The sequence below is a fragment of the Aspergillus tanneri genome, assembly GCF_003426965.1.
Source record: "Aspergillus tanneri strain NIH1004 chromosome Unknown AapTan_9_pilon_pilon_pilon, whole genome shotgun sequence".
Taxonomy (NCBI): Eukaryota; Fungi; Ascomycota; class Eurotiomycetes; order Eurotiales; family Aspergillaceae; genus Aspergillus; species Aspergillus tanneri.
In genome coordinates this window covers 6,478-69,011 of record NW_022984636.1, presented here as the reverse complement: position 1 = coordinate 69,011, position 62,534 = coordinate 6,478, and the positions used below count along the sequence as shown (strand labels likewise).

The window sequence follows — 62,534 nt, the reverse complement described above, 5'->3', positions numbered from 1 at the left end:
TATTAAGAGCCTCCCAAAACGCTCCTAGCGAGTGAGAAGCTCGGATGAAGAGTGTGAAGAACAACAAGTTCCATTCATGAACAAAAACTAAATGTTATCTAGCTTCTCTCCGTTGATATTGTTGCTTTCGTCGCAATTTGCACCCACCAACTTCACCACTTCATATCTCATTCAATATGACTCCTCTTGAATCAGCGTTAGCAGCAATCGAATCAGCGGGCCCAGATGCATCAGTTAACTATGCAAAAACTGCAAAAGAGTTCGGTGTTGACCCAGGAACATTATCACGGCATCACCGCGGCATTCAAGGCTCTAGGACACAACAATATAAGAACCAGCGAGTACTCAACAACCGCCAGGCTAAAGAGCTTATAAAGTATATAAATAAGTTAACAGAGAGAGGCCTGTATCCTGCACATGAAATGCTTCGAAATTTTGCCAAAGAGATTACTGGGAAAAAAGCCAGGAATTCAGTGGCCTGGCCGCTTTATACAGAGTCATCCTGATAGCCTTCTTTCTCGCTATACAACTGCCATTGATGCTGCACGCAAACGAGCTGATTCCTTATCAAAGTATGCCTTATACTTTGACTATCTACGTCTTAAGCTGGAGAAATGGGACGTACAGCCGGAGAATATATACAATATGGATAAGAAGGGATTTCTTATCGGAATACTCTCTAAAGGCAAAAGAATCTTTTCAAAGCAAGTATATGAGAAAGAAGGCTTCAGGTACAGCTTGCAAGATGGTAATTAAGAGTGGATAACTACAATTGCCTGTATCTGCGCCGACGGAACTGCTCTACCACCAGGTTTAATATATCAAGCAGTATCTGGCAAAGTACAAGATACCTGGCTGCAAGACTTTAATCCAGCGATGCATGACGCTTATATTACCTCTTCTCCTTCTGGCTGGACCAACGATGAGCTAGGATTTGCATGGCTTCGGGATATTTTTGATAAAAGGACAAAGGCTAAAGCCGGGCGGGGATACAGGCTTTTAGTCCTTGATGGCCATGGATCTCATGTCACTATGAAGTTTCTTAACTACTGTGATGCTAATAGGATTCTACTGGCTACTTATCCTCCTTATTCTACGCATTCTCTACAGCCGCTTGATGTTGGGATCTTTGGCCGCTTTCCATGGCCTACAGCAGTCGTTTGGAGGAATTTTTGCATCAATCTCAAGGCCTAAGCGCTATTAGCAAGCGGGACTTCTTTGCCATGTTCTATCCAGCTTGGGAAAAGGCTTTATCTGCGAAAAACATCACAGGCGCTTGGAAAGCAGTTGGTTTATATCCTTTTAATCCTGACATCGTTCTGGCGCGTTTTATAAAGAAAGAGGAGAAAAGACCTACCTCAAGCGGTTCAGCCCACTCTGTTCTACGCGCAGAACATGGAGAAGGATTAGAGCGCTGTAAACGATGTTGTGATATATTTTGATAAAAGGTCAAAGTTGAATGAAACATTACGCACTCTTACAGAGAATATCTTAAAAAATCAAGTGCGAAGGCCTAGAATTCGCCCTCCAGAATAAGAAGAGAAGGTGACAACGTGGGAAAGCTCTTGCAATTAATTTCCGCGAGCCAGAACATGGTGGTGCAATATTCTTTTCTCCTGCGCGGGTACAGCAAGCTCGGGACATTCAGCAACAAAAGGATGAAGAACTACGGCTTGCTAAGACCTTAAAGCTAGAGGAAAAGCTTCGTCGGTAGCAAGAGAAGGAGGAAAAGCAACGGCAGCTTGAAGAGAGACGAAAACTAAAAGAATATACTAATAAAGAAATACGCCGTCAGGAAGCGGAGGCAAAGAAGCGCCAAAAGGAGGAAGAGCAGCTAGCAAAGGCCGCCTCTCTGCAGCTTCAAAATGATTTCAAATCGGACAAGAAAGGCAAGAAGAAGACCTCTACGCCTTGTACAGCCCAAAATAATAAAGTTGCGGCTGTACAGACCTCTAATATAGTTGATGAGGTCCCTCCTACCACAAGTCGTCGAGGCAGGCAAATCCGCCTCCCACAACGCTTCCGGGATGCTTAAATTTGTATATAGCATGTTTAGCAGCTCTAGATTACTCCGCCAAAAATTCTTTATCTAATTCGAATTGTATGTAGTCGAAAAGCTTCATTTTCGATTTTATCGTGGGGGGCGGAAATCCGGCGGCAGGCGGTATCCGGCGGCAGTTGGTAATCTACGTTATGCAATAGCTGCTATATAGAGTACATACTACTACATACACTTTGACAATGAACCATGGCTTCAATCACGGCTCTTCTCCCCCGCTGCCCCTGTGCCCTTCATCTTATTCTCTAGTCCTAGAGTTTCCAGGTCCTTCTTTTTGTAATAATGCGGCGCCACTTCTACCATGTCAGGATTCGGGTTCTGCCTCCCTTCACCGCCTGTAGATAGTTTAGTTCTGACCTCGCGTCGCTCTGTTTACAAGTTCTTCAAGCGATGTCTTCGTTAAAATAGAATCCAGTTGTTCCGCCATGCTCACGCCGTGACATACCAGCCATTCCGCCTGTAACGGCATGTTGCTCCTCATGTACTCCTGACTCGTGTCACGGCAAGGTCAAGGTCAAGTTGTGGGCCCCGGGCCCACGACCTCGAAGAGATCCCAGATCACCTGATTTCCAGCCCTAGCCCTATTCAATCACGTGATCACACATCCTACACCTCCCTCCCAGCAACACCTCTACAGATAGCTCCTCAAGTTAGTTGTTTCGAATATGAGTCGCCCTATGTTCTGAATAGATCTTGTTTCATTCAATTTAGGTTTAGGACCGTGACAACTCGTCAGACGCCCTTTTAATGATGATGCCAATACTTTCAATAATTTATTGTATGGAAACAGCCGGATGCAGGTCTACCTGGAGGTAGCAATCGCATTTGCAACGGTATCTCCAAACAGCCAATGTTACCATATAAATTACTAGGTGCAAGCCATTGCACTGTATCAGGACTAACACCAAGAAGAACTAGTACTAGCGCGAAAAATATTTTCAACACTCCTCTGTAGGTACAATCCTTATACAGAAAACTGTATGAGAAGCCAGCCACATTTAAAGCCTTTCCCTTTGCTGTTGACATTCATTATCCATGGTTTATCCATTTCCAGGGCCTCTGTGGACTGATAAATAAAATAATCACCAAGCTTACCCCCTTTTTTCAGTGTCACTTTATTTTGGTCGATTGATATCGATATTTCGGTATGTTCTTCCGGTTCAGGAGCTATATACAGAGTTATAGCTGCTGATTTGATCGGAGAGGTCTCTCTGCGGGCCCAAAACGGCAATCGTTGGTCGAGATGCTGTAATTGTATAGAACCGGTAGAAGCGATTCGCTGCCATTCAGACGGGTAGTCGTTCTGAAGATCTACTGCAACAACCTTGTCCAGTTTTCCATATGCCGTACTCGTCGTCTGTTTGGCCCACTTTCTAACAGCCGAGGAAGCACTCTCCTCTAGTAATCCACCACTGCTGAATGCAGAGTACCGCAGGTGGAGTACAACATCCGTGATAGATCTGTAGTCAAACTGCTTTAGTGTTTCCGGGAGCGCAATACGCCAGGTCGAGATGGCGCCCGCTCCTTCGAACGGTCCGTACCGTCCATTGTCCCGGAACTGCAGATCGGAGACCCCCGTATCTTGGATCCCGCTGCTTACGGCGATGGAGCTGATCGGAATACGATCAGTGCGGAAACTGGCCTCTTTCTGTTTGCTGTAGCTCGCTGCAGTGGATGAGATGCGATACTTGTGCTGTTGTAAACTCAGTGTACAGCTGAGATTAGTGTAGGGCCCAACGATACAGGGCATCGAAACTGCCACCGACGAAATGCGTCTGCAGTAGTGGCCCGGAAAATCCATGTCAAACAGGACCTCAGGGATGTCAAAATCGGCCTTACACGATTCTTGGAGTTGTAGAAGCGCCAGTGGATTGACCTGGCGCAGGGACACGATTTTCAAAATTTCGAAGTCGTGAGTGCGGCTCTCCATGTAGATTGACTCCATTCGCTTCAGGTCAAGAAGCAATGCTTCGCCTGACAGCTGCCCATCGCGAGAGTTCTCCCAGTACCCTCCTGAGCTAGCGACCGAGTCTTGTAAAGTACTGTTCTGCGGCCTGATTGCAAGTTCGAAGTCAAGAGCTCGCGCAGCGGTTTTAACCATCGCCGTTGCCATCAGGTAAGTTTGATGGAATAAGGTACCCATAGAGTGATCAAGCAGGGCGTACAGCTCCTGGCTGGTATATTTGGTGCGCAACCACTCCTCCTCTGCGGCGGCATTGTCGATTTCTTGTTTTTGAACTCGGATCTCTGCCTCGCAGGTATCGACGCGTGACCGCAGGCCGTTGAGTTCTTTGTCGATCCTCACAAGCTCTCGGCCGCAAATGTTGGCTTCCAACCGACGTTCCTGCAGTTGGCGAGTCGCCACGGCCTTTCGAGCAGCCTTTGCGCCGTCGTCCTGTACTCGCTGTGCAGCTACTTTTAAAGCACTTCCATATGTGAGCAGGCCTTGGCCGATATTCTGGCCCCCGACACTGGTGTCTACGCCAGTCCCCATGGGCTGGGCCTTCATGCCGAACATGGGAATGGCAAATGCCGCAGCCGCAGCCGTTTCGAACGCTCCTGCGCCCAGATTGAGGTTGGAGGCTTCGTCAGCCTTCTTCATTTCCTCCTGCTCAAATGGTGACATGCGAAAGTCGTCCATTTGCGGTTTCTCAATGCTTTGCGGGATATCACGCCAGGTCCCTCCCGGCGGCGGTATTTCTTTCGTGTCTCCGGTCAGGGCTAAAAAGTATTCCAAGCGCATCTCCTGCTGCTTCCGCGCCTCCTCTAACGCTTCAATTGACCGATTGGCTTCGACCTTTTGACATTCCTTCACGCGAGTCACTAATGCCAGGATTGCACTCTGATGTTTCGATCTCAGCATCGACAGGCCTTCCGAGTCCCGTTTCTCCTTGATGGACAGCAGCTGTTGGCCGGAAGCCTTGAGCTCGTTTACCAGCTCCAACGCGTTTTGGATCAGGCGTTGGAAGCGATACCGCGGCATCGGGCTCTCCAAGTCACTGAGAAGTCCCGCGATGCCCTTGCCGCCTGGGCCTTTCGCTCGCTGCAGTGCCCCGGGGTCAATGGGTGGCTCGAATAAAGGAAGGGTCCGCTTCCTCCCGTTGATGTCCATGCCATTGCGGATTTTGTACAAACGATCGTCGATGGCAGCACGGAGCGAAACGAGATACGGATTTCCGGGGACGCAGAAATAGCCGGTTCTGAGGAAGCTCCGTGGCATAGAACCCTGTGCCACAGTAGTTCCCCGTTGCCCCGGCTTAATATCGAAGGGAAAGCTGAGTTCCATGTCGACGGTGGCGTTGGAAAGTTCGTTTAGGTCGTTCTTAATTTCGTTATACGTCTTGGCCTTCCGCTTCCCCAATTGGGGGAACTCCACCGGCTGTGGGCCGAACACGTGGGATGCTTCTGTATACATCTGGATCGCCAACGGAATGCTCTCCAGAGTGTCACGACGGAAATATTCGTCACCCATGGCGATCAGTAATTCGATGTACTTCATTGCGATTCGCTTCATATAGGCGACAGGATGTCCTCGAGCAGCCGCATGCACGTTGCCCCCGCTTTCGTGCCACTCCTGCAGGGAATCCAACTTCGTTTTAATGACATCCTTTTCCCGGAAGGGGGGGAAGGACCAGCACCGATAAACGTCAGTACCGTCTATTCTGGGGTCAAATACAAGTCTGGCCACCTTTAGTGCCAGCTCGTACTGTTGTGTAGCCATCAACCGCTCCATTATCAGAGATGGGACATGGACGCCCAGCTCCCAGTTGTAGATGGCAAATGGTGCAGCACATTCATGGTAGTGTACCTTTTTTTCTCGAGTGTTCTCAGTCCACCTGCCAAAGGCATCGCTGTGCAGAAAATCCGGTGCAGTGTGCACAATACTCTTCAAGGTGTCAAAGGTGAGCTCGATCCTGTCTTGCTGTCTTGCTGTTTTCACCAGAAGAGAAGAGGTCCGATTAAACAGCCTCTCGACACGGAAACCATGTAACATAGAAAGGTTAATATATTGGCTGATGCTGTTTGAGTTCGACACCTCCAGGACAAGCCCTCTTGCTTCATATTTACCGGAAGTGTCCGGCCCAGGATGATTGAACTCCATAATCCAATCACAAGTAGATTTCTTGAGCAGATCCCTAATCTCGGTGCCTCCCAGCCGAAGTGTGGCTTTCTTACCTTTGTCAAAGATAATGTCCTTTTCCGGGATCGACGGATTCTCCTGATATTCACTCTGGAACCTTAAAAACTTGGTTGTAATAGTTTCTCCATCAGCTGAAAGCGGTATATTCTTGGTATTGTCCGAGTATACCCTAGGTACGGGCAAGCCATCTTCTTCGATTAGGACCAGTTGCTGGTCTCTGATCTGAAACTTCCCTAGGGAGCTTGGTTGTTTATCTGATGTAATACCTTCGACGACTATTGTCAAAGATAAATTCTGTCGTTCTGGCATGATCCAGAACTTGAAGTTGGAAATGTCTGGCATATTTTTCTCTTGGTCAGGGTTGACATGTATGGCTGACGGAGACACCGTCCTTGGAGACCACTTCCCATTATTCAGTCGAATGTATCCCATGCGAATTTCCCAGACGCCAGCAGGTCGAATATCCGAGGGTTTCCCTTGCCGAATCAGGTTCTCGTACGTCTGATCCGTCCGTTCCGGATCCTTCCGCCCAAGGGTGACGTCCGGAAGAAAAATATACAACTGGTCGTTGAAGACCACCGGAAGGATGTATGATCCCGGCCTGGGGAGCTTTTTTATACCCGCATCGGTATCCTGGACGGGGATTTCAACCCTGATCTTGCTCCACGGGGTCCAGATTGGGCCCATCGTCTTCAACATGGGCATCGAAACCTTGCGGTAGTAAAACTGTGGAGGGGAGGTCCGACTGCGACCGATGATATGAATATCATCGTGATCGAGAGGGTTCGCGCCACCGTAACGAATCCTATTAAGGAGGTACGAATCAACCCGTAGGTAGGCGATCTCATCAACGCTGTGCACATAATCCTTCACAATGTCCGCGACGCTCTCGCTGTCCATCTTGGTCTGCATGACTTTCGACTCCAGCACCTGGAACTGCTCGGTCTTATTGTCGCGCAACGTGGGGTCGGCCCAGTTTTCGGGATACAGGTATGCCTTGCGATCTGCTTCCCAGAGCCGATATCGCAGCATATACTCCAGCTCAGTCCGGTTGAACAGCTCGGATCGTATGCCCGGTTCCGCACCAAGTGCGCAACGCTGGATAAATACCTGGACGGACGAGATAGCCTGTTTGATCCGGGAGGTTTGGAGCCCCGTGCCCATCTGCACATCGATGAGAAAGTGACCAAATAGTAGATCGGCATCGTTCAGGTCTTTGTCTCGCGCATACTGAGTGGAGAGTAGGTAGTAGACCAGTGCATTTCTCTGACTACTCCGAATGCTGTCGCTGGCCTCTGAAAGGGCAGTCCCACCCGTAGTCGATAGGCCGGGGAAGCGTCTTGACTGAATGGCTAGACGTAAGGCGGCGGCATTCGCAAAGTCCGCTTGGACTAGGTCCTTTAATGCCGGTTGCGCTATGGCAAATAGGGATCGAGTGGAAAGGCTGGGAAGGTTTAGGTCCTGAACAAACCGGATGGCCTCTCGCATTTGATACAGCGTGGGAATTGCCTGAAACAACTCCACCAACTTCTTTGCATCGTGCTTAGGGTACTTTGACTGCAGAAATTCGGTACAGAGAGGCGTCGGCCACCCAGTGACCTTGGAGAGTTTATCTGTAAGCTCACTATATGTCTTATCTTCGCCGCTTTTATCAAATGTTTCAGGAGATAAGACCCATTTGTAGAACGTGAGTAGTGGCAGTTTTGCACCCTTTTTTGTAAACTCTTCCCGGAGTTCCAGATACTGCTCAAGGTTGTACACGCTCTGGAGACTGAACTTCTTGAAATCCAAACTCTCGGGGCCCGCTTTGGATAGCAGGTACTGTATAACGGGGGTGAATTCAACTTCTGCCCCGTAAAGGCGGAATCTGTCTACCAGAATTGAGACCCGCATCAAGTCGACAATGACCTGGGCAGTGTCGTTGACAAGGCGCGCATCCAATAGTTCACTGCGGTTAAAAGACGCGGGCTGGGCGCCTTCAGCCTGTTTAGCTACCCATGTCAAATCGCGCATGTCACCGTCGAAGTCTAACTTGTACCAACGGCTTCCAATAAGCTGGCTGGTGTTTGCCGTCCAAAAAGGATCTTGCTTCTGGAAATTGAGCAGCGTTTCATCCAGAACAGCCCGTTTGGGTTGGCTTTTAGACCTGAATACGTAGACCCCTGTTGTTGGTGGACGGAAGTAGCCTGAAAATTTGCTAGCTGTCGTTTCTGGTGTCTCTGCGAGGCGCAGGAATATATCCATTCCCGGTATCTGGCCAGTCACATCCCGAATCAGATTTGAGAGACAAAATGTGAGCAGTGGCAGGCTGAGATCGGGAAAAATTAGGGTTAACGATTTAAGGACTGCCTGACGCTGCTTTTCTTGATATCGACTTGGCAGAAAGGCATTTAAGAAGGTGTCTCGACGGTCCTGGCCTGCCGCTGCACAGATGATCTTGGCACAGAGCTGTGTAGCACTGCTCTTACCGACTATATTGGATAGCTCGGATATGAAGTGTTTGGCCACGCAGCTATCGATGGAAATGTCACCGGGGCTCTGGATGAACTGCATGACATCCTTTCTACCACTTGCGTTGCTTATGAGTTCGTCAACGAGGATTAGAAGAGCACTCTCGTCTTCCATTTTCCTCTTTACGTCTTGTAGCTCTTTGCTATGCAAACAAGAACGGATCGACTCCGTGATTTGAAGATGCCGTTCCATTGTAGGTTTGCATCTCTCATCCGTGGCGCTTGGAATTCTCCGAATAACAAAGAGGAGACGGTCCAGCGTCCAACGCGTTGTTGTTGGCTGCAGCGGCGGATAGTCCCGCACGAGGCCCAGAGTGGTTCGTGGGTCCATGAACGGCTTCCAGTCGGCTGGATATAGCTCCAAGAACTGTGAGTACGCCTGCGGAGAGATCTTCAGAATTTTGCAAAGCACCGAAACACGGTAGACAGCGGAAATGTTGGCTAGCGTCAGAGGGACGGGGGATTGCAATCCCAAAGCGATCCGGATTGATTCATATTCCGCCAGCGTCAAATCCAACGCCATCAACATCAGAAGAAGACTGTCGTCGCTGATCGGCGTGGGCTGGCCCGGAGAGATACGTCCACTGCCATCGGGCGTGAGCACCTTGCGGGTTTCCTCCGGAAGAACGGCACTAAGAAAGAGCTGTGCATACAGCGAATTCGGACCGTGGGTGTTCATATCGCCCCAGAATGGTTGCAGCTTTGTCGGAGAAAGATTTGTGAGATCCGCCAGTTGCCTAACCGCTGCCAGATTGTCCAACATCGTAGGTGTTATCGTCATCCCGTCCTGGCTCATCCCCTGTTCAGCAAACGTAGCAACAACGGCGTCCAATTCCTCAATTGGCCATTGAGATTTGTTTCTCAACCGTAGAAATGCCTGAAGGCGGTCGCATGTTACCACGCGCAGCAGCGGCGGCTTGGTTGGGTCGGATACCCACTCGCGGAGTCGCATAGACTCAAGTAGTTCTGTGGGATCGGGATCTTGTTCTTTGGTTTTATTCTTGATTTCAATGAACAGCTTCCCGTTACAATATTTGGTTTTTAGGACGTTTATTAGGTCTTCTAATGTCAGGCCGCTGCGGGGGAGCAACTCGTCCTTTATCTTGGCCAGGCCCTTGTCCCACGTCAGGTTCTGCGGTGCCATGTCGTCGTCGTTCTGGAAGCCCCAGTACTGGCAGCGGGGCCTCAGTCCGATTATTTTCCCGTACTCCGTCTGATTCATGTTGCCGTCGACTAACGTTTTCAGAAGTTCCAGACTATAGAAGCCCTGCTTGGTAATTGCCACATAGTCCTCACGTTGTAGGTTCAATATTTCCGCGGCAAGCGCATGATCCAAAGCTTCGCCAACAGCATTAATGTTCTTATCATCGGAGGCAATAGCATACGGTGATCTGAAGGTAGACAGTAGTCTACATCCAGAGGCCCCCAGGGCTGTGAGATACGCACGGCCGCTGTGGATAGCCTGATTGTATGGGAAGCTATGCAACGGCGATACGAGTGGCTGAAGGATCTTGCTATATACCTGGAAATTCGTATTACGCGGCTGCATGAGGGAACTCTCACTGGTGTCGTTCTCGTCCGCATCGACGGGTTTAATGCGAGGTTCTTTTTGGTCCTGTAGGTTCCACACTACCGACTCCAGCACCTCGTTCACGAGATCGACGTACGGAACAAGTACCTTTGTATTTGCGCAAGAGAGCTGCAGGTCGCCCAGATCAGCTCGGCGCTCAAACAGCTTGTCTAGCAGCGTGACGCCCTGGGCATTACGGCCTGCTGTGGTGGGTGTATGACCCAGTTTATTCAGCAGGTCGACGAAGAATGCCGCTGGGCCTGTGATTGACGCGCATTCCTCGCAGCCCATACTGTCTACGCCGAACATCGTGCTCAGGTTAATCTCCTCCCGTTCATCTTGCGGGCCTGAGGAAGGAGTAGCAGCGACAGCGGCGAGGGAGACATCCATGCTGCTGCCGCCGGTGCCGCGGACGGCGAGGGCTTGCGTCCACAAATGCTCACTACGAGACGCGATGCGGAGTGCGTGGCTCCTGATCCGCTCTGCTCTCTCGCATGGCACACCCTCGCGCATGATCGACTGCACCGCTGGTTCTCCCACGTTGGCAATCTCTTCTGCTGATGCGTAACCACATCTGACCAGAGCGCCCACGTCTGAGGGCTCGTTCACCAATGCTTGCAGTCTCTGCAAGTTGAATAGGTACGTAGCCACAGCTTGCCGCTTCTCCGGCGGCACGCCGGCGGCCGTAAAGATTGTCGCCGTGCTGCCAACATCATCACCACCACCTTTGTCAACAGCCAGTAGATCCCGAACGGATTCCTTGGCAATGTCAAAGTCCCCATACTGGATGGCCTGATGTAGGACCGAAGTGATGAGGTCTTTACATTCGTCCGGTGCCGGGATTACTCCCGCGCAGATCAGGCCGCGGAGGACGGAGGTCGCTTCCTCGGTGAAGAGCTGCTCGCGCAGCCGCATCCAAGCCCCTTCGCCATTGCTAGGGAGCTTTTGGCTATCGCTTGGGATAGTGACAATGCGCTCGGCAAGCTCTCGCCGGGCCACCGCCGGTTGGAAGGAAGCCCCAGCAAGCGGTGGCTGGGAGAAACAGAAGGCGACAATGGGGACGGAGCAGTTGCTGAGTGTGTACAGCCATCTGATGGAGTCCAGATTAGTGCGATCTGAACTGGAGCCCTGGTGATCGGAGTGAACAGCGTTCACAGTGACTTCGAGGGAGCGGGTCGTTGCCAGCTGGTCCTCAAGATGGCGGACAAGGCTCGTGTTCTCGCCGAAGACACGAGGGAAAACTTCTGAGGAAAGCAGTTGCAAATCCTCATCCGTAAGATTCGTAGTAGTCTGAGAGATCGTTATCCCTGACTCCGACACATAAAGCAATAGCACCTCAAGTCACTATATCTTCACTACGGACAGTTCAGAGCATGATTGGAGGACAGACCATGATATGTTTGCCTTGCCGTTCAATGTGTAACACCGGTACTTGGCAATACCTAGGATGTTGTGTGAAATGTTGCTTCCGCTCGGGGTGTTTTCAGTATGGTAGCCATGGACAAGAGCGACTCGGGATATATCTCAACCAAAATCTCATAAGCCGTTGAACAGACAACATTCATACAGATACGGTCTTACGTGGCGCAACCTCAACCAGCCACAATGACTCTTTTTAAATTTAACTGAGCTGCAAAAATGTAAAGATCATGCATGATGTAAATTAATTCCGTTACTACGTAATTAAACCTAAACACCCACCCTTTCCAGAGTCCAATGTTGCTGCAGAAAGGCTGTTGCCGCTTACGGTTTTGCAACTGGGCTCCGTACCGGCCATGCGTAGGAAGTCAGGCAAGGACAAGTACGTCCGTGCATGCCGAGTTTCCCGTCACACATACATGGCCAAGGCGATCGATGTCAAGATGCATCATCGACGCCGTGTAACCGTGGTGAAAGCTGATGGATGGGAATTCGATCTGGAGAACCCACCTGCACGTCTGGTTACGAACTTTTTGGAGATATGGGTCAATTACCTAACTGTCCGTTCGGAAAGTCTGTCAAGTTAAAAATCTTTAACTAATATCTGCAGGCCGTGTGAATCACATCCCACCATTAAAAGGTGTAAGGATTGCGGCCGTTGTTACAGCTCAGTCCCCAAGTTAATCGCATTGTTGAACATGTATTAGTAATGAGAGCATTTATTCTCTTAAATCGAGTATTAACTAGGATGCCAGCCTGGGATAGTAAAGGTTAGATATATATAATATATATGCTTGCAGAAATAATACCTGTTTAGCAATTCAATCTGCCGTAGCCATTAAGGCTATAAATTTACCGGTTATTTTTTTTTAGAGTAACAATAATACCACTCCCTGCCATCGCTGACTGAAAGGTTCATAATTTGATGTTTTAAGATATTAGTAGATTCGTCAACGATATATTAATATAGCTGGATTAGGCAAGAATATTAAGAAATTAATCTAATATTATTTTGTAGCAGTTAACAAGAATTAATTCACTCACAGTTCTGCGCGAGGGGATAGAATATTAAGAGTTAAGAGAATGAATAAATTGCTTTATAGGCTCGCCTTCAACCATTGAGAATAGTCTTGCACCGGTGAAGATTATTATTCCAAGCAGAAAATCTAGCTGTTGCTTATGCGCCTTTGAGAAATCGAGCTTTTTGTTAGCTATAAGGGCTTGGCTTGACGTCTATAGTTCTATACATATTGTCGACAGTTCTCAACATGTTGCTATAAGAATTAACAAATCGGTGGCACTGCCTGAGATGATCTCACTGACAAGTAATATTAGCATAAAAGAGTTTATTCTTGCAAAATATGCAGCGTACAAGGGGCTTTATGTAGATAATAACACCAAAAATTAGTACAGTAACACTAGTAATTGTATAAGGCAACCTGCCCTGTTATTTCGATTAAGAACCTTGTAGTGTCAAGGGTTGAGCCCGATGTATTGCCCAGGCATGGCCTTCGCTCCTATATAGGGCGATATATGCGACTGATAGAAGATCAGTCGTTAGCGCAGAGACAACCAAACCATCATATGTAGGCTGCGTTAATTTCTCGGCGAGGAATCTTATCGACTTGGAGCTTCATTATATAAATCAAAATCCTCCTATTGCAATGCAAGACTGTGCAAACAGAATTAACATCCTTAATCTGATGTAAAGGGCTGGAGCCCGTTTGACCTCTCGGGCCAATGTCCCTATTGTCCCTACTGTCCTTACTGCCATTTGGCTCCATTGGCCCTCGATGTTGGAAGAAGTAGAGTGGAATAGGATATTTAAACAAATTATATTTTCTGACACAAAATTCCCTATCACAGCATTAACGCATCACTCTAGACAATTGTCGTTTTTCATTCTGCCCTAAGTTACCAGTATCCGCCTTATCGTCACACTGCCATGGCGCATATACAGATACTAATGGCTTGCCGTATTGTAGTCTCGGCGCTCAGGTGGATCACCTAATTTATGACTTGGCGCCGATCGCCGTATTGTTTTAATTAATACGGGTTAATCATTCCGAAATATACTCAAAAGTCATCAAGGTCTCAAAAGCCCACAGTTGCCCGTCTGAAGAACGTTCTCCACGCTGTATCCTTATTTCTGGATTTCTTCTCCTTTCTCTTTTTAATATCAAACTCATCGCTCCTGATTGCGCCAATGTTACTAGTAGCTAAGCCACCAATATTCATTTTGGACACTGATGGATCCTTATACCCTTTCCCAATCTGAATGGCCAAGTCAAGGAAACTGCGTACTGTAAGATCGTCCATCCTATAAATGTCATCTTCACTGGTGTCGTATTCAACTTCAAAAATAAGATCGTCATCATTATAATCATGGCTTGTTTTACTAGCTTCGTTCACTTCAGCATCTGTGAAATTGCCAGAATTATCCTTCAGTCCGTGGGTCTTGGACATTCGATTATTGATCTTTGTGATGTTTGCGAAATATTGAATGCAGCCCAGCCATGTCAACGGCTGATTCAAGTACGCCGGCCCTGGAGGAGGACAGGAGGATTGATGCTCTGGAACTTTGAAAAGAAGCTGCTTCGTTTTCTCCTCCTTCCCTTTCTTCTCAATCGATTGATCATCATTGATGATAATATCAGGCGAAGGCAAACCAAATGCGGCATCCTCATCTAAATAGCTGGCCCAGGTGGCAACATCGGTCAAGCCGGAGATGTTATAATTAACAACCCGCAGTGTTGGGAAGAAATTGGGTACTACACTGGGAGATATCAATGACACACTGTACCTCTGAGCCAAGGGTCATCCATGTCTTCGGGTGGCAATTTAGACCAATCTTCCCTAAGACTATAGAGATACTTGAGGAACCAGTGATCAGACTCATCGGAATTATCAAAAGACATAGTAGGGAATTGTAGACTACTACTATCGTCTAGAATTTCTGCTTCATCGCTGTCCTGGAGTATAAAGTGGTCGATATTCATATGTCCATAAACAATGCCAACCACCACATCGCCGAACTGGTGGACCAAGTGAGTATATTTCCGCCAGCATGTTTCACGCCAGTATCTGGTATTCCACTCCTTGGGGGGTTTTCCCTCTTGAGGGCGTCCAGACCTAGCTGGAGGGCATGCCCTATTAGAATAGCCTTCATGTTGCGCAATCGTAGCGAAGAAAGCTGCTTATGCAGCCACTTCATATGCCGAAAGCCTGGCTGTGACTCCTTATCACATCCGTGGACGCAGTTGTTTTTCAAATAGAAATACATCATGTTCAAGCTAATGACAGCCAACTTATTAGGAATCACCTCCGTAGTAAACCATCCGCCAGCATCAAATGTACTGTACTGGCTCTTGGGGATGAACTCCGCCCATACGCTTCGGAATTCCTTGGTCCAATTATATTCGTCGTCTGTGGGGTCTTTCATGCTATCATGCGGCAATATATCGTTATTCCCGATTGTAGGAATAATTGGAATGGTAAGAGCGTGATTGGAATCCTTGAATGTGTCTATAAAATATTTGGTAATATTTCTGTTCGAGCAAAGTATCTCTTCCTTATCTCGGCGTATATCGGATTGATGGCGGGCGGAGTCACCAGTCCATATGACGAAGTCAATACCATCTTTGAGGTTCTTCTTTATCCAGCGGAATGTTTTGTCTATGAGGGTGAAAGGTGAGTCGCAGCGTGTCCCTTCTGCCCCCAAGTATCCTGCGTCACCCCTTCCCGAATGACACAAATCTTCGGGTTTAGAATTGGCCTTATAGTACGAGTCTGAATGTAAATCTGCGTAAAGATTAGTCTCACTTCCGATGCCCCCTTTCCTTCTTTCTCCTTTTTTTTGGCTTGGCAAGTCGTACCAGTTATATGTAGAAAGCTACCGGTAAGTCCTCGGGAGGACCCCTCATGCTCACCGGCTCTGTATGTGCCTATTGAATAGAGAATCCTGGTTGCTAAAAGGCTGGTTGTCTTCAATGGATATAGCAGACACTCTGCAAACTAGAACAACAATAATGGGCAGTAGCAGATATAGAATCATTATGTTTCTGCTAGACTGTGAGAAGTCCTGGATGTATGGGAAAGGAAGCAAACACTAAAAGCTTTACTAGGGACGTTAAAGGTTTGGGTCTTTGATGAATAGTGGCGATTAAATATTTCAGATTCGACTCGTATCACATGCTATAAATTCCAATACTCACTTTCCATTCCCTTCGTCTTTGTCGCCTATCTAGTTATCTATGACGTACACATGATAACGTCGTAGTAAATAGTGGATGACACTGTCATTAACTCAGACCTTGTTAATTTACTAAAAGCCTATGTAACCAAAACTGAGCTCACGAAGTGTAGAAACCATTGTTACATAAGTCTAGTCTTTAACTAACTAATGTAAGCCTAATACATTGCATTGCAGTTCCACATGAGCAAGGTAAGTTATATTACTATATCTGTCTAAACAAGTGATTCTTACACTGTGGCCATGATCTGGCTGGCTGATACGGGATCACGATATTTCTCGCGGAAGCTCAAACATATAGAACCTCCTTCCTCTCTGTGGGTCAGAAGTACGCAATTGTTAGGCCAGTCTGCCTTTAACTCCAATATCTACGTAGCAGCAGAATCTCTAGCGCTTTATCCACGTACAATTGAACAGCAACACGAAAACATAGCTTTTTTGGGTTATTGTCTTCGGACGTCCTTGCCATCACTGTAATATTGTGGTTACACAAATTCCAAAAACGTCCCCGGTAGTAGAGTAGAGGGCCTAATTACCGTGCATACGTGAAGCGTGATTCTAGCTTAGGTTGCATTCCCTGGAAATAAATTTCGCCTGGTTGATGTTGTGTTAGGATATGATTTAATATGAACCAAAGAATACTGGTTCAATTCCACACAGCACTGAAACTCCCTATTAAACTTATTAATGACGTATTAATTATGTGTCTGTCAAGCTAGAGTTCATAGTTATATTAAAATAGTTTATAGTTACGCTATCTACGGTCAGGCTGTATTAAATTCTTCAGTCTATTAATCAAAAGGGTTAGATTTAAGTTACTAGGAGCTTACTCTAGGGAACGATATTCCTTGAGAACAAGACGTATCAATAATTTTGCCGCCGTAACTGTTTAATCCAGTACGAGCATAAATATCAGAAGTCAGAGCAGTAGATTTACTAAAATTTTAGAAAGTAGGGCGATCTAGAGGCATATGTTTTAATTAAAATTAAAGAAAAAGAAAGTGGTAGTAGTAGTGCAGTAGTATTTATATACAGATATGTCACCTCTGCGCTAGTTGCCAAAAGATCACAGTCTGACGGCCAGGCCCACAGACAGGGTAGATAGATAAAGGTATATGATTAAGCCACACAATCCGAAAATTCAAATTTAATCTCGCCCTAACCACTATGTCCAACCGCTCTGTTTATGTTTCCTTACCGATAACCACGCTTCACCTCCTCGCCTGATTTGCTGGTTGTTGGTTCCGTGCCCCGTGTCTTATGTCTGCATCTTGTCCATGCAACCCCGAAGGATTGGAGGTAAAATGGTCTCGTTTTGAATAAAAGTCCGATTGCGTATCGGAAGGCATGCGCCTACGGGTTGTGTGGCGCGATAATAGTATCTTTTAAGCTCTAAATTGGCCGAGGAGCCGTGTCCATAGCATAAATGTAATTGCCTATTGCGTCAAGCCAGCCGCAGCCGACGAGACGTCCCAGATACTGCCGATAATGCAGTTATTCGGCAGTCTCTTCACAATGTTTTTGACCGCAGATCTGCATGGTGGATGCATGAGATCAGGATATGCTGGACAGATTCCATCCTATACCCGTATGGGCATGCCGTCGTGTCCATGGCACAAAATGTTCCCAGGTAGGAAGCCAACGCGATCCGGCCTGTTTGCATCTGTATAAGCACTGAGCTGTGGGCACGGTCGAGGCCCCCATGGAGTTCCAACTCCCGACTCGTGGACTCGGGGTGTATCTGTTTAGTGTGGACGCCGTGTGTTGTGGAGGTCCACCCCTCTTACCATTTCTTGTACGCTAACTCACGGAGGCGTCAACGGCACGCAGAGACCAGAGTTGCTTCCTGCGTGTAGGCTGTAAACTCCTGCACAGCTGCAAGCTTGGTGTAGTAGTCTGCATGCTTATTGCTGGAGACGCTTTTATAGCCGGGAAGCCATTGAATACATACTTGATGAGCTCTTAGTCGATCAATTTGGTAATACTGCAGCGTAGGATATATTGTCCAGATTATCGTGGAGACTCAGCGCATGCCTGTACAGCACTTTAATTGTTAGTAAGAATTACCAGATTGTTGGTGGCTACGTCGGAGGCAGTTGGTTGGGCCAGAGAGAGGGCTAAATTAATTCCCATGAGTTCTCCTGCATACACTGTGTGCGTGGTGTCTTGTCCCACCCTGGCGAGCGAATTCGCCACTAGGCTGCTGAATTATGCATACCGCCGCAACCGTGGATATCCTGTTGATATAGATTACTCAAGCCCATTTGGTATTAGTAAAGCTAGTTCTTCCGGGACTTCTAAGTGCATTGCAACGCAGTTTGGGGTTTGACAAATATAATTCCAAACATGTATCTTATTTAGATCTGAAAGTTTCTCGAATATCAATTTCCCTTAATTTTAACACTGAACTTTTAAGCGAAGGAATTATCAATTGGGGAGAAAATGGATTAGGACCTCCCAATTAAATAAGTTGAGCAATTTTAGTTATTTTCGCTTCAGACATCGTCCTTCGCGGACAGCAAGCATACTACAGATGCAGTGATAAGGGTGTTAGAGTCACGAGATAATAAAATCCTTGCTAAAATATGGTTTAAGACACCGGTATGTCCCGACCTTCTGTACGTCATGCAGCTTGTCAATGCTGAGACAAATGGCTTCAGGCTCTTAATCTCGCTATCATCTAGAGAGTCTACTGCCTCCAGCTTCATGCAGATTCACACGACCAAGTGTAGGCACTAGAACGGGATGCGGGTAATTGGACATTGTTTGAGCTGGCTGTTTTAGAAAGCGAGTCAGCCACATTTCCCAGGGTTAAGAATGGAATTGAACTCGTGTGGACTAGGTATTATAATTGGTTCTCGACTAATACATATGGATGGGTATGAGTATCTCTTAGGGCAGGTGTTATACAGTCCAGCTCATGCACATTGTCTCTAGGCTGAAAGTGGGGTTTTCCAAAAGGAACATGCTTTGCTAGGCTCCCAGAGGTAAGTAGATTTCTCCTATATTTTAGAAATATTGCTTATATTTCTGCTCTAGGATGGCAATGTCATAGCTATTCGTATTTGTGTTCGTTTTCGCGATCCGGAAAATTACAGCCAGGACAGTTTATCTTGTTATTGATCTTGATAATAGTATAAGTAAGAGCAAATTAACTTGCCAAGCTGTGCTGATCTAAACTTAAGTATACAGAGGACCGGAGAGCCATTGACTACACTTAATTATCTCGGAAATTAACACTATAAAAGAAGTGATTTAGAAAGTTGACGTGTAAAGGAGCTAAATACCTTGCTATCTAGTGACTAGATATATAAAGACGAATCAATGGGAGGAAGAAAGTAAAGGGGAAGAGGGAAGAAGTGTGTTCTTATACTACAAGGGGTCATGCTACTGCAGTAAGCAGGCTAATAATATTCGCTGATTCCAGCGAAGGCGAAGGCGAGCAATATACAGGCTACGCTAACAAGCAGATTAATCCCACTTTCATACCGGAGCTTCCTATGAGTCTCTTCCGAGCTGATGCATTAGAAACTGGTCATGAGTGTCCTTTGCGCATCCTCTTACTAGGTTTGTCTTTGGTTTGGTCGTCGAAAGACTTCAAATTGCTGATCTACTATAAAAAAGGAGGAGTCGCGGACTGTTGGTACTTAGAATCTTTAAAGCTGTCATGGACAAGTTTCCCCGAGAAAAAAGCCATGCGAAGTATTTAATATAATAGCAGGCACAAGTACCGGAGTGTGAGATCCGTGATTTAAAATATTATAATCACATTAGCTGGTGGTGATAGTTTTTTTGTAATTATATTAGGGTGTCTCCAAATAACTGTGGACAAATGTATTCGAGAATATCGTAAACTCATGGGTGTAATTTTCCCAAAATGATCCATGGGAAAGTATTATTGATATGTTCGAAAATGGTAATCTTTACAACACCGAGGTGTTGGAAGATGCCATTAAGAAACTCATATGCGATAGGGCCGGAGTAGATGATATACAACTGCTTAATAAAGAAAGTAGCTGCAAAGTGTACTAAACTACTAAAAATTTATATGTTAAAGATGACAGCTAGCTATTTGATTTATATTTGTTATGACAATTCGGAAGGATACACCTAACAACCGTGGGCCTATTTTCGTTCGTATAAAAACAAGCGGGAAATGTCACTTCTACCCAGTTTTCAACTCTGGGAAGCGGCCCGTGCGACCTCTGCTGCGCCAGTGTATCGCAAGCCAATGGAAGTCGTACAGTATAGACTAATTGGTGGTCTTGGAGCCAATAATCCGTTAGAATGGTAAGCAACAAACCCGTCTTCCACCTTGGAAGTGCTGCTTACTTACAGTTTGGTAGGCTCTGGGCTGAGGTATGAAGTGTCTTCGGCCCTGCACGCTCCCCTGGCTGCTCCTTTGGCATCAGCACTGGTGTCTCTGTCAATCAGCGTCTGTCTGACCCTGGAATTTCTATTTGGCCATGGAAAACAATCAAATCTCTGATTAAAGTTATTGCATCGTATGCCAGCGTCGCAACTAATTCTGAAATAACAATCTTCCCTTGCGTGCGCTCGTTGATACATTTGCGCTTTTGGTAAATTTGCTAATAACTGACTGTACGTTGCCTAAGTAAAAAATAGTAATCAACTAGCTGCTACAGTTCCTAATATCATCATCGATCTTGACAGTGAACCACTGTTCTCCCCGAAGCCGCACACCTGGGAGGGCCTCCAGCCATTCCTGATAGTCACTTAAACGGGTAGCGTTCTCTTTCATATCCACGAAGATCTTGATAGCATGTCCAGGTGCCGATTTATTCTTTCGATTATACTGTTTTCCGTCTGGTGCTGAGCTTTCATCGATGCCATAATTATTCCTCGGGGCTCTATCGGTTCCTGCAGAGTCTCCTTTAGCTGAGGGCAGCCTGTCGGATGTCCAGAGTAACCGTGGGAAGGCTGAGGTTTGTTCGTGTCGCTTTGGTGGTGTATGGATTGCCGATATCGAAGTAACAAATGGACGCCCAACTTCTCCCGACGCTCGTGCTTAGATTAGATGGTGTGGTAGTTGCATATTCTCCCCTAGACTCTAAGCAACCCAGAGACTTCCATAAGTTCGAGAGACTGGTTTGGAATATTTGCTCGTGCTTGTTCATTCGCTCTTTGTTGGCCTTGTTTGCGTTGCGGGTTTAACAGTTTCCCAGAGAGGATGAGCTGTTCCCGGAGTGCCGTGATCTCAGATTGTAAGGTATTGATATTGTTTAGATATACGGCTTACAGCTTCCCGAATGCCGAAGTCCGTGGCGCGCCTTTCCGCTTCTTCGGTCGCATGCTTTAGCTGTTCTGGGAGAACTTTGTTTGTACTAGCTATGGTGGCTACATCATTCGTGAGCTTTGCGATGTTGGCGAGTGGCGAAAGAACTCCTCGCGTTGTAGTCCCCTGGGATCGACGCTCTCGAGTAGGGAGCAGGGGGTTGTCGTTCCGCTTCGCCCGAATGTCTCTCATTTTTGTCTTTTCCGATTTTCTTAGCTGCCTTGTGCAAGTTTACGGGCCCTCTCCCATCTGGTTCCTCGACGTGTGGTGCTTGCGCAGTTTGCGATCTTGTTTTCTGGGTGCAGCTGGAGTCGCGGGTGCTTCATACGCATTCATGTCGTGACTGTCCGCGCCGGCCGCTTCTCCAGGAGACATATCGCCAACGGGATTATTGAAGTGTTGTAGGTCAGCTATGAGGAATACGATTTTACTTGCCTTTTCAATAAGCTGGCAGTCCTCGCTTCCGTTTTCAAAATTCAGTAATACCATGGCCGCTAAAAGAGTCCCCTTTTCTAATCTGCCACCTACTGGCCTTGTCCCTGCTCACCGTCGCCCTGCTGATTATCACCCTGCTCTCCAAATTCCGTTGATTCTGACTCTAATTTATCAAGATCCATTTCACCCTCAAATTCGGGATCCTCGTCTGAATTAATATCAGAATCTTGCATCCTAATATAATTGGGTTCGTAACAGAGTTGAGTAATAGTATCCTCCTGATAAGGATTATTACGTCTAGTATTCCCTTCAGTAGTATTCTCGTAAGCAAAAGCATGGCGACAACTCTCCTCCTCAAGTTGCAGAATTTGAGATGTAGTCAATGGTGGTGAGTGTATACCACCTTCATGACTGAAGGAAAATCTCAGTGTCATGCAGCCTGTCAGTTATATGTTTGATTGCATCTCTTTTCTTTGTAGTAAGTTATTTTAGGGCGTCGAAAGGGCCCTGAGGTTACAAGCCAACCGTCTGTGAAGATTCCTGGACGATCTCGAGAACAAGGCACATGTTTTCAACCATGAGTTGCACGTGTGAGTTTATTTGAGCCCATTAAATATTAGTAGTCTATACTGTTACTAGAACCTGTTACATACAGGGGAATAATGAGTCATGCTTATTTCGGCAACTTCCTGCAGAGCATCAATTGCTTGGTGTGTCACCCGACACTCGGGGTCTATCTTTTTCACGGCTTCACGGACAAGACTTCCAAATGTAGGTTTGGAAATAAAAAAACCAGTTTGGTTTGCATACTGACAAATCGCTCATACTCTAAAGCGATTATTAGTAAAAGCTATTACTAAATAAATTAGTTAATTCTTACTGGGAAGAATCTTGTTGGAAAGGCCTGGGACAGGCGCTGGTTCAATAGAAGTATAATCATCTACAGAACGACCATTCTCATCAAGAACCATTCAGCTGCGCGAAATACCTTGATGGCGGCGTCTAACGTGGTATCATCGCAGCCATATTCCCTGGCAGTCCGAGCATACTTTACAGATTCCGACAATTATAATGAACTAAGTGCGGTTTGAAGAGAGTTCATATTGATAAGAGCAATGAATTTTGAAAGTTGAAGCAATTTTATGTGCTGGCCGGTATATCACTGGGAACAGCGGATCGCCGGGATTACCATTAGCTACAGTAAATTTCCGTCATTGTATCTCCAATGCAGCTAGAAGTACTTCCCAGTTACCATATCTGTCTTCTGGAGATCTTTATCTTTACAAGTTTTACGGCCGTGGTGTCATCTGGGTCGAGTTGGGAATTCCTTGTTAGTAACTTCTAAACAACTTGCCGTCTAGTTTCTGTCGTCTGAGCCCTCATTGTCGAGAATAATGCATGCTACTCCAGCTTGCAAACACAGCGCATGAAGTTGATCCTCAAATAGAGCATCCCACCTACCAAATTCACGATTTGGTAGGAGCTCAAGTTTTTCTAGAAGGGGCGTAGCCTGGCGAGCCGCCGCCAAAAAACATTCCACCTTCATCAAAACGAGCTTCTCCGACCAACTATAGCTGCACTGTGATGACAGGTCCTCGGTTAAGGACAAATAGGTCAACGACCTTGGAAGGATCCGACTGAGACATGGCGCCTGGTCGGGGAGCCATCCTAGTAACATAGCAATCGGGGCTTTGAGCTTGCGGAGACTACTGAAGTTCTCAAGAGATCCAATATGGCCTTCCACCGCGCATATATTGTAGTATTCCACTTCTTCGGCGTAAGGCGAGTAAAGGCTGGCTCGCAGTTCCAATCCTTCGAGAGTGTTCTGAACATATTGAAGGGACACCATCAAGTCCCTACAATTTGGCACAGGAAGGCAGTCTGGATCTCTACTTAGTTTAATACGCTGATTCGACACCAACCACGTGAGGTACTCACCCCCAATATTACACCAATGGTCATACCTGAACCTCTTCAGTCCTGGTAGTGCCTGCAATAGCAACCCGATTGTCCCTTCTTCCGCGATTGTTGAGTCCAGATTAAGCTTGGTGACGGTACTGGATATTAGCCATGGGCCGGACATGCTCTGTGGCTCACTCACACTTGCCTGGATACTTTCCAAGACGGGCAAGTTCCACAAGGGCCGGAGGTCATCCATTGGTCTATCGGACTCCTCCAAAATAATCTCTTTCAGTCCTCGGAGTCCAGCAACACCAGGCGTCCTCTGAATCGCTGCGGCGAGGACAGGCACATTGGATGGCCATCGGTATATATGCAGCCTGCGTAGTCCCGGAAGTCGCTCTAGTATAGAGATGAAAGTACCCTCAAACTGTACATGATTGGAATCCTCCGTGAGCACATTATGCACACAGAGATACCGAACCGAAGAAGCGAGATCCGGTCGCTCTTTGGCGGTGCGCAGAAACGCGGCCATACCTGCCAGGCTCCTGATATCAATGCGGCGGTACAGGATGGGCTCGGCCGACCGTCTCCAGACGGAGGAGATGCGCATGACAGATAATAGGTCGCTCGGCTGGAGCAGCGACCAGACGTCATTAGTGCACTCGGGGGGCAGTTGTTTTGGGAAGTCAGCCATGGGAGGAATCGGAGCCAGAAAGAAAATTTTAATTGCTGGGGCCAAGAAGACCGATCTGAATACTATATATAAGTTGCGCGACCGTTCTCTCCTCATAACCACTTGTGCCGTGCCGGACGTTGCAAGGGGCACCTGACCTGTGTACTCGGAGGTTGCAGATGAGTTGGGGTCATCGTTCTATTATTTGGGTCGCGCGAGATGAAATGATTATATAAGCGGCCTGGCAGTTAACTAGTTAGTTATTTAGTCTTATTTAGTGGCTACAGGTCACTTGTGCACTAGTTATATCCGAGCTGTAACCTGAGTTATGTGACTTCTAACCGAAAGTACACCGTCCGCTTTCATGGATCATCCGATTTCCGATTACGTTAGCGGCCACCCTGCCACCCATTCAATACAAGCAATCGCTTCCAAGTTCCAAGTTCCAAGTTTCCAACATGCTGATGGGGTGATGACGAAGGAGTAAGTCAGGTGACCTCCCCAACCTGACTTTCATCGCCCGAGGGGCGGGCAGTCTCCACCTCTTGATGTTGTCTCTGGCATGTATCGTCTGGCCCAGTCGTGATCGGTTTTGACCTCAAAATCTCCTCCGTATGGTTAACTTCCTAGAAATCCTCCCTCCTGAGTGTTGGAATGCTATCTGGTCCAACCTTGGGAGAGGCGATCTGCTGGCCACGATGCGCGTCTCTTCACCCTTGTGGCGCTCAGTCGAGCCATTTCTATATACGCAGGTCGATATCAGGACGCCTGCCTGTTTGAACGCATTGCTGCGGACCATGAATGAGCGTCCCGATCTTACTGCTTCCATTCAACACCTCCACATATGCCGCACCATTCATGCAGACCTTGGCGCCGCTGCGAACCCAGATCAATTGGTGCTGACCACAAAAAGGCTGCTCAGTCTGCTTTCCGGCCTGCGTTCTGTGCATTTTGATCAGTGGCCGGCCAGTCCCGGTATCCTAGCAGAATCCATCCAGGGGGGAGGGCCAGCGGGTTTTCCAAAGCTGAAGAGAGTCGTCTTGAAGGAGAGAAAAACACTGATTAACCAGCTACGCCCGTTATGGACTCTTCCGGCTATCGAGAGCATCGAAAGCAGCGTAAGCGCCCCGGAAATGATGTCTAATAGCTGGCCAACTGCTGCCACCCTCCAGAATCTCTGCCTGAAGCCAGCAGTATTGGAGGAAAAGAGCCTGGGGTTGCTATTACAAGCGTGTCCGTCTTTAAAAATATTTACTTATGATCGACGATGCAATGTTGGTGGTAAGAATCGTCCTTTCCTTCACCGTTGATTTGGCTCGTGAACTATCGTAATACCTAAGCTTATTCGGATTAGATGAGCCAGAATTACTCCACTGTGCAAGTCTTACCACCGCCCTGCACCATGTCAAGGGTACTCTTGAAGAACTGGATTTTGGTGTTCTCCTCTATTCCGACTATGCAGAAGAGGTGGAGTATCTGGAGATATCTCCTGTACTTGGCCACCTGGGACCACTGGATTCATTTAAAGTCCTCCACAAGCTCAAGGTCCCGGTGGCCGTGCTGCTGGGGTGGTTTGCTAAACAAGCACCGTCTCTCGCGGATATCCTACCGGGTTCGCTGTCCCATCTATGCTTAACTGAAGATCTGTCATCGCAATGTACATATGAATGGTCCGAGGAGTTGGTTCTTCAAAAGCTGCAGCCTTTCTTCGCAGCCGCTCGTCAAACAACTCCGCGTTTGAAGACATTTGAGCTTCTGCCTTGTCGTGACTTTGATCGCTGGGCGATGCCTCTGGAAGATCGACTCCGCGCGATGTGCTCCCAACATGGGATAACCTGCATCATACCGGAGAACAAGTGATACTGACGATGCATAGTAACAACTCTTCCTTTTGCAATGTGAGTAAAACCAGTTTTGCTTGGTGCAGCATTCAATTGAAGTGAATTTACTATTTATTGGGTTACTCTACACAGCCTTATTTCCATTGTCAGGAGAGCATCTAAGCCGGTGCTCAGCCTGCTGCTTCCTTGTTTTCGTAGGCTATAGCCATACTATGTATACATTGGTTGAATAAAATACGAGGGCTATTATCTATTGACCAGCTAGTTGAACGTATCCACTAGTATCAACTCCATAGATATATGAAGGTCTGATTGAGACGAATAATGACTTCTAGTATATAACAAGATACCAAGTAGGAATAGCGGTATCTAAAGTTTGACATTATCAATATGGAGATTGAAACCGTCCCGGCTCTTCTACTCACTTCTCATCCTGGCTGTGGTCATTTTGGGCTATGCCATTCAGGTTAACTGGGGACATTGTGGTATCTACTGCCCATCTCTCTTGACACCTAAGAGAGACAAAAAACTAAATTTCTGTTAGTCCATCCGCATTGAATATCAGAATCAACGTTGTGGCACTTTGCCACCCGGGAAGCCCGGATGCTTCTGTTGACGATAACTCGATAGCCCAGTGTCATTGGCCCCGAGATTTTGAACCTTTAATAGTTCGAATTTGTCCGAATGAGCTATGATGAATTGCTCACATCCCCACCTCCCCTTTCCCTCTCTTGCCCCATTACATGGATTCAATAAGCTATTTTGAGGTTCCTCACCCCGTTTGAGCTCTTCGACATTTACGGTGCCGTAAGCCACCATTGTATTGAGGCCTTTGCCCCCTAATGCATGTCTCTTGCTCATCTGAATCAATGTAAGGGTGGCTCCCAGCTCGCCACAGGCGCCTGTTCTATGCATTCCTGTTAAAGTTTTCTTCTGGGTTACTTTGTTAAGTAGATTAACGAAGTCCTTGTTTATAGTAGAGTTGTAGTAGTATTCGCTGGGGCTACCCTTCTGCATTCCCTTGTCCTGTGACCCCTTTGTAGAGGATGCTAAAACGACAGTTCTCTCATCTTGTAAGCGCATGGCAACCATTACCGACGGCTTTGTCCCTGCGTCGAGTCCTTCGTTTTCAAACAATGTCCCCATTTCGTTGAATCCCATCTGGGCAAGATGAGCCAGGTTTTCTGTGGTGACGGGGTCTTTGAACTCCAAGACAGAGCTCCACAGATGGACATTCCAGTCAGAGCCGTGTTTCTGATATGTATTTATGTACCGTTTAAGGTGAAGATTGCTTTTGGCGTTGAAGGGTTTAAAGTCTGCCTCTGTCGGGGCCGCAGACGCCGTCGATGGCCCGGGGATAGCTTCTGGCATAATAGGCTGGACGTTCTTTCTCACTATATCCGCCCACGTTGGAACAGTTCCATGATGGTCCTGGAAATTGACGGGGTCGTTGCCCACATAACAATACAAATTGAGTCCGCCCGCGGTCCCAATAGAATCCACTGAAGTCCAGCGGGCCAGCCGCGGAGCGTAGTACCTCTCACCACAATGATAGAGCTCGCTTTCATTGTCACACTGGTAGTTTGCAAATCGATACTTCCGTGGAGCCTCTGTGGTCGGGGCTTGATATGTGGTGGATCCATACGGGGAATATTCCTCATAGGAGATCACGTTGCTTTGCTCGTCAAGTTCCAGATTCTCGCTCATCTGATATCGGAGCAGGCTTTGCCCGGTGCTGGTGTTGTCCGTGGTACTAGTCTCAATCATGACCATGGGAGTGTCGGGAGAGCTTAAATCGCCAACGCTTGTGGTTGTCTTCTGTGTTACGGGCTTACTCCCACTGGAGGAGGTAACTATATCACAGAGGGGGAGATAAAGTGTGTCCTTTGACTTTGCGTCTCCGGCGGTGACCTTGCGAACTCGCCTACCCTGCGAATTGTAGATATACCAGGTTGTCTCCGGCGTGCGGCCCTCTTTAACCCGTTGCTTGGAGAAGGAGCGTAACCGATGGTTATAATCCCAGAGTAAAGACTGTGCACCCATCGAAGTCATGCAGCCATTGAGTCCATCGTCGCCTTCATATTTGTAACTCTCTGTGCAAGAGGCGACTCGGGTGCTGATCAACCTATTATTTACCTCCCCATAGGTGTAGTGTCGAGTCCACCCTGCATGCATAGTGCTACTCGCTGGCTCGTGCTTCGTCTCCAGGATATTGCCGGAAATATCATACACATAGGTCTCCAGATACTCAATGAGTTGCTTCCCGTCGCCCGGTACTGTGTTCGCTTTTCCCGATGTCGGGGAATATGGAATTAAACAGTCGCCAGCAGAACCGACCTGCTCCCGACCGGTTGCTGATATAAGTTGGCCAAACGAATCATACTGGAACTGTTGTTTGGGTTTGATGACTTCGTTACGGAAGTAGGTTGTCTCCTGAGCGGCGTCGGTCTTTTCGACAACCTTCCCAAGGCAGTCGTAAACGAAAGAGACATCTTGCAAGGCTGTTTTTCCGTTGTTTTTGGTAATAATGGTTCTCTGCAGCCTACGTGTCTGAACATCGTATGTGTTCCCGGCCTGTGATCCATTCTCGTACCTGACTGAGATTATTTGACCATCCGCAGAATACTTGATATCAAGCACATAAGAGGTAATGTTGAAGCTGTCTTCAGTTGTTGCCGAGCTCACCTGCTCTAGACGGCCAGCGACGTTAAACCTGTTGTGAACATGTTGGCTACCATCTGTAGCTCTATTAACCGCATGGCTCACCGCGTCAAAGCTTGACCTGGTGATATATTGCTTGGGCTGCAGTTCAACTTCTCCCAAAGACCAGTCTAAAAGTTGATTATACTTCGCTGCACACTGGATGGACGATTCGATGCAATTGCCCTTGAAGTCGAAATGCACATTGGTTTCGACCCCAGATTGATCTTTACATTGGTAAAGCCGCCCCCTCAAGTTCTTGCGGGCTGCATCCTGCACACCTTCCTCATCTCCATACCGGTTCTGAACGACGCAAACTGGGCTTTCTTGGTCAGACTGCGGCAGTAATTCCATGGACTTGATTCTTCTTAAAGCATCATATCCTACTCGTTTCCACCAGTCATTGTTAGTCTGTGATATGAACGGAGCTCCCGTGCAGTCTAAGAGCGCCCAGCGTACCCCACTGTCCATGTTGGTGCCGTGGAGGGGCCGGTCTAAGTAATCGTACCAAGTTCGACTAACGATCCGATTGCAAGGGCCAGAAAGGGCAGATAAGTTCCCCCGCGCATCATATTGTTTACGGATTTGTCGTACAGACAAACCGCTGCGCTGCTCGGAAAGGATTTCGCGACCCTGAGTGTCCAAATACACGGATTCTGGAGTATTGCTGTAGGTTTCCGACATCTTTGCGGCCAACCTGTCCGCGGGATCATCCGACTTTATTTTTTGAGAATGCCAGGTAGGGTGGTACAACTTGCGCTCCAGTAATTGGAAGTAAATTCCCACATCATCATCCTTACAGGGGTCGTCAATTAGTATTGTGTCACCGGCATCCCATGTCCCCTCCATCCATGGAGTATATTGACGTTTACTCCACGTCTGATCAGCATTTATGATACCAACAGGCCGAGCCATCGGGTCTCTGAGATAAATACTGGCTGGTTCATCCAGTCGTTCGGACTGGAAGCAGAACCTGTGGGATGACTTGAAGAAGGATAGGAACTGCTTCACAGGCTGGCCGTTCTGGCTCTGGATCTCCAAACCACTGAACTGCCATTCTCTGCCTGACTCGTCTCCGCAAAATGTAGCGCTCTGGATTGCCCTGCCCCGACCGTCCAAGTAGCTAATATGGACAGAGATCTGGGTAGTTCCATATGCGTCCCTGTAGTGGGTGTCACGGACTAACTCCGCCTGGAAACCCGGTGTCTGGCTTCTTTCACAGAAATTGAAGTCATAGATCATCCGTCTTCCAGCTTTGCCCAGCAGCTTGGCAGCTATGGGTCCGGATGGATTTTTAACGAATTGATCTCTTTCTGACGGCGAAATGTTAATGATAAATTCCTCCAAACTATCCCCAACCGGCTCTTTTTCCTTCCCCATAGCAGCAACCCCCACACTGACTCCAAACGGGTCTCGCGCGAATTGAGTCTTGTTACCGTTCTCATCAATAATTAGATTTGATTGTAAGCAGGCATAGTCATATACTACTCTGGTTGTGTTCTCCATGGGATCCAAAGTCTCCACAAAGAGTAATTTGTAAGGGTCCAATTGCTTCTTCATTATGTTTCCGAATTGGTCAATCTGAATGTGTGGAATAAAGAACTGGGACCGGGCAGCAAGTAGTTCATTGTTGGCCTGATCAAGTGTAGCAGCCTCAAATCGGTGACATAGGGATGGCGACCACCATTCGTCTATCTGTCCACCACTACTGACTGGCAACTGGACGTAACCCGTGCTCTCCAGAACATTCTCGAAGGGACATAGCTTCGAGATGGGTATTGTCCCCATTAGCTGCGTCGTGAAACAAAGCTGATAGACTTGGTGTGTGATAGAGTATGGTTCTATTTTGCCCAGAGGCAAGGGTGCAGTGAGATCTTCCCGGCGGTATAGTGTGATGTTCTTTGAGTGGAGAGCTGCATATCCTTCTGCAGGAATATTTTCCCTCCAGTCGCAGGTTTCTGTGGGGACCGGAAACTTGATGGCATCAGTGAGCAATTTGCAGTCGTTGGCAGCCAGCTTCTCCCAGCTATGTCGTCCGTCGGCCATTGCACTAGTCAAGGATGAGCCTTGATATACCTGATACTGGATAACTTTGGCCACCAGTGGGGTGCGAAGACAGTCCTTCGGCTCCAGTATTGGGTTGGTGTATAACATCTCGGTATATGTTATTGCTGTTTCTTCTTGTTTTTTGCGGTCTTCAACTGTTGCCAGGGCGCTTTTGTTGTTTCCATAGCTGATAATTGCCAGCCTCTCAATGTTACCAAAATCATCTGTCTTTAGTGGAAGGGTGTGCTTCAGCCTTGGTTGTCCTTCGCCCTTCTCATACAGCGTCTGTAGTTCTTCCCGGATGTTAACTCGGAAGATACCACGCTTGTCCTCCTGCACCCTTTGATGAATCACAACTATGTACGATTGTTCAGATATAGTATATGGCAGGTGTCCCTTGCTCCGTACGCCACTGCCGTATATTTCCTGCCGGCGGGGTTTGCCAGCCAATGCGGCGCATGCTTCCTGTTTCTCCGTTACAGAAAGGTCCTGGGATATCGTAGCACTGGACACCGGCTTATACTGAGGCCCTGGGATCTGGAAGCTGTTTGGCAGAAGAGTTGCCTGATCCAATTGTTCCAGGCCTAGGTAGAACCAATTGCGCTTGATTACTTGGGGCTGTTTAAATTGAGCACCAGTAATGCCTACAGCAAAATCCTCTCCGGTCTTTTCCTCAACCATTTGGAAACCCCGGAATTGGCGCTCCTTATAATCGTAATATCCATTGTGATATATATACTGTGTGTTATAAGAAGTCTGGGCAACATCATCATTAAATGTTACGCTCTCGACGCATTCAACGGCGAAGGGCAGCCGCGTTGTCCAAGGCCGGCCACGCCTTTTGGCCTCCAGGTAATAACTAGTCGCGGAGCGATATTGTATAGTTGACCTCCCCCCCATGCCGTTGCAGGTGTTGGTTAATAAACCCGGCTTATCTCCACCCATCAGGTCGATAATTCGCAGCGTGGTCGTTGTCTGGCTACCACTAACATCCGATGTCCAACATAGACATTGTGTGCCCTTTCCGTTGACGGAAAATATGTCTGCCGCTGCAAAACGGTCCAGTGGAGGGATAAAGGGTAGGTAGTATTTGCGACTCCACCTGGTGCCCCATTGGTTATAATATACAATGGCGCCGCCCTCGGGTAGTAAGTATACGAAGTCAGTACCTCCCCAGCCCGTTATATCCGCCATTCGAACGCGAAGGGGAGAAAAATTCACCAGGTCCAGCAGGGTGGGTGGCTCTAACATGTCCACCTGCCGGCCAAATCTCCCATGGCCCATGTTTGGCCAGTAGGTGATGTTGCCATTGTGGACACTTACAATATCTGTCAGACCGTCCCCTGACATGTCGCGCAGAAAGATTGCCGTCGCCGGGTCGGAGGGTATCTTAGGTGCTCCGACTGTATAACGTTCCTCCCCGTACCCGTTCGGTCCCAGGGAACGGTTCCAGAGCCATTCGCTATTGTTGTTTGGAGGCTTCTGCAGGATATCTGCCAAGCCATCACCGGTAAGATCAACTTGATAAATATCCCACCCATTCTGCAAATGGTCAAGTATTGGATAGGACTTGAAGGGGACGAACGGCTCCCATTCGCCCTCCTCCCTACGCCCATAGAACCCTCGGACCCTCCCATCGGGCGATGCCGATACCAGGTCCAGAAATCCACGAGCTTTGACATCTTCAAAATGCCACATCTCAGACTGCATAGCGCTTGGGATGCTGTTTTGAAGGGTCGGTCCGCCGATCTCGGTTTTTGTCTCTTGACTCAAGTTGGGGTGATAGTAACATCCTCCTGGCAAGGTCCCCAGAATACCTGGTACGCCGTCACCGTCCAAGTCAACCCAACTAGCTCTGCCAGAAGAAAATCCAGATAAGTTAAGCTCAATATTTTCAATATGCAGCGATCCTAGATCAGGGGGTTTGTTGTAATCAAACTGCATAGATGGCAAAGACAACGTCGAATAGCATTGTTCGCGTGTATCTAGTGTATGGCCTGAGGCTGTGCAAGTCTTGAGGAAAGTTGTCCCTGATTTGGGCTCAGTTTCATACTGAAAATTTATAGAGGCAACCAAACAATCCTCGACTTCCAGTTCCTCTGGAATGTGGTGGAACATGAGCACCCGACTACATAGACGATATGTGCGGACCTCGAATCCACTGGTGCACACCGAAAATGGATCGTCTCGAAGAGTCCAATCTTGAGGTTGCTGTGTGGTTGGTAGTGCTTCCTCGTGCTCTCCGTAGTCAAGAACAACTTCAAACATCCAGGATGCCATCGCGGCGTCCTGGTCCCACAGCTCGACCTCCTCCCACTTTTCCAGATTCCGGTTTGGCGTCCGGTTCCCATATTTGATTGATTTGGGATAACGTTGAGTGGTACATTTGTCACGGTCGGACACCCCAAGCCCGTCTTCACCCTTGTACGAATGGGCCATGTAGTTGCCATAGCTGTCATATATATCAGAGACTAGCCATGTAAATATCTTGTCCTGGGATGGAGACATTCTGCGCTCTCGATGGAATATCCGGGAGCCTTCATTTCTACCGTATATAGCCGTGGTATTGTTGGATGCTACAGTCTTCCAGAATATGTCACTGGGGTTCTCTTTGCGGACCCAACATTCGATTCTCATCGGGTCCGACTCCACACGCGGTCGATACTTTCGGACACAATAACCGGCGCGATCGTCTTCGTCAAGGCCGACACCATCATTCCGTAGCACCGGCACCAGTTCCCCGACACGTGAATGGAAAAATATATCGCCCTCATCATAGAGCGGAAGGGCTTGTGAGGTCTTCCGAGACACATAGTCCAAGCCCTGCAAATGCCAACCGAGACCAAAAATGCCATTGGCACTCGCAGACCCGGAGTCATAAACAAGGCTCAGGGATGGTCCGAAACCGCTTCTACCTGGTGTCGTTTTGATCGGAATGGCGAACGAACCCCCCCCGGTCTGCGCGTTGACATTGAATTTCTCTTGCATCGGGCGCTGGGCATCTCCATCCGCTAATAGTCTGCCTGGGGCGCCTCGACTTTCATCCCCTCCACCGGCGCGGTTGTCGTTATTGGTAGGAGGCTGCTCAACCCCAAATCGCGAACGCGGTGTGGATCCCATCAGGAAATAAGTTGACAGGGACAGAAGTAGAGCAACTGGAACACAATATTCGCAATCAGTTGGTATTGGAAAGATGCTAATGAACACGAGCCTTTCGTAGGTGCTTTATTCTTCGGTGTATAAAGCCCAGGCAGCCGGACATTTAGCAGTGCACAGCAAGCTCCCATAAGCATCTGGGTATGGATTAGGGCATATGACGTCCTCATGGCCTGGGGTCTTTAACTTTACGCATCCCAGCTACAGCTACTCGGGTTGACATCACATTGCAGAGGCATTACAGCCTCTGACGTGGTGCCTCTTCTCTCTGCCAGCCACAACCGTAAAATCCCTGTCTCTGCTGTTCCTCATCGTGGTTAGTTCACCGGTCCCCTCCAATATTGCGTACCACTCTATAACATGACAAGTGCATATAATTTGTTTATGTATTCATCTGAGAGGGGATCCTGCGCTCTAACCACTCCTAGCCCTTTAATAGCAGCATGGCTGTACACATTTTCTATTCTACAGCAACTTTATCGCCCGGGCCGGGTTCGTACACATGGACTTACCGGCAAGAGACGCCGTCTCTTTCATTCCGCAAGCGGACCCCAGCTGATCCGAGCATGCAGTCCCTGTTAACCGGAGAAATGAACTGCGGTACGTGTGTGTTACCGGAGACCATTGGCTCTGTAGTTATCGGGGTGACCCACTACGTAACTTTCTATAATATTTGTCCCAGTGAGAAGTCTTATCTCTTGTTCCAGACGTTGAGGAACATGGAGTAGGTCGCCTCCACCCAAACCACTTCGGCTAGCCCCATCTCCGTAAAGCTTAGGTGATAGCTGTTGAAGCATGCGGAAAAGTCAATTTAGGGAGAAAAGTTCAAATCAAAAACTGTAAAGGAGTAGGCTAGCCGATGGCTATACGAAAGGCAAAGTGAAGACCACGGTGGTAGTAATAGTAGAGTAGGAGAAATTAGCGTCATATTCCTGGAAATATAGAATCTTATCCTTGGTGATGCGCGGTACAGACAACTGGCCGCTGCCAAAGGTAGCGCGTCGAGCAACAACGGTGCAAGGCCGTTTAACGACCTTGGTTAGGGTTCATGGTGAAATGGTAGTCATTAGTAGTATACGAATAACTGGGCGTAATCTTGCTTCGACCGAGACTTCGGCTTGATTCCTCGAAAATATTCCTTAATAGACTTTTGCACAACTGTGTGCTCATATCCAAACAGCATTGGGACGTGAAATAATTCGCGCCCAATTGGTTACACCAGACATCATAAGGCACATCCCTAGGTCCAATACGGTATGGTTGCTGCAGAAAGGCTGTTGCCACTTTCGGCTTTGCAACTGGCTCCGTACCAGCCATGCGTAAGGAAGTCAGACAAGGACAAGTGCGTCCGTTACATACAGAGTTTCCCGTTACAAATACATGGCCAAGGCGATCGATGTCAAGATGCATCATCGACGCCGTGCAACCGTGTTGAAAGCTGGTGGATGGGAATTCGATCTTGAGAACCCACCTGCACGTCTGGTTACGAAATTTCTGAAGATATGGGTCAATTAGCTAACTATCTGTTCGGAAAGTCTGTCAAGGCACTATTTCTCGCCTATCGATGGAGTTTAATCTGTTCTATTGACGTCAACCGTTACTCCTGGCAACAGACAACGCCTATTCCTTTCCCTGGAGGTTGAATTCCAGTACAGATAACCCAGGGGGCAAGATCTTGACTTGGTGATGACGAGGACGAGGACTCTCCTCATCTACATTATGGCCGCTATTAAACGTACATTGCCAGCTACCACGCCAGGTTGAACAACCATTCAAGACATTGATCTCTTAACCTATCTATTCGATCAGTATTCGCTACAGCGTGTAGGATTATGGTCAGTTCAACTCTCAACCTCCATAAAGAGCCGGCTAGTTCCACCGGGTGGGAGGGCCAGTCTTGGGGGTCTACCTACGAAATCTACGCTGCTACTAGCAAAACCCATAAGAAAGTAGTTTGACTCTTTTTAGGATACTGCAAGCATCCTTTCCGAACCAGACCTCAGACTGCTGTTAACGGAAGATTTTCCTCGTCTCTTCGGGCATTCAAATAACCTGTGGTACCCTAAGGATACTTTTAACGAGCAACCACTCTCTGCAAGCGGTCGCCGACATAGTTCGCTCAGACCCAGCCATCTCCACTGATGATAAGATCAAGCTGAGCTTAGTTGAAAACCTGTATTCACTCAGTGGCTGCTCGGTTCCTATTGTTGGCTTTTGCCTCTCACATCCACAGCTAGCTGGCGTGTCTTCCGGGACAGTCACGTCACAGCAGAAAGTTGCTGAGCTTATTGCCAACATACTTGCATCCATCAAAGACATCCCGGTGGACAGAGAGGCTCTGGGTTCCTGCTGCGCCAGAAGCTCTTCTCTAAGCAAGCGACTTCCGTGCTCCGTGGATTGATATTCTCAGACGCTGTTCCGACTCCCGCGGGATACAAACACCTAGTCTTCTCTGTCCTATGACTGGCAGTCGAGGAATCCCACTTTGATATTTCACTGAAGTCTTTTCGAACACTGCTGGTCATCGGTGGGGCCGATGAAGATGCTGACATCGGACTATCTAAGAATATTCTGGTGGCGGCCAACGTGCCTACACACAGGGAGTTAGTTAAGAGATATCTGTTCGATTTACAGAGGCTCCAAGCGTTAGTGAATGAGCCTGAGGACATAGGTGCTGGTAAAATGTGGCTATCACTCTGCCGACAAGATTCTGAAAATGGCGAATGAGCTGTGCGTTCCATCATAGACCAGGACATACCACAAGATAGGGCAACCTGAATCTATGATTATACCCTCTCAGTCTCTTCTCGCAATGAGCATTCCTGGACAAAAGCGCTTGCGGTACACGGAACCGGCACCACGATGGATGCCCGTGTCGCAGCCGTAGATTCCGGACGTGAGCAGAGCAAGGGTATAAACCTCGGTACGATGTTTGGCATCGACAGAATGGGTTGTGAGGAGTGTTCTTTAATCACAGGCCCGGCAGCTTTCTTTGTCGATCTACTGTATAAGCTTAATAAAAAGGCTAGCCCGACGATGCTGGACAAACTGTTTAAGCGTCGAGAAGACCTAAAATACCTTCAGCTTTCTTGCGCCAACACAAAGGTGCTGGTTCCGTACATCGACCTTGTGAACGAGGTGCTAGAATCAGTGCTATAGGCGTTGAAGAACACGGGCAAAGTTGGATTTAAGCCATTCGATGCGAATAACAATGTCATGGGTGTCTTACAGCCGCAAAATACTGGTCTAGAAGTATACAGATCAATTGTTCAGCCGATCGTGTCTCCGATGCATGTTTTCCCATATAATCAGGGCGTGGAGAGTATGCGCGCCATCCTACAGGGTCTCGGAGGCTCTAAATCCAAACTATTGTCCATGTTTCAATCCTGGTACCGCATTACCAATGAATCGGGGCCAGTGTCGCAGGTTTCGGAATTTCTTGTTGTGAATCTACTGTAGGTCAGAGGAATTGGCATTGAATAGAGAGAACTAAGCCATTGAATTGGATGAGCGAACTTAGTTAGTATACAGGAATTTGTCTGTGGGAAGACATATATAAGCGAGGACTTCGCCGATCCTTCGGGTAATCCTTCGGGCTGATCCTATATTCATAACAGTTCTCGACCTTGCTTTCGCCGCCGAGATCTTGAATCTGCACAACACGATGATTACGTCGCAGTCACCCGGCAAGAGTTTTACCCCGCTGAGCTAATAGCCCCTCCTGGAGGACCGCTCCGCCAACGAAGAACACGACAACGCAACCGGACTGAAGCCAGGCAGTCAGTACAGGGGCTATGACAATTGATGTGACTCAGGGGGGAAGAAGGTTGTAAGCTCGTCGAACAGCTGCACGCAACCAGTTGCCTAATATAGGGAGCGATATATCATTGATGTCCTAGAGCACGATAGCTACCATGCTTCCTTGGATGGTGACTGGCGCTCCTCTAGAATACAGAAGAGAGGGTTGAAGTATTCGAGGGTGCGAACCCCGCACGCTAGGCAGATCATTACTTTATCACTCTATTCTTCTAGGGATAGAGTTATGTGCCGCAACAATATAGCTTTTTAATTTTGGATTAAGCATGAAGAAGTGGTATTCGGTCAGATTCCTTCCTAGCGCCCTGGCCACGCATAATGTTGTCAACCCCTGAATCCCCTATCCCAATTGAAGAAAAACAGAGTGTAGCATCTAGACGAGACGTTGAATATATATCTAGTCGAATATATACGCTCCTTAGTAGGCTACGTGAGTGTAGCTGGTATAGCTTCTCCTGCCCTATTCCCCATTTCCCCTGTGCACCGTGGACCGTGTCAAAGTTTTCACAACAAAGCACTCGGCAAAAGTATGGAACTCAGGCTATTTAACAAGAGAGTATGGAAGGTTTCGTACAACAATTAATAAGACTAATACCTTATTATTAACATCCTGACTTACGATTCTCTAAAAGACCTGGGTATCAATCTATTCTGTTTGACCTGAGGACTCTGCCGTAGAGTAGAGTTATTGTAGTTAACTGATTGTTGATGTCAAGGGCTGAACCCGTAGAACCCGACTTGACGGTGAGGAGTATCTGACGATCGATTCAACCCCTGAATCCTTTAGTTAGTTGAGCACCCACATAGGAATGCAAGAGACTCAGTTGGTTGAGATACTGCGATTCCTGGTGTTTCCACCGAATGATATCTAAATCCTAGTATGGCCGTTGGCCTGTAGCTGATAGAATAGCTCCCTGCTTATCACTTCTCATGAATTCTATAATATAAAATAATGAGCGTAGTACTATCTAGTGTAGTGGAGGAACTCGGGGGATTGGCACGTGACAGTTGCCTGGATAACTCTTAAGTCCTCGTTCAAAGAGGTAATAGACCGTCAACAACCTTCTTGCAGACCACGGAGCGCAGTTGCGTAAGGGGAATGTTGTCTTCTCTCCTACCAGGAACTCGTGGGCTCAGGGCCCACAACTTTCGAACTGTCTAAGAGTGTCTCCTTGACCTAATCCTTCGGAGTCCTACCATTTCCCTCTCATTCAGCATCCGGCTATCTCTATAAAATAAACTATTGAAAGCATTGACATCATTAAAACAGTGCTTGACCGGAAATAGCATAGGCTACAGCTTAGCCAACTTTGATCCGTGTGCAGAGGTTGATTGACGAATTAATTACATCATTCGTTATTCAAGGTCAGCTTACCCCGCTTCGAATATAATGCTCTTATTCTCTTCTGTTCTCAAGTTAAATCTTCTTACCTATTGACGGTCAGAATTTTTATACATCAATTAAAACAGTATCAATTTAACAAACTAAAGAATTTGCTAAGACACGCCAACTACATTGGGCAGAATGAGAGCCCAGTACTTGTACTATCTCATAATCACCGGTGCTCTGTCTGCCGGTGATCAGGGGCAAGATTTTGTACCTCAAGTTTGCCCTCCTTGTCCTCCAAATTACTATCATAAATAGAATATTTGCTAATAAATAATGCTCTCGCGCGATGCAGGCTGTGCGCTGCAGTAACGAATTAATACTGGAGTTAAGGCCTTACTGACACTAAAGACTTGAAATATAGGAAGTAAGTGACTATACTACAATATTATAATAAGAAAAGCTTAGCTAATACAAGTGGATTTGATGGGATATAGGAAGTAAGTGGCTCTTACTATAATACTACAGCAGAGCAGGGCTTGGCTAATATACATGGGTTGGGATATAGTATGTAAGTGGCTCTTACTATATTACAACATAAAAGCAGGGCTTGGCTAATATACATGGGTTGGGATATAGTATGTAAGTGGCTCTTACTATATTATAATATAAAAGCAGGGCTTGGCTAATATACATGGGTTGGGATATAGGAAGTAAGTGACTATACTACAATATTATAATAAGAAAAGCTTAGCTAATACAAGTGGATTTGATGGGATATAGCAAGTAAGTGGCTCTTACTATAATACTACAGCAGAGCAGGGCTTGGCTAATATACATGGGTTGGGATATAGTATGTAAGTGGCTCTTACTATATTACAACATAAAAGCAGGGCTTGGCTAATATACATGGGTTGGGATATAGTATGTAAGTGGCTCTTACTATATTACAACATAAAAGCAGGGCTTGGCTAATATACGTGGGTTGGGATATAGGTTGTAGGTAATTTAACCATAATATTACAGGAGAGCAGGGCCTGGCTAATATACATGGGTTGGATGGGATATAGTGGGTAAGTGGCTCTAATTATAATACTATAGGAAAGCACAGAGCCTGGCTAATAGACACGGGTTGGATGGGATATAGGCTGTAAGTGGCTCCAACTATAATACTACAGGAGAACAGGGCCTGGCTAATATACATGGTTTGGATTGGAGATAGGATGTAGGTGGCTCTAACTATAATACTATAAGAGAGTAGGGTCTGGCTAATAAACACGGGTTGGTATAGGGAGTAAGTAGCTCTCACTATTATACTATAGTAAAACAGGGACTGGCTAATGTACATGGTTGGGATATAGCCTGTAAGTGGTTCTTACTATAATACTGTGATAAAAAAAACCTTGGCTAATATATATGGATTGGACGGGATATAGGGAGTGAGTGGCTCTAACTATAATACTATAAGAGAGTAGGGTCTGGCTAATAGACACGGGTTGGATATAATATAGGGAGTAAGTGGCTCTAACTATGATACTACAGTAAAACAGGGACTGGCTAATATACATGGGTTGGGATATAGCCTGTAAGTGGTTCTAAGTATAATACTACAGGAGAACAGGGCCTGGCTAATAGACACGGGTTGGATGTGATATAGGGAGTGAGTGGCTCTAACTATAATACTATAAGAGAGTAGGGTCTGGCTAATAGACACGGGTTGGATGTGATATAGGGAGTAAGTAGCTCTCACTATAATACTATAGTAAAACAGGGACTGGCTAATGTACATGGTTGGGATATAGCCTGTAAGTGGTCCTAATTATAATACTACAGGAGAGCAGGGCCTGGCTAATATACATGGGTTGGGATATAGACTGTAAGTGGCTCTTACTATAATATTGTAATAAAAAAAAGCTTGGCTAATATACATGGGTTGGATTGGATATAGCATGTAAGTGGCTTTAACTATAATATTACAGCAGAGCAGGGCCTGGTTAATATACACGGTTTGGATTGGATATAGGTTGTAGGTGGCTCTATAATACTATAGGAGAGCAGAGCCTGGCTAATATATATGGGTCGGATGGGATATAGTTTGTACGTGGCTCTAACTATAATACTACAGGAGAACAGGGCCTGGCTAATATACATGGTTTGGATTGGAGATAGGCTGTAGGTGGCTCTAACTATAATACTACAGGAGAGCAGAGTCTGGCTAATATACATGGGTCGGATGGGATATAGTGGGCAAGTGGCTCTAACTATAATACTACAGGAGAGCAGGGCCTGGCTAATATACATGGGTTGGATGGGATATAGTTCGTAAGTCGCTCTAACTATAATACTACAGGAGAGCAGGGCCTGGCTAATATACATGGGTTGGGATATAGCATGTAAGTGGCTCTAACATAATACTACAGGAGAGCAGGGCCTGGCTAATATATATGGTTGGGATATAGCCTGTAAGTGGCTCTAACTATAATACTACAGGAGAGCAGGGCCTGGCTAATATACATTGGGATATAGACTGTAAGTGGCTCTAACTATAATACTACAGGAGAACAGAACCTGGCTAATATACATGGGTTGGGATATAGACTGTAAGTGGCTCTAACTATAATACTACAGGAGAGCAGGGCCTGGCTAATATACATGGGTTGGGATATAGACTGTAAGTGGCTCTAACTATAATACTACAGGAGAGCAGGGCCTGGCTAATATACATGGGTCGGATGGGATAGCCTGTAAGTGGCTCTAACTATAATACTACAGGAGAGCAGGGCCTGGCTAATATACATGGGTTGGGATATAGTATGTAAGTGGCTCTAACTATAATACTACAGGAGAGCAGGGCCTGGCTAATATACATGGGTTGGGATATAGACTGTAAGTGGCTCTAACTATAATACTACAGGAGAACAGAACCTGGCTAATATACAAGGGTTGGATGGGATATAGTGGGTAAGTAGCTCTAACTATAATACTACAGTGGAACAGGACCTGGCTAATATACATGGGTTGGGATATAGAATGTAAGTGGCTCTTCCTATATTACGACATAAGAGCAGGGTTTGGCTAATGTAAGTGGGTTGGATGCGATATAGCTTGTAAGTATCTTTAATTAAGATACTATGAATACCAAAACTTCTACTAATATAACTGGGTTATGTAGCTTGTAGGTTTCATAGCTATAACTCAGAGAATAGCTTGTCTAACATAAGTTGGTTGGATGATATATAGGATGTAAGTGGCTTACTACAATTTTATAATAAGAAAAGATTAACTAACATGAATGGGTTGGATGTAATGCAGGATGTAAGTGACTTTCTTATAACATTGTGATAGAGAGCCTGGCTGACATAGATGGGCTGAATGGGATATAGCATGTAAGTTGTTCTAAGTGCAATGCTTTTAGAAGGGCTTGACTGACATAAGTGGGTTGGATGGGATATAGGTTGTGAGTGGCTCTAAGTATAATCTTATAGAGTTGGAAGTTCTGTTTAGTGACTTAATGCTCGGATGAGATATAGGTTGTAAGTGTCTCTTCCGTATTTTGCTTTGCTAACTGATAGTTTTACTTACCTAAGTGGGTTGGATGGGATATAGGGAGTAAGTAGTCGCTGCTTAATAGAGATATTTTTAATCTTGCTTATTAAATTGGACAGAGAGTAAGTGAGGCCGAGCACTTCTGTATCAAGGTTAAAAGATTCGCTAACTCACGCGGTCGGCGGAGATATAGTTGGTGAGGCGCTCTAAGCATAGTCATACGAAATTTGAGTGCTTGTATATTAATCTAAGTGCTCGAATTGAATATAGGGTGTAAGTTCCCGACGACTGTGATACCATACTAATAAAAGTGTTACTTACATGGCTCACATGGTGGATTGGACAGGCTGTACGCAACTCTAATTATGATCCTATATCAAGTTTACTGACTTGGGCGGATCGGATGGGAGATAGCCGGTATGGACCATGAATAAAATACTATACTGACAAAGACCGTTGTTAATCTATGTGTATCGGATGGTCTCTAGATTGTACGTGGCTTTGATCAATTGCTGAGGGAACAGACTGCCTTAACACTTGTTGGTTAAACTAAATCTAGTCGGTATGAGACTGGTGGTGTTATAAAGAAGGAATTTGCTAAAGCATAGTGTCTGCATGGGATGTAGACTGTGAGTAAGAATGGTTAAGTCTATGGAATAGAAATACTGCTGACCTATATTACTTGCATGGAACAGTCGGTGGGTGTCACGAATAATATATGGAGAGCGGAGGACATTACTAATAAGTATTTTACATGCTTGGCCTTGTACAGATGGTACATATTTCAAGAAAATATGGTAAATTCGTGAACATTCTATTAACCTAGTTTCTAGTCGTCCATATCGGCCGTAAGAAGATTTAACTAGACTTACTGGCACAAGAATGATATTAACTTCCAATGTCTTAACTGCTATAGAGTGTAAGTCTGGCTATTGTCTATTATAACTAGAATTGTACTAACTCTTGACTGCCATGGATATAGGCTGTAAGTGTCAATAATAAAATTTCAAGAAAATATGATAAATTCGTCAACATTCTATTAACCTGGTTTCTAGTCGTCTATATCGGCTGTAAGAAGATTTAACGAGACTTATGGCACAAGAATGATATTAACTTCCAATGTCTTAATTGCTATAGAGTGTAAGTCTGGCTATTCACTATTATAACTAAAATTGTACTAACTCTTGTCTGCCTGTGGATATAGGCTGTAAGTGTCCATAATAATAAAGGTGCTTAGCATTCTTGCTTTGTTTAACTGACTAAGCTATTTCTGTTTGGGTTGTAGAGCGTAAGTGATTCTAGAAGCCGTACTACTTAGAAAGAGTGTATGAAATGCTAATATTACTTCGGTGTAGGACGCAGTATGTGAACCTTGCAAACTGGGGCTGAAATTGAATACTGACAGATATTTTCCTTGCCTTGGAAATAAACAGATTGTTAGTAAAATAAATAATTGCAAGTAAGCACTATTAACTTATAACAGGGAAGAATGGAACAAGAACAAGGAAATATAAAAAAATCATATGAGAGTATGCTAACAGTAAGTGGTTTTGATAGAATCTTATAAATTTATATAATATAGCATATGCGATATTGATAGAGTTATTGCTAAATAAGAATATTTGCTAACCAGATGTGTCTAGGCGGTAAGCAGCATCCACCGGCGTATAACAAGGACTGATAACAGTGCTGACCGGTAGCACTGGTACTAATATAATATACAGATGGTAAGTAGCTCCAAATATGAAAAAACGTCCATGTAAAAGTAACTACTGACGTGGGAGGTTCGGGATATAGAGCGTAAGTAGGAGTATTTTCAGACCAGGAATTGTGCTAAGACAAATTAATCTGCTATAAAATAGAATGTAGGTTTTAAATATGCGATATAATACCCATGGGGTTAGCCCTGCAGTCTGCGAACTGACCGACAAAAAGCTTGTAAGCAGCCGAAATATATTAACCATGACCGTCGGCTAATCCAAGCCTGCATTAAATAAAGGAGGTATGTGTTTGAATTCCAATACATAACAGCTTAAAGACAGCTACTAATTGCCATCATATCCTAGGCCGTAAGTGGTATTAAAGTATTATCGAAATTAAGGCACTAATCTGTACTGGATGAGCGGGTGTAGAAGGTATGCTTGCTTACTAGGCCGGGGTACAAAGAAGTTCAAGAATATTGTTGGCTGATTCGCTTTGCCTAATATGCAGGTTGTAAGTGATTATAATATAATTTCTAGATCAACATAACCTTATGTCTTGCTAAGCTATGTTGTCTCCTTGAATACAGACAGTATGTGATCTAGAATAGGATAAAGTCAGATTAGTTGCTAATATTCGCGATTGTATAACAACAGAATGTAAGTAGCTCTGCTGATACTAATGCTAAAGGCTTGCTAATCTATGCGGGTGGGTGCGATAGATTGTGAGATATTCTGGCTAAATACTATAAGCATAAAATGGCTACTATATCGGCTCTACACTTGATAACTATAGCCTGTATGTCTCCCACGAGAGCGTGTCCTGCGGAGAAAACAGCTACTACTGAATTATAATAGAGAACATAGCTGACCCGCGGACTCAGAGTGTGAGTGACTTTGGCCATAGTATGTCTTATATTGGCTTTAATATTAATATACTCTGACTCTCTGGATTATAGCTGGTATGTGATTCTATCTAGTTATATCAACGGAAACACAGGCTAATCTCGGCGGATTGAGGGAGGTATAGGTTGTATGTAACCCCATTTCTAAAGAACGGTTATTGCGTGTAGCTGATTTGTAATGTACGGGTGCAGAGAGTGAGTGCAATTATCCACTGTAATAACAGCACCGAAATACGCTAAATTGGATCGAATAAAATGCAGTGTGTAAGTCACCCCCTGAAGCGATATTGTTTATAGTGTGAATGGCTCTGACCTTATTCGTTTGGCCATAATACAGGTTGTAAGTGCTCTAGATGGTATATTAGCAGGGCCAAAGATATTTCTAATTAATCCGGCCTATTGGGATACAGGATGTAAGTAGTTACTAATTAAATTATCCTTAGTATGCTGCTAACTTCAAGAATATAGTGCGTAAGTTGGTCTGCTTAGCTACAGTAATTAACTATGTGCTGACCAGTGTCGGTTGGATGGACTTACAGATCGTAAGTACTATAATAGACAAGCTTATTAAATAATTACTCACCCGCTGTCATTGAATAAAATATAGAACGTGAGTATCTCTGGCCTGTGCTGATGGGAATATTACTAACCAACGTTGGATGCATGGGTATAGGGTGTAAGTTTACTCACTACAGCGTGTGGAACTAAAAATACTACTAAGCCATGATGATTATATTGCTTATAGGTTGTAAGTGGCTGTTAGGAGTATAAAGCTTCACAGTGTCACTTACTTATTTCGGATGCACAATATATAGATGGTAAGTAGCTATACTTAGCACGGGCTGCAGGAATTACGTCGCAAAGTATACTGCTGACTATGATGGGAATTTTATAGGGGGTAACCGGCACTGCCTAATAGTATTCTGGAGGGACAATTACTAACACATGTTCGTTGGACACTTAAGCGAGTAAGTGACTCTAAGTAATATGCCATTACATCAGTATTATTAACCCGCGACGGGTGGACGACATAGAACGTAAGAAATCCCCGGTCGCGGTTTCGTTGTGCCTGAGTGTTACTTACCCAGCCGAATGGGATAGGATGTGAGTGTGTCTTGCCTATATGCTACTATGGCCTAGGCAATTAATGACTAATATCTGCTGGGTGGAACACAGTGTGTAAGTGGCCTAGGTTAATATATCCCAGACATTGCGAATTGCTAACCCATGTTTGCAGACTGTAGGTTATTATTGTCAATATGTTACTTCACGGGAGAGGCCACTAATATTTGTTGGATGCATATATATAGAGTGTAAGAGATCTAAAGCGTTGTGTTCTAGCTACAAGTGTTCCTAACCACAAACTCGGCTAAATGAGATATAGGTTGTAAGTGGTTCTAATCGATGCAAACAATAAGCATGGATTAGCTGTGAATTGATATTAACTGGGCGGGATATAGTGTGTAAGTGGTACCTACAAGTTATTAGGAAGAAAAAATTTTGTTGAAGTAGACTGGATAACCAAATACAGCCGGTAAGTAACGAATGACATACACCACAGCGAGATGGGTTATTAATATGTCAGTATAGACGGCAAGTGGCCCCAAACTTGGATATTGGAAGCAGAACTCATAATATACAATCGGTTAAATGGAATATAGCCTGTAAGTGGCTCTAATTAGGTAATTCTACAACCACGCATGTTACTAATTACAATACGAATATCATGCAGACGGTAAGTGGCTCAAAATATAATATATTAATATATGGAATAACGCTGACATACACTTGGTATCTGCCATTAGAGTGTAAGTGGTTAAATCATATATAAAAACTAATCTATTCTTAATTTAATGGGACATAGGCTGTAAGTGGTCATGGTTAAATCCTATTAAAGATGCAACTGTGACTGCTACTAACCCGACCTAGATTGGTCACGAAGGGCTGGTAAGTCATGATAATTATTCTGTGGATATAGATATTAGAGCAATATGCTTGCCCCAGCTTTATTAACATGGGAGCAGTAGCGACATACAGCTACCGATTCCGGCTTAGCGAGGCCAATATTTCAACATATAGGTCAGTAGCCTCCGGTTGTTCTCTGCTATCTCCTTTTTTTTCCTGCTAACCTCTGCACCCTGTCTAATTGAGCAACTAAATGGGATCGAAGTTGGCTTCAGCAAAAGCAGGGTAGTTCAACACTGTATGTTGTCCTTATTTCACGTGCAGATTAATACCATAAGAAACTAATTAACAAAGACACCTACATCTGGCTGTTTTGTCTATGGTCAATTGCTTGATATGTCTGTTGTGTTTCTTGTAAGCCTTGGTGTGGGTTTTTTCCTAGTACTGTTACCAGGTTTTCCCCATGCCTTTATGCAAATGCAGAGGCTAGTTGTTTGGTTTATGCTGTGTACTACATCTGTGTTTAACAATATAAGATGGCAGTTTTGCCGCCTCATTTACTTTCCTAGTATGTTGGGAGGACAGTAATAATCTGATTTCAGAAGTGCCTATTAGAAGTGTCAGATTAAATGAAGTGAGATGTACGGTCTGTACAGTGCTTTAATGATACAGATTTAGACTATGTATGCGTGGCTTGTAATTAACTAATATTAATAATATGGCCACTCCTTTGGCAGAGGATAAGGTCGCAGTCAATGAATGCTAAAACCATCGCAAAGAGTATGTCCGCTGGCGCCCTAATCTAAACACTGCCTACAGATAATATCCATACAATCAGCTGTATAGTACTTATTCCCATACCTACACACTCTTGTGGGCACAATGAATCCGCTAGCATCTTTTTCCGGAAAAACACCCAATCTTTTCCATCTTAGCTGCGTCCGAGTTAAGCGGATCTTCTAAAATAGAAACAGTTTAGAGCTCGGCACAGATATCTGCAGATCAGATAATGGATGGTATCTGATCTGTGATTTATCTGTTTAAATTTTGGAATGTGATGTGACTCAGGGGAAGAAGGCAGTAAGCTCATTGAACAGCTTCACGCAACCAATTGCCTAATATAGGGAACGATATATCATTGATTTCCTAGACCACGATAACTACTATACTTCCCTAGATGGTAAATGAAAGGGAAATGGTAGGACTCCGAAGGATTAGGTCAAGGAGACACTCTTAGACAGTTCGAAAGTTGTGGGCCCTGAGCCCACGAGTTCCTGGTAGGAGAGAAGACAACATTCCCTTTACGCAACTGCGCTCCGTGATCTGCAAGAAGGTGGTTGCTTGTCTTTTTCCTGTTTGAACGAGGACTTAAAATAATAGTCATCCATACAACTGTCGCGTGCCAATCCCCCTAGTTCCTCCACTACAATACCTGGAGGACCTTGTATAAGACTGACTCTCTGAGTCAACCCTGTAATCAGTGACTCGAGCTGTGAGGGGTCTACTTTCACCGATTCTGGAGTTTCCAGAATGCTTCGAATATTGCCATTGCCATTTTCCTTGATATCCTCGAGCACGTCCAGAGGAACTAAGTCCGATTCTTTCACCCACTGACCCTTCTGATACAAGAATAATTCCTCTGCCAAGGGAAGATCTACTGTCTCTCGTAGGCACTTCAAGATGCGTTCGGGCAAACATGGGCGTTTCCACGAGGATAAAATCTACGTCACTGTATAGCTTAAGATAAAATAGAGTTTTCTTGAGTGCCTCATCTCCAGCAATCCGGAGCATCACTATCAGGTGTTCAGCAACAAGAGCATCTGTATCTCTTTCTATTGTCGAATACCACAATTTGAGCACCCCGGATCAAGCACCCAGAAGCTTGATGCTTCACACAGTTCCGGCTTTCTTTCAAGTAGATTTTGCGTTCTTCCTTTAAAAGTTGGCTGAAGTTCTGGAGGCCTGACTTATATCTCACGCCCAGACAGCAAGTATGAAGTTGCATTTCATTGTCTCCGCCGCAGGAGAGCCGAGCAACAGACAGATGCCTCAAGCGGAATGTCGATATCGCTCCTTTTTCCTCCCGTTTGAGATATGGACATCACCGTGTATTTCTGAAAGCATATCCTCTCTCAAAAGGCAAAATTGGTTGTCAAGGTAGGCAGCTACCCGTTGGTCTCCCGGAAGTTCCGCGATATCCTCGGCGCGACGAAAGAATGGCTTGTCAGTACAGCTAAATTCATCTGAGGTCGGAAAAACGGCAACATTTCGGAAGTCACAAAGTCGTTATCATGACGACCTCCCGCTGTGAATGAGGACGCGTCGATCGTGCTTCCGGAAGATTTTACATGCAGGAAGTGCTTGCTTATGCCCGAGCTGGCGCAGCTCTGTAGAGGGAGAGCGAAACAGTGACCATCGTTCACCATCGCTTGCGCGTCTTCAATACATGCACTCCACTGGAGCTCGATAGGGCTAGTAATTCCGTCATGATCCATGTCAACGCATACGTTGCCATGTTGTCCAGCATTCGGGATGCAAACGCTTCCATCCAAGTATTCCAAAGAGTACGCGACTCGAGTATAATGACGATAATTCGCTCAAGAAACTGTCCGTTACACAGGCTTTTGATTCCCGGATCGCTCAAGTATTTCAATAACTTTGCCGTGTATTGGTTAATGAAGTCAGCCGTCGTGCTAAATCGAAGTTACTTCTGAAGGGAGGTCAAAGCGCCGTTGCTGGCCATGAGACGCTCGACAGTAACAGAATAGCCATGCTGGTCCAAAATCGCCTCAACAAACTTTTTAAAGTCGTTGATATTCTAAACTGTCTGCTTTCCAGTTATAACATCCTGAAGATACTTGGCCAAGCGATCCGACCATGTTCTAACCGCAGTCAATCCTGTTTGAGAGTTTGTGGGTCAAAACTTTGAAAATGGACTTTGAACGTGACTGATCATATAGAAATAGTCATTTCTTGTAAGAGCAGGGCTTTTTACCTAGGCATATATAAACTCTTCAACCGACAAAAGTACAATAGTGGAGAGAAACACCGCCAAAGCTGCTTGACCCTGCACGGACGTAGTACACGGAATTGCAAGAATTATAACTGGACAGCCGAGTAAGGTCTTCCATGGAAGGGGCTGGTTTGATGGGATTTAGCATGCTCATACTTCATGCCACGTCAATGAGGGGGGCCAATGCAGGTTCCCGGACCTTCAAAAAGGTGTTATGTGACTACCAAATTATGAGAGGTTGGCTCTATGCTCTCCTCTTTAATTGCCATTCAACTCCCATTAACTAGACACTTTTCCTACCCTATCTAATCACATTCTGCACCCTAAGGATATCTGCTTATTCTCTCACAGTTCAATCATTTACTTTCCGGGGACGTGGTAGAGGATATAGCAGTACCTGTCGAAGGAATATTATGCAACAGGGGTAAAGGCAAAACGTACAGCAAGCTCCCCCCCCCTACATGGCGAGGTTCTTGCAACGGTTTACCCAAATGACCAAGCAGAGAAGGGTGATATCACTGCCCAAATCACAAACAGCCAATATTTGGCGTCTTACAACTGGCTCAGTGGAGGAGAGCCTCATATTCTCATCCCAGGCAAGAAAGCAGCCTTTCAAAAAGTTCCCAAAAAACATCTCGCCGCTAATCATGCTGCGCCGAATAGGTGAGCCGCCGAAGTGGGCTCCGCTCTCAACCCCAACCCAGCTCAAGGAAGACTCGGGATTGTGCTTTCGAGATCAGAATACTGCTCGCTACGTTAGCTACTCCATGGAACCAATGATTCAAACAATCCTTGCAAGCAAGCCTGACTTCTCTCTTCAGGGCGCTGATATTGTTGCATGTGGTAGCACAATCGGGAATTTGTTACGCTTTCTGTGTGGTGAGGCCAACCCCTTTTGAATGCTCATTGAAGCCGTTGGGAGGACCGTTTTCATGGGGAGAGTAAATGCCCCGGACGAGGTGATACAAGCGTATATGGGTATGATCACAACTTTTCCGGAGGCATATACTACTTGGGGCGCGGAAGTGAGAGGGTCTGAGTCTCACCAAAGCGTGATGAAGTATGACTTTGCTGGTATAAGTTACTTAGTCCGTTTTGAGGCAGACGGTTATCTACCTCCGGCAACACAGACCCATGGCAGTTGCAGCTCAGGAGGAGATTCAGCAGAGCCGGAAGATAATCTTCTCTCATTTATTCAAAGAGCTGCTATTTCAAGTGTACCCCCAAATAGTCTAAAAACGACACCAAAAACGCTCAAAATATCAGCGGGAGGTGAGCGCACTTCACAGTCGCCCATTTTTGACTTGAAAACCCGCTCCGTTAGAAATAAGGACGAGGATACACTCGGTCAAGAATTAGCTTGATTGTGGATTGCCCAGATTCCTAATTTTATTCTTGCCCGCCACAAAGCCGGGATGTTTATTGATATCCAAGTCCTCGATATATGGGAGCAGGTCAAGGGGTGGGAGGAAGCTCAGGAACTAACTATGGCTAAGTTTGGCGACCTGCTGAAGAAAGTAATGTCTTTGGTACAAAGCTCTGAGTGTGAAAGACTTGAAATCACTCGTGATGATGCTGCAACGGTCGTGAAACTTGGAGCAAAGTGCACAGGCGCTGGCAGGGTTTTGCCCCCGCATTTAGCGAAGAAATGTGATGAGGAAGTCCGAGAATCTGATAGAAGCTCTTCGAGGGATGACTTTTTAGATGATAATCATAGATGTCTGTGTTGATATATCTTCCGTTGACAACGAAAGGAGCAAGAAAGCTCTATACAGACTACTTAGCAAGCCCATGTGGATCGGACGTCGCAAATTTTAGTAACAACAAATACAAACGCAAAGCACAGGTTCGAGGCCATTAGCCATAACTTGGAAAAATATGCTAGAGCAATCCCTTACATGGTTGGAAGTATGCGCATTCTGATGCAATCCCCACGCTCACCTGGAGCCCAAGTTGATTTGAAATTACGGAGTAAGGTTTGCGGGATGGTGAACGTTTAACGGTGAGTGAGAATAGTTACCTCAGTTAACCAATTCAAAAGATACATCGGTTAACAGGATACTGTACATTCCCAAGTTTGTAACCCCTGAAGAACAAATGTTATTGGGTACATAATTTCCCTCTCCAAACCATGCTTCTTTTGGCATTGACTTTAACGATGTTTTAGCCTCCATTTTTGCCTCTGCCGAACTGGCACATTGAGCCTATTAGTGCCTTCACAGTGCACACCCACCGCCTTCGGCTTAGGGGTGCACCACACCGTAAACTCAATTCACACTGTAAACCCAAAATTGATGCTATTCCCATTATCTATTGACTTTCACCCTGAGTATCTATCCAAAAAGGCTCATTTCACTGCTGCGCTGCTATAGCTGCATCTGATAATATAGAACTCTCATCCGTAGGCGCCCTGGGTGGCGGTTGGCTGTACAATTTTTTCCACTGCTTATCCAATCTCTTTTTTTCTTGTATAGCTTCTTTCTCTCTCCTAACCTTTATTGATCGATTGGCATCTTTTGTACTGAGTATACCAGAGTCTCCGATCTTTGTAATCTCTCTCTTGGTAATTTGGCGCCTCCGGGGGGCTTGCATCTCTTTTATTTGGTTAACTGTATCGCTTATCATAGCAAGCTCCTCTGCTGTTCTTTTATGATGGTAAAACGCACGCTGTAGGCCTCGCTGGAGCTTTGGTGTAAGGCTTTTAGTGGTAAATATCTTTAAGAGCTTTTTTTGGTTCCTTTCAAGGTCTTGGGCACTTCTTGGAGGGGTGTTTTCCACTCTAGAAGAAGAGAGATTCGGAGGTGTTGATTCGCCATACGCGCGAAGATCGGGTGCGGAGAGCTCTGGTATAGGTGGAAGTGTATTTTGAAGCTTTTAAATAATAGCAGAGCCATCTGGAGGGTATATACCACGTTCTTTAAAAGAATTGCAAATAACTCGCTGGTTAAAGGTCTTGTTTCGCACGCTAACAATATCTATAAGGAAATCCGCCTTCCGCGCGGGTATCCCACCCCACTGAGAAATGAAGTTATTTTGCTTGCGAAAATACTGTTTATAGGCAAGACAAGGCTTGCCATCAAGGGTCTGGTAAATATGAGTTGTATGAGGCCGAAAACAAAAAGGAATAATATTGTAATCCTCGCAGAGTTGTAAAAATTCAACAGTTTTATGGGACTCATGGCCGTTAAATATCAACACACGCCTTTCACCCCTTTTTGTCCGATCTTTTGTAGCCTCATGAAATTTTTGAAGCCATCTAATAGCAAGTAAATCATTAATATATCCCTTCGGCGAAATGGCAGTCCAAAAGTCTGGTAGATCAGTATCCAATATTCTCTGCGTCAAGGCGCTTTTTATCCTTTGTTATTTGTATCACAGGGCCTAATATAAGATGTTCTGGAAGTCGTTTCTCAAACCGATACGCCCACATCTTGCTAACTTCATGATCCCAACCAGCGCGTACGAGCGCCCGATTTGCCCACTCTGTGAGCATCTCAGGGGTAATAGGGAGATATAAATCGCGCATACGAACAATCCACTGGATCAGAGCTTTCTCCTGATACTCATCAAGAGCTTTATTTTTAGGTATACGGGCGCTGCGAGCCTGTTGTCCCCGGCGAATGCGACCGCGTAGTGTCTCGTACGAAACGCCATATTCCCGTGCGATCTTCGCTAAATTTGGTTTTTCTTCGCGCTGGGCGGCTTCACAGGCCTTTATTACACGAGATTCGTCTATCCTCGGTGCCTTTGGCATAGTGGGTGGATGGGAATAATGTCAAGAAGATAGATGGATGGAATTTTGGGTTTACGGTGTGGTGCACCCGTACGGCGGACGGATATGGCCAAATGATCAAAACTAAAATTCTCGTAAGACCCTCTACCGCCTGCTTTACCGCTTACTATTCTAATTCTTCCTCACATACATAGTCACATAATTACATAGTCACATATAGATGTCACACATCACATTGTATATTATACCGCAACAATTTACTGCCGTATAATCCTTAGCCTATGGTCAAGACCTACTTAGAAAGGTGGTAACCCTTTCCCTGTCTTCTATTATATTGTACTAAACTATGCCTCGTCCAATAACAGATCTTAACCGTACAAAGAAGAGATTATCTCTCTTTACCAGTCTGAAAATGATCCCTCCAGCATTGCTACTTTTCTTTATGAACAACATGGAACTAGCGTTTCTGAGTGTACAGTCCGGCGACGTCTCAAAGACTGGCAGATTACCAAATATCGACCACGTACGACAAGAGACCAAGAGTCTGGGCTTTTTCAGCGAATTCTTCAGCTCTTTTATGAGCAGGCTCTAAGTGATAAGGAGATTCTTAGAGTCTTAAAGTCTGAGGATACTGATATCGGTGAGAGAACATTAAGGAGAATCCGTACAGAGCTTGGATTAGTACGCCGGACAGATGACCCTGTAGCTCAGCAACTCCAGGAGAATGAGATCATCCAAATACTCCATCAAGAAATAGGGCAGACTATGATTAAGGGCTATGGAAGGGAGTTTCTTCTTCAGCATCTTCGTACAAGGGGTTACACTATTGCTCGGTATGTTTAAATGCCTTTATCCAAGAGATTTGTACTAATTACTCCATTTTTTTTCAGTGACCGGCTTTGGGCTATATACCGTACGCTTGCACCTGAAGACCTGGATCGCCGTGCTAATGACCTCCAACGCCGCCGTGGTGCTTATATTGTTCCTGGTCCAGATTGGCTATGGTCTACAGATGGCTATCTAAAGCTGGAGCCGTACGGGATTGAGATATATGCTGCAATAGATGCCTACTCTCGATATATTATCTGGATATATATTGGTATTTCAGCTCGTACAGCAGTTAGCGTCCTCAAGCAGTATCTTAATACTCTTGAGGAGAGGCAAATTATGCCACGGAAGCTCCGTACAGACCTTGGAGGAGAAACAGTTATCTTTCGGGATGCCCATTATCAACTCCGCCAAGTGTACGAGCCTGATCTATCTCTAGAGGACTGCTATATCTACGGACGGAGTACTGAGAACCAGCGAATTGAGTCATGGTGGGGACAGCTTACTAAAGCACAACTTTTTAAATGGCGGGTAAGTTGACCTTTATTTTAACTGCGTACGGAAACTAATTCTAATAGGAGTACTTTAAAACAGCTTTTAGATGAAGGTGTTTTTTTTCCAAGGAATCTATACCAGATTCTATTGTCTTGTACGCAGTCTACATGCCTAAGATTCGGCAGGAGGTCTTGACCTTTAGACACAACTGGAATATTCATAGGATTCGGAAACAGCCTGCACGGCATTGGGTTGTATATGGGAAGCCATACATAAATTACTATCATCCCATCCTCCTGATGGTGTAGAAAAGTATGGGATACGTCCTTGTACAGAGACTCTTAGGCAGCTAAAACAAGATGTTAAGGAGTTTGGTAAGCTGTATTTCTATACTACTATTAACTATACTAATAAATGGCTAGATCTTGACGAATATCTTCCCTCTGAGACTCTCCAGTGGTGTCGTACGCAGCTGTTGGGGATGGGGTTTGACCCTGAAAAGCCACCACCAATTCCTCCAGCTGAGAGTATGACTCCTTTTTGTACGATTTATTTGTTATTTCGGGAGAGAGTGCATCTACATATGCAGTCTTATTACCAACCACATCTTCGGTTATCCGAACCTCCTATAGGAGCTTTAATTAGGAGCCATCATCCTAAAGGTGGCGTCCGGTAGTATACTGTCGCTTTAGTCCAGTTTACAATTATTTGTTCCCACGGTTACTACATAGACTGATATTGAACATTCTTCTCTCCTTAAGAATTCTATCTTCTTCTTTATTCTTTTCTTCAATTCCTCCGTACGAAGTGTACAATGGCAGTAGCCTGAACTCCCTTTTGTTCAAAGGCACCACAGCCTCATACTGGAGAGTATTGCAGGACTCGTGGTGCAGTTAAGCCTATTGATCTTACTGATTCTCCCCCTTTTACCTCTTCTGCTCTATCTTTCTCCACAGCCCAAGCTGCTCCAAGATTTAAATCCTATGGCCGTATACAAGGAGATAAGGATCCCCGACAACTTGCAATTGTACAGACACGAAAACATCAGGAGCCAAAGGATTTTAAAGCCACTGTTAGCTTTTATCTGGAGTGATTGAGAATCCTCCTGAACCAAGACAGCGTACGAGCCGGCAGCATCTACGTAAGTTATCTTAAAGTTTAGGCTTAGAAAGAAACTTTTAAAGAACAATTAAAGCTAGGCTGCCCAATCGATGGATAAGATACATCCAGGAGTTTATTAAAGAGGATTTACTTCCTGGGATGCATTCTTCTTCCCGATATTTTTACGATCCCAATGATGACTTACACCTAGCCACCGGGCTTCAAAATAAGCATGCAATCTACTTGACAAAAGTGCAGATTGGGCCAGACATTGGGCAATTACTGCAGGTTGGTTCCAGACTCTAAGCAAGAGTATACTGTGTATGTTGTATTCTTCGTACGCAGCCTACTTGCAAATGAGCCAAGGCTATAGTAAAAGGAACCAGTGGAAATGGAATGAGGACCTTTTGAGATACCTAGATCTCTTTGTACCAGCAATATCACCATCTCCTTCTCTATTTTCTCCTCCTTTGCCTGCTGTACAAGCAGATTCAGAGTCTCCTTCCACACGGAATTCCTCTCTGCAGCCTTCTTCCACGCGGCATTCCTCTCTGCAGCCTTCTTCCATACGGCGTTCCTCTGTACGACTTTCCAAGCAGTCTTTATCCCAGCAAAAGCGATCAGCAACATCCCAACCTGAGCGTCCTGGTATTCGTACGCGGAGGAATAATGGTGATTGGATGAGGAGGAAAGGATCGTATAAGGGAGCACGGTCCTTTGCCGTACGGTCTTTAATTTGGAGATTTGATTAGTTAGCCAGTCAATTTATTCAGTTGGTTAATCTTTATATATATAAAGTAAAGTAGAAGAGGTTGCTTAGTTGTATCTATATTTTTATTTATTCACTGGTGAACAGTTTTTACCTCTCTTCTTGTTTTTCTCCTCTTCACTCAACCACCACCACCACCATCAATGGCGTACAGGAGGATCAGGCAATTTCATAGCTTTATAGAGGACATGCTAACATTTTCCTGCGTACAAGAATCAGAACCGTCTCCGCGTCTCCACGCTTCTCTCCCTCCTGTAATCGATCTAGATCCATCTCCAGCTCCTGTGGAGGAGCAGCTAGATGATTTTCCCAGCTTCTGGCAGCACACCCCTGGCCAGATCCTCCTCCCTGTGGGAGGAAATGCTGGCACCGTTCGTACATACTGTGAAGGAAGGCAGTTGCTGGCACAGAATGGTGCATCTGTGACTTTTATACGCGGTAGATAATAGCACGGCAAATAAAGCAACACCGGCCCTCCTACATCAACGCCCTGCTCATTCAGTCACGTGGAATAAGGTTGGCTCAGCCTTGTACGCGTTGCCGCACCGTACAAGGTAGATACCCATTTCCTGAAAGTCGCCATGTAACAGGCGCCTTCGGTGGAGCATGCGCCAACTGTAAATGGCCTGACAGAGCCAGTCAGTGCTCCGTACGTGATGGGCTGTGGCAAGATGTTAGACATGGTCTCCCTAGCACCTGCGCCAAATGGGGGTCAACCAGGGGACTGCTTGAATCTCCAGTCAACTTGGATCCGGATGAAGGGGTGCCGGGAATCCAATTAACTTGGACCCGGAGGAGGGAGAGGGGTTGAGAACCCGATTATTCTTTAAAGTAAGTGATTTTTTTTGTACATGTTTCCCTGCACCAGAACCATCACCAGCATGTCCCAGCCGTACGGGCCCTGTGTACGGCACCTAAGCATGGCTTGCACCTCTATGCGGTGCTTAGGACTAGTAACCGGAAGGTGAAACCAAGCAAGCCACCTGATATGCCAAAATTTCTCACCTAGGTGTGGTGGTAGATTCTGCCGGCAATATAATTAGAAATTTAGTTTTGTTGAGAATCTCGGGGAAGATAGGGGAAGAAGCTATGTCGTGAGGTGCTAGGATAGCGGTGACTGGATAGTATATTGAAACTATCGGTGCGATCTAGCATCGCATGGTGAGTATGTTCGTCTATCTAGGAGAGAAAGCGTAGATAAACGCTTCCTTATGTCTACGTGTCCTTTACCCCCCCAGCCCTTGCGTGTGATATGTCAGATGGCTTCAGGACTAGGATACCTGAAGGTGCCTTAGGCATCCTGGTTTTCAACAGTTTTGATCATTTGGCCATATCCGTCCGCCGTAGCACCCGTAAGCCGAAGGCGGTGGGTGTGCACTGTGAAGGCACTAATATTACCACCAGGACCCGATGTGTCACCTGGAACGAGAGCTCGGCGGACGGGGACCATTGCGGAGGTGGAAAGGAAGGTGTACCGGCCAGGAGCTGGGAACACTCTTGGAATGGAACAATTCTCGAAGGTCAGGTTGATCAGCCAGCTGTTCTTTGACGCTATATGAGATCTCGTCGCTTCTTTCTGCGTCAATACTATTGAGTTGTCAGTCATTAAAACTCCTGGTGTTGAAAAAGTGATCCTCGAAGATCTGAAAGCCTTCCTTACCAACCTCGCCGTATGTTAGGCTATCGACTCAGTAGGTTTAGCACGCAGGGCTCCACAGCTCGATAGCAGAATATGCGTATATCTTGAATAAATGGTAGCCATTGGCCTAGAAGCTGGAATATTCTTGTTGCTGGCAGAGGCTTTCCATTCAGGGACTCGGGAGAGTTGGATGGTGGGTAATCGATTTCGACATGTTGGAAGAGGCATCTAGCAACATGTGCCGTACACTATTTGAGGTATTGAATAATTCCCATAAATCGCAGTCTCTTAGCTATGGATCGTTAGTACCTAATGGATCCTGTGAATACAGGAAGCTCACGTTCTGAAATATCAATAGTAATAGCTCATGAGGCAAGTCCAAGAGCATGCTGGGCAAAACTCTTCCTGGTCGGTGGCGAAAGGTTAGTTAGGTGGGGGTGGATTTGAGAATGGTTTTGCTTTTTGAAATACCAGTGTTAGCTCGAAGTATCCTGCAACTCCCAATATTGGTTGATTGCTTTTTACGTCCCTATGGTTGAGTTTAGGTCCGCTGCGGAAACTCCTTCAGAACAAGACAACATAAACAAAAGGAAGCAGGGAAAAACCAGATGGCATACGCCGAGAATAGCTTTCTCCCAGTTCAATACCGAATTGAAGCCAGGAGATCTGTAAATCTTATGTCCGGGTAAGTGCATGAGCGTTTATTTAACCGGTGGAAACGGCAGCGGTGGTGCAAAATGATTAAGGTAAAATTGCCCGCATCTCGATTACGGTGAACGGGCGAGAACGTGTGCTTCTACATTTAGGGCTGGGCAAATAAGCATAGATCCTTCCCCGCATCCCAATAAAATGACTGCCCTGCCCGTTCCGTCAGCAGAGGCGGGCTCGGTACTTAGAGGGAACTTTGGTGTGTCAGTCGTTCAAGGCATCTAGTCCTCCTGCCACACACGGTGCTTACATATCTCAAGCAAGACTATCTTAAGTTGGAAAATGTTCTCTACTGGCGGACTCTGAGCGGTGGCAGAGCAGCTGGCAAGTTTGTGCGGCTGCCAAAGGACGCCTACACTCCTAATTTTATTGGCCTACTAAAACAGATTTCCTCCCATTATCGCGGCTACATGGTTTGATCGACCAGAACGCGGGAAGAAGATTTGGCGCACCTTCTAATGGTGTTCTTGTTCCGAGGTGCCATGACGGGCCAGAATAACGGCGATTTGACTTTGTCCAAATACTGGTTGAATGATAATCTATTGTACAGTATGGACATGAATGGATGAGCTTAAACAACAGGGCGAAAGACGACGACGGCATCGACAACTTCCCGATGCACAGTATGTACAGTAAACTAGGAGTCAAGGCAGGTCTTGGCTTCCTCATGCACCAGATGATGAACGAGCACTAGTTCCCAGCACCACGGAGAGGTACCTTGCCATCGCTGGGGTCTTCAACGCTTTAGACCCACGAGATCGCACTCGCTCGAGGTTGGACGATCGCGTTGGAAACTACGCGGACGCGGCTGCAACGTGCTAAGGCCGACCGCCTAGATAACTGTTCGTCCCGACGGCTGTGATTTCAAGGCGACGACAAAATAGGGAACGATAGCGTTCGCATACCGTTCCACGGGATCGAACGAGCCTGTTGGGCCGATTTTCTACTGTCCATTGAGAAGACCAATCCTTATTATTGATCCATGTCTCTCGCCCCTCCCCGAGCCGTCGTCGCGCGTACAAAACATCCACCCCGACCTAAACCACTGCTGCTCCAGATTCGTGACCACATCCGAGAGAGTAATGGGTCTCTATCAACGACGCACCCGAAGCCGTTTGATGAGCTCATGGGCATCCTCGAGCGCACGAGACGACGGTCGGGGAGGGCTCACGGAACAAGCATGTCAACAAATGCACGCCATATACCTGCCTCTTTTCACCGCAATTCCACATCTTGAGAAGAGGAGAGCCATTGGAAGCTTGGGCAGAAAGTTGGATTTAATTCTGATCCAGCTTGTGAGAGCAAAGAGCGGGCAATAAGGAACTCCGAACCCGACCCATGCTGAAAAACAAGCAGTCTCGGGCATAGGGTTAACCAATGCGTCAGTCTAATGCGATTAGCCGATAGGCTTCTACTTGCACACTGCCTGGCTTGGAGTGACCAGGGCCTTGGAATTCTTACCGACAAGATGATGGTTGCCGGTGGATACACCCCTAGGCTGCAGTTAATGCCTATGAGTCTCCTCGGTTCCTCTGCACGTATAATTCATATGCAGCCAGATACATTCGATCGGCATTTACTGTGTCTTTGCCATTCTGTCGCAGGGTGGCGCTGAGCGTAAAACGTATTCGACTCGGGTAACTAGAGACGGACGTAATGTCCGGACGTAGCAAGCGACGATTATCATTCCAGTAAAAGGCAAGATGTTAGGTCTCAGTGCGTCTTGGTTTGCAAGATTCAGATACAGGTCCTCGATATGCGGGATGTAGAGGTCCCCAGTTGACGTGTCTCCCGTCGTGGCCGCCTGCCTTAGACACGATTGAATGTGATCTGTGTAGTCTTTGAACTTTTCCGATCTGTCCTTGCAGCTCACTGATCGCAAGAGCATGGCGTTTTCGACTCCGATTCCGACCAGGAAAACGGGGAGGTTGTCGAACGATTCGAATGAGAACCTGTTTCCAGTGTAAAATGTCCATCGGGCTTCATCATAAATCTGACGGCTTACAGACATAATGGCCAGTAGATTGTTGTCGGGATTATACTGCTGCCAGAGCCCACTTCTGTGGGGATCAATGTCTGTATAGCGCAGGTATTCCCCAAAATGAACCTCTTCGAAACAGAGAAGAAATCCGTAGACCATAAATCGCAACTCTGGACAGGCAGTATTCCTAGGTCAGTGAGACACGATCAAAACATGTAACATAGCAGTGAGATAGCCGCCTGCTCGCTAATTCAGGTGAGCAACAGAAAGTGCAAGGAAAAGGGACAATATACCCGGGGAGACGGAGAAATGGAAATGGATCTTCACGGAGAAGAACAGTGTCCTCGTCAAAAGGGAGGGACCATTTGCGGAGATTCATACTGCCTCTTCCCGTCCATGATTCAGGGTCGAATCCACAATGGCGCCGATAAATAACATGCTCAGTAAACCGCCGACGCGACGTGATTATCTTGCAACATGTCCAGCATCTGTATTTGCGATCTTCATCGGCCTCGTAGGCCGAAGGATAAAGGCGGCGGATGACCTGCTCAATCTGCAAGACATCGTGGATCCCATCGGCTGGAAGACGCCAGGCGCCAATGTACTCAGATAGGTGATTATAAAGCGCTCTTTTGTTGGCGTATCGCTTCCGACAGAACTGACATATCTTTGTGGACCAGGGCATCTTGTCCTAATGTCCAACTAGATGAGACCGGGAAGAACGTTTGACGTGTGCAGACGGAGCAGAGACAATAAATAACTTGTACGGAGTATCGAGCTTGCTCAACGCAGGATTTGCAAGCAAGACACCACGTGACATGCGGTCTGGGTTGCCAGGACAATGCATCATCCTGACAACTTGTGAGATTCGAGACGTGGAATGTAGCTCATCTCGCATGTCTTCTGAAGTCCAGATGCGCGCATTCCTTCAACTACCTGAGATATTTGGTTTATGCTTCGATTTTAATTACAGAGGCAAGTGGTAGCGGGTAGCTTTTTGTGAAGGACAGAGAACTACTGTTCGAATTTCACTAAACAAGTATCCAGCCGCGGGATCATATCCATTTT

General features: G+C 46.1%; 11 protein-coding genes across 11 annotated transcripts; 4 read left to right on the top strand and 7 right to left on the bottom strand.

Annotated features, from left to right (window-relative positions):
• Positions 1-2,254: 2,254 nt before the first annotated feature.
• ATNIH1004_011637 (uncharacterized protein) lies at positions 2,255-11,673 on the bottom strand (the record flags this gene model as incomplete). The annotated part of the gene is made up of 3 exons (XM_033576199.1): positions 2,255-2,394; positions 3,155-11,570; positions 11,671-11,673. 3 exons carry the CDS (start codon positions 11,671-11,673, stop codon positions 2,255-2,257), a joined length of 8,559 nt encoding a protein of 2,852 aa, XP_033420863.1.
• A 382-nt stretch (positions 11,674-12,055) lies between these two features.
• On the top strand, positions 12,056-12,345 carry ATNIH1004_011636 (uncharacterized protein; the record flags this gene model as incomplete). Its single annotated transcript, XM_033576198.1, has 2 exons — positions 12,056-12,259; positions 12,340-12,345. 2 exons carry the CDS (start codon positions 12,056-12,058, stop codon positions 12,343-12,345), a joined length of 210 nt encoding a protein of 69 aa, XP_033420862.1.
• Positions 12,346-13,793: 1,448 nt separating this feature from the next.
• On the bottom strand, positions 13,794-15,141 carry PPN1_2 (Endopolyphosphatase; the record flags this gene model as incomplete). Its single annotated transcript, XM_033576197.1, has 3 exons — positions 13,794-14,386; positions 14,503-14,734; positions 15,022-15,141. The coding sequence occupies 3 exons, from the start codon at positions 15,139-15,141 to the stop codon at positions 13,794-13,796; spliced, it is 945 nt and encodes a 314-aa protein (XP_033420861.1).
• A 5,874-nt stretch (positions 15,142-21,015) lies between these two features.
• ATNIH1004_011634 (uncharacterized protein) lies at positions 21,016-21,439 on the bottom strand (the record flags this gene model as incomplete). The annotated part of the gene is made up of 2 exons (XM_033576196.1): positions 21,016-21,168; positions 21,212-21,439. 2 exons carry the CDS (start codon positions 21,437-21,439, stop codon positions 21,016-21,018), a joined length of 381 nt encoding a protein of 126 aa, XP_033420860.1.
• Positions 21,440-21,478: 39 nt separating this feature from the next.
• On the bottom strand, positions 21,479-24,278 carry ATNIH1004_011633 (F-box protein; the record flags this gene model as incomplete). Its single annotated transcript, XM_033576195.1, has 4 exons — positions 21,479-21,707; positions 21,776-21,890; positions 23,144-23,563; positions 23,621-24,278. The coding sequence occupies 4 exons, from the start codon at positions 24,276-24,278 to the stop codon at positions 21,479-21,481; spliced, it is 1,422 nt and encodes a 473-aa protein (XP_033420859.1).
• A 677-nt stretch (positions 24,279-24,955) lies between these two features.
• On the top strand, positions 24,956-26,117 carry ATNIH1004_011632 (uncharacterized protein; the record flags this gene model as incomplete). The annotated part of the gene is made up of 2 exons (XM_033576194.1): positions 24,956-25,538; positions 25,612-26,117. 2 exons carry the CDS (start codon positions 24,956-24,958, stop codon positions 26,115-26,117), a joined length of 1,089 nt encoding a protein of 362 aa, XP_033420858.1.
• A 548-nt stretch (positions 26,118-26,665) lies between these two features.
• ATNIH1004_011631 (uncharacterized protein) lies at positions 26,666-33,964 on the bottom strand (the record flags this gene model as incomplete). Its single annotated transcript, XM_033576193.1, has 2 exons — positions 26,666-26,787; positions 26,875-33,964. The coding sequence occupies 2 exons, from the start codon at positions 33,962-33,964 to the stop codon at positions 26,666-26,668; spliced, it is 7,212 nt and encodes a 2,403-aa protein (XP_033420857.1).
• A 2,898-nt stretch (positions 33,965-36,862) lies between these two features.
• Positions 36,863-37,459, top strand: ATNIH1004_011630 (uncharacterized protein; the record flags this gene model as incomplete). The annotated part of the gene is made up of 2 exons (XM_033576192.1): positions 36,863-37,105; positions 37,160-37,459. The coding sequence occupies 2 exons, from the start codon at positions 36,863-36,865 to the stop codon at positions 37,457-37,459; spliced, it is 543 nt and encodes a 180-aa protein (XP_033420856.1).
• Positions 37,460-49,364: 11,905 nt separating this feature from the next.
• ATNIH1004_011629 (uncharacterized protein) lies at positions 49,365-49,694 on the bottom strand (the record flags this gene model as incomplete). Its single annotated transcript, XM_033576191.1, has 1 exon — positions 49,365-49,694. The coding sequence occupies one exon, from the start codon at positions 49,692-49,694 to the stop codon at positions 49,365-49,367; it is 330 nt and encodes a 109-aa protein (XP_033420855.1).
• Positions 49,695-54,396: 4,702 nt separating this feature from the next.
• On the top strand, positions 54,397-55,378 carry ATNIH1004_011628 (uncharacterized protein; the record flags this gene model as incomplete). The annotated part of the gene is made up of 4 exons (XM_033576190.1): positions 54,397-54,468; positions 54,531-54,778; positions 54,836-55,304; positions 55,352-55,378. 4 exons carry the CDS (start codon positions 54,397-54,399, stop codon positions 55,376-55,378), a joined length of 816 nt encoding a protein of 271 aa, XP_033420854.1.
• A 3,051-nt stretch (positions 55,379-58,429) lies between these two features.
• ATNIH1004_011627 (uncharacterized protein) lies at positions 58,430-62,151 on the bottom strand (the record flags this gene model as incomplete). The annotated part of the gene is made up of 3 exons (XM_033576189.1): positions 58,430-58,725; positions 61,139-61,653; positions 61,760-62,151. 3 exons carry the CDS (start codon positions 62,149-62,151, stop codon positions 58,430-58,432), a joined length of 1,203 nt encoding a protein of 400 aa, XP_033420853.1.
• Between the last annotated feature and the right edge of the window lie 383 nt (positions 62,152-62,534).